This window comes from Lontra canadensis, unplaced genomic scaffold (assembly GCF_010015895.1).
Source record: "Lontra canadensis isolate GAN:19392208 unplaced genomic scaffold, GSC_riverotter_1.0 scaffold86, whole genome shotgun sequence".
NCBI classification, from domain to species: Eukaryota; Metazoa; Chordata; class Mammalia; order Carnivora; family Mustelidae; genus Lontra; species Lontra canadensis.
In genome coordinates this window covers 4,242,770-4,314,858 of record NW_022631080.1, presented here as the reverse complement: position 1 = coordinate 4,314,858, position 72,089 = coordinate 4,242,770, and positions in this window count along the sequence as shown.

Here is a 72,089-nt window from a genome sequence, read left to right as displayed (position 1 = left end):
TCTGTAGTCCCAAGAGACTTTGTGCTCACATCAAATGGAAGACTGACGTGGTCCTCAGCCTCAGGGCCAAGTTGTTCTACAGGTTGAACTCCAAGTTGTCTCATTACATGATTAATGACATCCGCAATAAGAGTGATGCACAGTTAAATTTGTGGTGCTTCTACATAAATAGGTTCAGTGTTAAAAGTTATAAATTATTAGGGACAGAATGCTCTTGCATGCAACCAGGAAATCACTTTTCCTGGTGGGCTTTTAATAACATCAAATCTATCAAGGGTTGACACTTCTGCTGTTATTTCCTCTAGGCAAAACCAAAACCTTAACTGTTTATCCACAACAGCCAGGATGTTTTTAAAAGAAGACAAAGACGGGTTGGTGATAGGAATACCAGCAGGGTAGGTGGTTCTCAGAATATAGATCACCTTTCTTCACTAAACCTCTTTACGTGAAGCACAAGGGTGAATGTGTGAGGACTTCAAATGCCAAGGTGATTCCTCTGATGGAACTGGGCACTTGAAGACGGAAGATGAACGGAAGGTCATAGGCGTTCCCCAGATGAGCTTCAGGAAGCAAATTTACATTTCCATTAAAAATTTTTTTTTTTTTTTGCAAATTTACATTTCCAGGTCATGTCACAGGAGGTTCTTTATCCTGGAGGGAAGGTGATTTGGAGGGATATTTTGCTACGTGGGAGTTTTTCACATGGGCAACTTGATTGATTCTTAGAGTTGGTCACCTGTTAGAATGTGTTTTAAGCCACTCAAGAAAAAGTAATGCCCTGCTAGGCTCTACTAGGTAATTTTAAGTGTTCAGTTCAGTGGCACAAAGTACATTCTGCTGCTAAGTAATTACTGCTGCTGTTTGTTTCCAAATCTGTTTCAGCATCCCGAACAGAAACTTTGGACCCGTGAAACAGTAACTGCCTACTGCTCATAATCACTGACCTACTCTCAGTCTCTTTGAATTTGCCTAGTGGAGATATTTTGTATAAGTGTTATCAGACAATATCTGTCATTTGTCATTTTGTGTCTTAACTATTTCATTTAGCCTAATGTCTTCAAGGCTCACTCATGCTGTGGCATGTATCAAAACTTCTATTCTTTTTATGACTGAATATTTCATTGTACGTTTTTACCACATTTTGCCTATCTATTTATCTGTTTATGGGCTTGGGTTGCTTCCAACTTTTGACATGATAAAGGAACAGAATTTACATAAAAGTACTCTTGGGTGACTCTGGTGTTAGTCATATATATATATATGTGTGTGTGTGTGTGTGTGTGTGTACACACATATACTGTTTTATATATATATAAAACAGTGAGCTTGACATGGCTGAGTTTAATGAATTATATTGAACACATGAGATAGAAAATGCAGACCACTTATGGGCTACTGAATATATTGTCACCTTCAGACTATATTATTGAATATCCAGATTTTTTGAAAATACGACCAACTTCTAAAAATGGGTAGTTTCAGCTAAGCCCAAACACACACTGAGTAAATCCGGCTCAGTCATCCCTGCTTGAATTTTCTAGTCTACATAAATGAACTACCAACAAATCAAAACAACCCCACCAATCACTATTGCTCACCATATTGCTATATCCAGTGGCTAAGAATAAATCAGTCTTACTTAAAATATAAGCATATTTTGATACAGCTGGTCTCTTCCTTCTCATAAAAATACCTTCTTCTTTTGTTTTTGGGATAATCGCAGTCCCCAGGTTTTCATTCTCACAGGCTACCACTTGTTAGTCCCCTTTGAATGAGTGTTCTTCTTCTCTCTTACTTTTTTTTTAATGCTAGTGTACCCCAAGGATCAGACTTGATGCCTCTTATCTATTCATCCCTCCCCTTGCTGATATAATTTCAAGCTGGAGTTCTGAATACCATCTACATTATAACAATCCCCAATCATATCTCTAGTATGGGTATTTCTCCTGAACTTTTAGATTCATAATGTTCAATTGCCTATTCAATAATTCCCATTTGGATATCTAATAGGCATTTTAAAAATAACATGTCTGAAATTGAACTCCTAATCTTCCCTCTACACCTGCTTTTTCCAGTCACAATTAGTGCCAGCTCCTGGTTGCTGAGATCAATGTCCTTGATGTTTTTCTGAGTTCCCCTCTTTCTCTATCCCCATTCCCAATCTATCAGGCAATCCATTAGTTCCACATTCAAAATATATCCAGAATCTGGTGAATTCTTTTTTAAATCACTGGACTGAGGTCTAATTAACATAAAAGCTAAACATTTTTCATGTATACAACGTAATGAATTTGGGTATATATACACTTGTGAAATCGTAACCACAATGTATGCCACAAACATACTTTCAACACAACCACCATATTCTCAGTTGCTGTTTTTTATCTCCCAGATGGCTACAATAGCCTCCCCTAGGCTTCTCCCTGAATCCACTCTTGTGGTCCTACAGTGTGGTCTTAACGTAGAATGATCCTCTTAACAAGAATGATCCTCTTGGAAGTCCATTGGATCATGCCATTTCTCAGCCCCAAATCTCTTAATGGTTCCACATTTCTCTGAGAGTAAAAGCTCAACAATTTAAAAAGTTTGACAAGGAACTCTATGATCTGATCCCTTTCTGAGCTCATTTCCAATTCCTCACTACTCTATCCTCTGCTCACTTTGGCCAAGCCAGAGTGTCCTCTTCAAACACTTCAGGTGAGTTCCCACAGTAGCGATTTGGCACTGGATGTTCCTTCAGTCTGAAGTGCTTTTCCTCCAGGTATCCTTGTGACTAGTTCTACCTTCTTCTTGGCAGGGATGCTGCCTGTTGGTGTGAAGGCTGTGGTGTAACATGAGGGCACCTGGATGAGATGAGAGGTAAGTGGGTCAGAAGCCATGCTCCTAAGGTACGCCTTTACACTTGTGGGCCAGCACAGAACTTGCTTCTCAGTAAGATGCATTCTGACCAGCCTCAGAAGTCCTGGTTTTTCTCACTGTATTAGCCATATGTTTTATTTTCTGTATTCTGAGGCTTTGCTGCCTGGAGCTTTGTTGACCTTGGAGGGACTGGCCTGCCCAGGGCTGGCCATTTCCTAGAAGTCGGAAAGGATTTGCCTGCAAATATGTCTTTCACGTGCAAAGTAATCAACCTGAAGCCCATACCCCCAAATACTCCTTTATCTAGCTCCTGTACTCTGGGCCACTGTTCATCTGCCCTAATTGCTCCACGGCCAGATACTAGACAACTAGGGATAATCCCTCTATGCCAGAGCCTGCTAAAATTACTCAGCGATTAGCCAATCTTCAGCCTGTTTATCCTGCCTTGACAGAACCTTCTTATGGAAACTGCACTGAAGGCTCTTGCCATGGCTCCCTCCCTCTCCCCTCTGCCTCAAGACGGACTCTGGCATTTCCTCTTGTAGCTACCTGTGGCATTAAGTGTGCACTCCTCTGAGGAACCATAGATAATAAACTATCTCCCGGTGGCAATCACCTGCTGATCTTGTGGCCTTACTATACCTCGTATTTTCTGTTAATACACAGTATTTTATTTTATTTTTTTAAAGATTTTTATTTATTTATTTGACAGACAGAGATCACAAGTAGGCAGAGAGGCAGGAAGAGAGAGAGAGGAGGAAGCAGGCTCCCTGCTGAGCAGAGAGCCCGATGCAGGGCTCTATCCCAGGACCCTGAGATCATGACCTGAGCCAAAGGCAGAGGCTTTAACCCACTGAGCCACCCAGGTGCCCCAATACACAGTATTTTGAAATACTTAATCTATTCTAATTTCAAGTAGTTCCTATAATCTTCTAACATATGTATCATTCTTTTATTTATTATCCATCTTCCCCACTTGATCAATGAAAGCAGGAATATTTGTTTTCGTCACTGATCTCCCACTTTCTATAATGGTGTGTAGCACACAATAGGTGTCCATTAACAGTTTATAAATGAATAAATAAATGAATAAACAGTGGTAGTCAAGTATCAATTTACATATATTTCAAAGGCACATATAATGCTTTTCAGCATTTGTTTTTCAATGAACTCTAATTTCATTAAGAAATCAAGGCACCTAAATGAGCAAAATCAAATTTGAAAAAAAATACATATGAGTATTTTAGCAAGGAATGAATGTTTATATGATACTCTTTTTTTTTTTAAAGATTTTATTTATTTGACAGACAGAGATCACAAGTAGGCAGAGAGGCAGGCAGAGAGAGAGGAGGAAGCAGGCTCCCCACTGAGCAGAGAGCCTGATGTGGGGCTCGATCCCAGGACCCTGAGATCATGACCTGAGCCGAAGGCAGAGGCTTTACCCACTGAGCCACCTAGGCACCCCCAGTATATGATACTCTTTTAACTGAGATACATTTGTCAAGGTGGCTCATAGTCAATTATTTACGAAATATATAAATCCATACCTATTACACATATTGTCTATAGCTTAAGCTTACCCTTCCCCTTATTACCTATTAAAAGAATCTCAGATTATTTGGGTAGCAGATACAAAATAGAACCCCCTGTTACTCAGGTAGCAAGCAGAGGTCCCTTGATTTCACAGAAGTTGGATACTTCCATCAACACTGGATCAGCATAGATGGCAACAAGGGGCATTTGGTGGAAATGGACCCTGGATAAAATGCCACAGATGTTCACTGTTCTTACTGAGATATGGATTTTTTTTCATAAGTACTTCTCAATGTGTTGTATGCCTTTGCCAATTACCAGCCATTATTTATATGACTGTTTTTGGCAAATTTGTCCAATTATCTTATGTTTCTCAAGAGGGGATTTGGGAAGCTCCCTACTCAGTCATTCCAGAACATGTACTCCCCAGACACTGACTTTTAGATATCCATGGCATGTAGCATAAGGGAGCTACTCTATGTAAAGGGCAAGCTGGTTTAAAATACCATGGGGATAATGCTAAATTAAAATAGTGGCAGTAGTAACAATCTGATATACGCTGAAGAAAGGCTTGGCTGGTAGACATTTTTTACTAACTGGATTTGGCAGTTGACTGAGAAGGAAGGTTTCACCCGTCTCTGAGATTAAGAAACTGGAACAGGCAGGGGACTGGGTCTGGATAGGAGAATTTAAAGGTTTCATGGCAGAGGTAGGTGGATGTGCCTGGCAGACTGTTGTAAATGTGTGCAGAAAAAGAAAAGACACGGTAGAATTTCACCATTCCTCAGGAATAGTCTGAGATAGAAACTTCTGTAAATCTCTAAATGTGTATATATTTTAGGAATAAAGAGTTAACTGTGAGTGACTAAACAATGGTGAGTGGAGGACAAGAGAACTGTCTTAAGATATATCCATTGGCAGTATTCTATACTCAGTCACTGGCTATGTGTCTAGCTTCTTGCCTTGCTGTACCGAGTATTCAAATTTATGCTTTAGGAACATCACAGTTATGTCATGGACATATGTCCACCTCAAATAGTTTGAGTCTCAGCAGCCATGGCATTTACTTAGTAGGATGTCGTCAGCCTCCCTACAGATTTCCTCTGGTTAAGAGTCTCCTCCAGACCCTCTGTGCCTCTGGTCTTCGCATAGTCTTCTCCTGTTTTTCTTCGCTACCATCTCTCTGACACCTACTCTTTTTATAAATGTTTGAAAATTATAAATAGAAATATACTTTAAATATGATAGGAAACAAAGGCTTTTTTAAAGCTCCATCTGTATATGAAGAAACCAACTATCATCAATTCTAGTTGATTTTTCTGCCATGTTCTTTATTATTTCTTAGTGAACAGGGCCCCTTAAGTTATCATTATTATATTTTGCAACATAGAAAACTCAAGGGCATATATTTAATGAAGATGTTATTATGGTGATGAATGTTGTTATTAAGATGTCTTGGAAAATGAATTCATAATAGCTAAAATATAAATGAATTTCTCTCTTTTGAATATTTTGTTCCTCTTCATTCTAAAGATATTTGTGTAGGATAGCAACTAGTAATATCCATAGCACGATACTCCTTTTCCAGAACTTTTACTGGTACTGTTGTACTTTACTTGGATGCCATGGGTGATTCATAGATCAGGACCATTCCATTCAAATTCGCACAGTACTGCAGCAATTTCAAATGATCTATGTAATGTGTATATGTGTGTGTATACATACATATATGTGTCTGTGTGTTCCTGAAATTTTATGTATTATATGCTGTTATTTATAGCTATAGGGAAACCCAGTTTCAAGCCCAGATTCTGTGTTTAATTCATTAAGAACCAGATAACATACTCTGGCCCTGGCATTTAAGGGTATACGTGTTTCTTATCCTTTATAAAACAGTGCTTGATTTCTCATCAAAATGGTGCAGTGAGCTCACACTGACACATGCCTCTGATCCAAGAAGACAGTAAATGATAATGCTTAAAACTAGAAAAAAAAATGGTAGAGTCAAGCCAAAAGTAACACGATAAAAATCATCAGGGACCATAAAAAGAAGAGCAAAATGATTCAGTTTCTAGGTGGTAAATCATACAAGCACTCCTTGTATTTTGGGCAATAGGATTGTTTTTCACATTCCATGCTTGAATTCAGGGACTGAGGGGGTACTACCTCCACTTTTTAAGGAGACTGAAAACATTGCTGTGGAATCATTGTTGTCCAGCAAAACCTCCTGCTGAGGCATGGCATGAACTTTCTAGCTGGCTGAGGAATGGGATTCATAATACTCCCAAGATCTCAGTGAGGTCGGAAAACAGATAACCATCCCCAGTGTTGTTTGGGAGGGGGTGGCGAAAGGACCAGGTGGAGACAACCGTGCAACTTCTAGATAGGCAAGGAAGACCACACAGAGGGCATATTTCCTTTCTTTTGCTGCATATGACCGCAAATTGAGCAGCTTAAAACACTTGTTTTGGGGTGCCTGGGTGGCTCCGTCGTTTAAGTGTCTGACTCTTGATTTCAGCTCAGGTCATGATCTCAGGGTCCTCTCAGGCTCCCTGCTCAGCAGGGAGTCTGCTTCTCTCATTCTCCCTATGTGCCTCCCCCTCCCCCCATCAGGTGTGCCCTCCCCTCCCTCCTGTCTCTAAATTAAATAAAGAAAAAACAGCTATTCTTTAGCTCACAGTTTTGTAGATCAGAGGTCTGAGCAGGCTCAACTGGGTTCTCAGTTTAGGGTCTTTTAAGTCCAAAATTAAGGTCTCAGCTGGGTTTGTATTGTATCTGAAGGGTCTAGGGGAGAATCTGCTTCTGAGCACATTCAGGTTGTCAGGGAAATTAGGTTCTGTGTGTTTGTATCACTGAGCCCCCCCTCGTCCTTGCTGGATGTCAGCTAGGTGTTATTGCAGATTCCAGAAGCCACCTGCATTACTTGGCTCTGGCCTCCTCCATTTTCAAAGCTATAAATGGTGTGTCAAATCCTTCCCATGCCTCCAGTCACTCTGAATTCTCCTCTTGCCTTTCTGTTCTGCCACCATCTGGAAAAAAGTTCTCCGCTTTTATGGGCTCATGTGATCAGATTAGGCCCACCTGGATAATCTCCTTTTTAGAGGTCAGCTGTGTCCTACAACATAACACAATCACAGAAGCACTATTTCATAACATTCATAGGCTCCAGGGTATATGGCCTAAAGTCCTTGAGCTGTAGTAGTTTCCTACAGATGCTGTAACAAACAGCCCCAAGCTGGGTGGTTGAAAACAGTAACAATTTACTCTCTCATAGATCTGGAAACCAGAAGTCTGAAATCAAGGTGTCAGCAGGGTACTTTCTCTGGAGGTTCCAAGGAAAAAAATCTATCCCATGCCTCTTCTAGCTTCTGGAGGCTACTGGGATTCCTTGGCATTCTGGCTACATCTCTCTCTGCTTCAGCTTTACATTGCCTTCTCTACTGTGCATATCTGTCCAAAATCTGTCTGCCTCCTTACTTTTTTAAGGATACATGAGAATGTATTTAGGACTCACCCACATAATCCAGGATAAGCTTTTCTTTTCAATATCCCTAATTTAATCACATCTTTTGCCATACAAAGTCATACTGACAGGTTCCAGGAATTAGGATATGGAGACGTATTTTTTGGAGTGACCATAAACCCCACTATAGGGCCCTTCATGACTAAAATGAGAAGTTACACGATAAAATCTAATGCCAGGTGTGAACAAAAAACTCAGACTTTGATGCCTCTTCCAAGGAAAATAACTGATAGAAGAGCCTGATAAGGTATTTGATATATACATGTCTGAGATGTCCAAGGAGAGCTATGAAGGAACAATTTTTATAAAAAAAAAAAAAAACACCACAATTTGGAATAAAATCGGCCAGAAATAAAGGAAGGATAGTATAATATAAACAAAACTGAATACTGGAAAAATAGAAAGTATTTTAATTGAGATAAAAGTATACTCTTTACCAAGAGGGAGGGATTAAAAGTCTCCTGCTGCCCCCAGTGTGAGGGTCTTTAATATTCCTGCTCTTGCATGGAGAAACCCTGACAGACAAGGAGTGCAATGGATCACTAATGGGGATCTTTACCAGGGAACACTGTTTTTTTTTTGTTTTGTTTTGTTTTTTCTGAGTTATAATTATGTAAGTGCTACACCGTGTTTTGTTTTCTATTTTAACAAATAGAAAGTTCTAAGTTTTTAAAACTCCAACCACCCCGGTCCCACCACCCCACAGTCAACAGGGCAAAGATGGGGAGCTCCACACTCGTGGTGAAATAGGGCAACTATGCAGGCGATTTAAAGGATGTAAAATGGGGGAGGTTTGCACCGTCGTATGAACAGAACAGAGAACAGCATTCAGCAGTGTGCTGTCCCTGGACAGGCGACATGAACAGAGTGAGAAAGAAGAGCTGCACGCCATTGTGGCAGTGGCATAACCGGACAAACAGGGCATGTGGGTAGGGAAAGAGAGGGGGTTACTGGCCCCAGGATGTGATCATAGATTAGAGAATGAGCTGTAGCCCATCAGTGTAGCCGTCAGAGGACAGGGAATGTGAACGGGACAGAGAAGAGGAATACCAAAATGCCTGTGCGGTGGAGTGACTGGACTGAAGAGATCCAAAGGGCGGTGGTGTGCTGTCCATGCTGTGAGGCATCTGGGCACAGAACACGAAGCCACCAATCACAGAAGCCTCCGCCCGCGTGGAGCGGTGCGACCTGCGGGGGGGACTTGAACGATAGAAAGACGAGGAACGCTGCACTGTCAGTGAACCGCTGTTACTGAGCTGGGTAGGAGAACAGGGGGAGAGCAGCAGAGTAACCAGGCCCAGGATGTGGACGGGGCAGGGACTGAGAGCTCCGCCGCATGGGGGCGCTGCTCTGGGCTCTGCCCTGATGGACTCAGCATCCCTCTGGCCGCACTACTCAGGGGCAGCCAGGGGTGGTTTTGATGCAGGCAACGCAATGCCCTCCTGAGTCCGTCAGAACTGTAGTGCTGCTCTCTCTCCAGCGCCCCGGGAGAATTACAAGTGTGCCTTCGCGGTAGCGTGATTTATAGTCACAGTGTCATAAAACATTTCATCTGCAGTCGACTGGTCTGCTTTCCAGGGTGTGAGGTGACCTGACATACACTATTGAGCTGGTTAGTGGAAAACCAATTCTCCTGTCGTACTGCTCAGAGCCCGTTGTGTGTTTGTCTCGTATATTGCAGGACACTCTGAAAGCAGAGGTCTTAAATCTTCAAACACTGTAATTGTCCAAGATATATACCTTGGCATAAATATGCGTGATGGTTACACTCTAGAATATTAGTTAACTAACGTGGAAACCAAGTCAATGACCCAAATCCAGCCCAGGTTATAGTGACTAAAAGTCATCGTGGCCTGTCGGGCAGCCTTGACAAACTGAGTTTCAGCAGAAAAAAGAACGGATCACAAAACCCCTGCCACAGTTGGCACCTTATTGACATTTCCGCAGCCATGGCCAGGAAATCAATGGGCTGTGAATGCTGAATGATGCTCTAACGCCTGGAAGGGATCCCTGCAGGCCAGGCTGCAGGATGTTAGCAGAATGACTTGCAGGAACACTCACCATTCCTGGCTGCTTCTCCTGCTGCTCTGGGAATGGAGGGGCTGCCTTGGGTTCAAGGTTGTGGACCTGACATTCCAAAATAGCACCGTGTTCACCTTGGAGCCGTCTAGTTATCCAGATGTCTCTCACTACGTAGTTGTGCTGTGTTTTATGTGCCAAAGTTAAAATACATTGAAGAAGATAAGTCAAATTGATTTTAACTGGTAAAAAGTCTCAACTTTTAGAGTGTTTAACAGGTAGGGTATGGGGTTCATGAAAAAAAGGAGAGGAAATAAATTTGGGAAATGAGGTGAGAAACTAAGTTTGAGGAGTGTAACCAGGATTTGGCAGGGCCGCCTTGAACAGGTGTGCAGTTTGTGCACTGCACATGGTGCCCAGTCATTGGGGTGGGGACACTGGAATGTAACCTTGCTTCTCTTCGCCAACACCCAAACCCCCATGCTGCATCTGGAAATGGGGCACTTCTTTCAGAGTCTTCTCACAAGGGGGAAGCGTTTCTCATGGGGTGAGGTAGGAGCTTTTCCAGATCATTCTCCTAGACGCAGTAACTTTTCACTCTGAGAAGCTACCTTTTTCTAATTCACCACTCTAGGGGGGAACCTTTCAATTCTTAAACACTCTTCCTGCTGAGCCTTCTGTCTTCACAGGGAAGCCAGCAGTCTGCTCAGCCAGCCTGACAGTAGAGAGTGCTTTCTGCTAAAGTACCAATATATCTGCCGTTTTATATTTATATTTATGTTATATTTTATATCTATAAGGTTTGTTGTTAGATAATTCCAGTAATATCCTTGATCAAAGGCTCAACATCTGACACCCATGAGCCTGGACCCCTGTCTCGTAGGGCATTTCCTTAGCTGGTTGTGGTGAGTTTGGGCCTGTCTCGGAACCATGACAATCTGAATGTTCACAGTCACTCTCTCTCAGAATTCCTAAGCCTCAGCATTCGTGAGAGGTGGTCATGGGAATTGTCCGGGAGAGGCACAGCTGGGCTTTTCAACTACCCTCGCTGAAGAAGTGAGCCCCTCCCTGAAAGTCTGTGCTGTTGGCTGTCAGGAGCCATAGAGACAAACAAACCTCAGTAGAAACAGAGATACTTAAGACTGTCCTGAGCAGACATTGAGACACTTTTCAGAAGTGCCCTACAAGTACCCCTTCCCCTTGCTGACATGTCATGGGGGGATTCCCTCTGCTACCTGAGGACCCGCCCCCTGCACTGGGCTGCTGACCGCAAGGCAGTTCTTGGCTGGGCTCTTGGCTTCTCGGACAACTTGGTATACACATCATGAGGAATTTGCTGTGTTGCCGTAACTCAGCTGCCGGCTCCCGAGCACTCCCCGCCTCCCTTGTGGCAACACGATTCTTGGTAACCTGGACCTCATTTTCTATCCTGAGGATGTGGACTTATTTTCCACAGCATTAGCCCCAAGAGCTGAAAACACTCCCCCAATGCCTATTTCAGCCAAACCCTACCACAGTAGGGAGATAAGGCAGAGAAATTCCCGACTCCGGCCACAGAAACTTGGCTACAGAGACAAAGGTTGGTGCGGCCCTTCATCTGCCCACTTTGGGCTGTCCTCACCCAGGTCCTTCAGCCCTTGACCACCTCTCAGTGCCGCTTAGTGAGAACTGCCATTGCAACATGACTATGTACCAAAGCACTGTTCGGGTGATTCATAGACACAGTCCTCTTAAGGAGTATATATTCCTGGCAGGGAGTTAGACATTAATAACTCAATGCTTCCATTGTGATATATGACATGAATTAGAGAAATCAAGTTAAAACCTCAACAAAATGAAAGATCATTAATGTTTTTATTGGAATAACACCACAACCCTTTTCAAATGTAGGTTCTAAACATACTTACTCATAATATACTTTCAAATAACTTTTTTTGATGTTAACGCCTCTCCTCTGACCACCCAGCCTTTGACTGAAGAATTTCACCCATTTATGTTTAAAATTATCATTGATAGGTAAGGAATTACTAATGCCATCTTGTCAATTTTCTGTGTGTTTTATAGAACCTTTGTTCGTTTTTTCCTCTTTTGCTGTCTTCTTTTATGAATTGGTGGGTTTATGAAGTGATTTGCTTTGATTCCTTTCTCTGGTAGGTATCTGAACAGCTTTAGAACAATTATTTTTAATTCCATGTTGGGCAAGTCATAGATTTCCATTTCTCGGTGGTGAGTTATTAGACGTTTACTTTGTTCCTTCGGTGATGTCATGTTTGGTGATGTCACTCTGTTCTTCTTTCCCCACCAAGGGAAATTCTCTTGGGGCCAGGAAATTCCCTCTTGGTGCTGAAAAGTACTGGCCTGGGGGATAGGATGATGCAGGCAAAATGAAACCATTCTTCCTATGTTATTTATGCATTTATTCACAGGGATTTTTTGCTACACTATACTGCTGAAGCTCTGACGTGGACTTCTCAGCTCTCCCAAAGCTATTTTAATTTGTGGATAGCAGTCTAATTGTTTTTTACAGCAGGGTGGAGGCTGGAATCCAGTACTCCACCATATTGGTGATGTCCTTACTTCCTGTCTCTTTTTTTATTTATTTTTATTTTTTTAAAAGATTTTATTTACTTTGACAGAGAAAGATCACAAGTAGGCAGACAGGCAGGCAGAGAGAGGAGGAGGGAAGTAGGCTCCGCGCCGAGCAGAGAGCCCGATGCGGGGCTCGATCCCAGGACCCTGAGATCATGACCTGAGCCGAAGGCAGAGGCTTTACCCACTGAGCCACCCAGGCGCCCCTCTGTCTCTTTTTTAAAGAAATACTGTGTTCTTTTTTTTTTTTTTAAAGATTTTATTTATTTATTTTTTTGACAGACAGAGATCACAAGAGAGGCAGGTGGAGGGAGAGGAGGAAGCAGGCTCCCCCCTGAGCAGAGAGCCCAATGCGGGACTCGATCCCAGGACCCTGGGATCATGACCTGAGCTGAAGGCAGAGCCTTTAACCCACTGAGCCACCCAGGCGCCCCATTTTTAACTTTTTAAAAAAATATATTTTATTTATTTATTTATTTATTTGACAGGCAGAGAGGCAGGCAGAGGGAGAAGAGGAAGCAGGCTCCCTGCTGAGCAGAGAGCCCAAAGAAATACTGTGTTCTTATGTTGCCACACCATTATAAGAGTGGATACATGATTAAGTTTGAATTAGGAGAATACCTTATTTCCCTGAGCCCATACACACACACACACACACACGCACGCATTCGGGTGTAGATTGTGGTTGGGTGAGAGTTGGAGAGAGAGTGACCCAGTCAGATCAGTCAAATTCGATTCCAGTACCTGTGCTGCAACTGTTGGGAAAGAGGGGCTTTTCTGTGTCCAGAATTTCTAGCTCTAAGAGTAGTGTGTACTTAGAGCAGCATCTCTGCCTCCACAAGGGAAAAAAATAATCGAGGGATAAATCCAACAAAGAGAAAAGCAAAGTTGAGATATGGAGAATAGAAGAATGAATCTCAATGACTTAATTCAACCTCCTGGATCATATAAAGATATAATAATATCTGAGGCTAGCTTACATCATTCTTTTCATGCCACACACCATATTTATGTTTTGATTTAAATAGTATGAGAATATTTTCTGCCGTGGGTTCTGAAAACAGACTGTGATAGTAAGGAAAGATGAACAGAGAGTACTGTGTATACCTGTAGAATATATGCATTGTGCTTTGGACTAAGACTGGACTAAGAATAAGGTTAGATAATTAGGTGAACCAGATTATCTCCAGAAGGGGAAAAATTCCATTTCTGTCCCTCAAAACATGAGCCATGAATTTCTCATTTGTTTATAGAAGGCATTTGAAAACTATCACTGCTCAGTCCTTCTTGTTTTGAGGACATCTGAGGAATCCAGAAATTTGTAGAAGAAGTCTATGAATTTATATATTACTTTATTGTTGATAATGTGTGTTTGTTCTATGAATTTTATTGCCAAAACAACTTTTTGAGCTTTCTGTAGCATGTATTATCATTTCCATTGTAAGAAGAGAATAATGGGACAAAAGAAGGTCACATGGTTTTCCCAAGGCTATGAAAATAATTAGGGACTGGGCTGGTAATTGAAACTAGGTCTTTCTGACCTTAGATTTGGTGTTTATTTCTCAAGACAACTCTTTATTCCATGTTAAGTGGTATCTCATTTTCTGGGAAAGTTCTTAAATTCAAAAGATATCCTAATAATCTCTTTAAAAAAAGAAACAGACTTGAGACCTAATTCACATATCATACAGTTTGCTTATTTAAAATGTATGATTCATTTGTCTTTAGTATATGCTACCATCAACAAAGTCAATTTTAGAATGTGTTCATCACTTCAAAAGAAACCCTATACACTTTATTTATCACCCTCATATTACCCTGCTCCTAAACAAGCAATGGACAAACGAAGAAATCAGAAGGGAAGTAAAAAAAATATCTTCAAACGAATAAAAATGGAAACACAAAATACCTAAACGTGGGATATAGCAAAAGTGATTCTCATAGGGAAGTTATAATGACAAATGCCTACATTAAGAAAAAAGAAACATAGGCAATAAATAGCCTAAGTTTATCCCTGAAGAAACTAGAAAAATAATAACAAATGAAGCCTAGAGTTAGCAAAAGGAAGGTGATAATAATAAGAGCAGAAATAAATCAAATAGGGAATAGGAAAACAACAGAAAAGATGAACAAAACTGAGTTGATATTTTTTTGAAAAAATAAAAATTGACAACATTTTTGCTAAATTTATCCCCCCAAAAAGAAAGAAGATTCAAAATCAGAAGTAAAAGTAGAGACATTACAACTGATATCACAGAAACACAAAGGATCGTAAGAGACTATTGTGAGCAACCATATGCCAACAAATTTAATACCTTGGAAAAAATGGATAAATTTGTAGAAATATACAACCTATGAATACTAAATCATGAAGAATAGAAGATCTGAACAGAATAGTAATGAGAGACTGAATAAGTAATCAACAACTTCCCAACAAAGAAAATCCCAGGACTAGATGCCTTCATCAGTGAATTCTACAAAATACTTAAAGAGAAATTAATACCAATTCTTCTCAAACTCTTCTAAAAAAATAAAATGGAAGATGAGGGAACAGTCCCAAGCATATTAGGCCAGTTTTACCCTGATACCAAAGGACACTACAAGAAAAGAAAACTACAGACAAATACCCTTCATAAGTATAGATGCAAAAATTCTCAACAAAGTATTAGCAAACTGAATTCAGCACAGTATTAGAAGGATCATATATCATGAACAAGTGGGAGTTATCCCTGGGATGAAAGGATGGTTCAGCATACACAGATCAATAAATGTGATCCACCACATTAATAGAATGAAAGATAGCAGTCATAAGATCATCTCAGTAGATGTAGGAAAAACATTTGAAAAAAAAATACATCGTTTTGTGATAAAAACCTTCGACAGTTCATTGTTTTTTGCACCACGCCCAGTGCTCCATGCAATACGTGCCCTCCCTAATACCAAAAACAATGAATACTGTTACACTGGAAAGAAATTAAAAAAAAAAAAAAAAAGGTAGCTCTCGGAATCTAAAGAGAACAATTGGTTTGTGAGAACCTCTCATTGCATACATTTTCAGCAAGGGTTGGATTCCTTACCATGAGAATGGTCCCCTCATCCTCATATTCTGATTCCAAATTTAGAAAATGCAAATGTTTAGGTGAATGATTAAAAAGAGGGGGAAAAGATTATCAGCAACACACTGAAAATATAGTGTTTAAATAGTTTGGAGATACTTCGCCACTGTTTTGGAGGTAAAGAAATTCAAAGAGAAAAGAAGCCCAGAAACCCTTGAAACTCCTGTTTCATGGGTAGGACTGAGCACTAGTGTTCGAGGCGAGAGGGTGCTTACAGGAGGGGGACAAGAGAGGAGAAAAGAAAGTCTTTTCAAAATCCCATTCCCATCTATACTAAAGTTTCACTGAAGCTTTAAGCTTTCAATCTGTAATGATTTGTGTTGTGGGTATGAATAACTAATTATTAACCTATTAAAAGTTGGCAAACTGAATTTTCTTCCAATAAAAGTGGCAGGACTCCCTTGCCTGATGCTTTTTGTCTGTTCGTTTTTGCTTTTAGCACACTGAAAATTGTAAAAATCAAGGACAAATCTTTTCCTATGATTTCACTGTAGTACTTAACAAGCTGGATTTTTTATAAATGTCATTTAATGCTTGCTCAAAGTTCAAAAGTACTAGAAACCTCCTATATAATGTACAAAGCAAGGTATGAACCAAAACAAAACAAAACAAAATAACCTTCAACAAAATAGATACAGAAGAAACATACTTCAACACAATAAAGGCCTTTCATCTGTGACAAACCTACAGCTAACATCACACTCAGAGGTAAAAGACTGAAAGCTTTTCTCTGAAATGAGGAAAAAAACAAATGTGTCCACTGTCATCCCTCCTATTCAACATAGTACCGGAAGGTCCTAGCCTGAGCAGCTAGGCAAGAAAAAAAAAAAAAAATAAAAGGCATGCAAATTACAAAGGAAGAAGTACAAGTGTTGTAGTTGGCATGATAATATACATAGAGAAACCTTAAGAATACACTGAAAAACTATTAGAATTTTAAAAATTTAGTAGTTTCAGGATACAAAATCAATGTAGAAAAATCACTTGCATTTTATACACTAACAAAATATCTGAAAATAAATCTCATAACGGTATCAAAACCAAAATACTTAGGAATAAATTTTAACCAGGAAGGTGAAAGATTTATAACTGAAAACTGTAAGACATTGATTAAAGAAATTAAGAAAGACACAAATAAATGGAAAGATATCACATGTTCATGGGTTGAAATAGTTATATTGTAAAAATGTCCATACTGTCTTAAGCCGTCGACAGATTTGATGCAGTCTCTATCAAAGTTCCAGTGCATTTTTCACAGAAATAGAGAAAACAATCCTAAAATTAACATGGAACCACACAAGACCTCCAGTAACCAGAGCTTTCTCGAGAAAGAACAAAGCCAGAGGCATCATACTGCCTGATTTCATGTTATATTATAGAGCTATAATGATCAAAACAGTATGGTACTGATATACATAGACCAGTGGACCAGAATCAAGAGCCTAGAAATAACCTGACACACATATGACCAACTGATGTTTGACAAAGGCGCCAAGAATACTCCTTGGAGAAAGGATAGTCTCTTCAGTGAATGGTGTTGAGAAAACTAGATAACCACATACAAAAGAATGAATTTGGACCCCTGTCTTTTTTTCACTGAAGTACAGTTGACATACAATGATATATTAGTTTCAGGTGCACAACATAGTGATTCATCAATTCCATGCATTAAGCTTTGCTCACCACAGTAAGTGTAGTCAGCATCCATCACCATGCAGTGCCATTACAATATTACTGACTATGTTCCCCATGTTGCACCTGTCAACCTTGTGGCTTCTTTATTCTATCACTGGAAATTTGCACCTGTTAATCCCCTTCACCTATTTTCAGCCATTCCCCCAACCCCCACCCCTCTGACAACCAGCAGTTTTGGACCCCTATCTTATACCACTCACAAAAATTGGCTTGAAATGAATTAAACAGAAGAACTAAAATTTTCTAATTCCTTGAAGAAAACATAGGGAAAAAGCTCCTTCACACTGGACTTAGCAATGATGTTTTGGACTTGACACCAAAAGCACAAGTAACAAAAGCACAAATGAACAAATGGGACTATAACAAACTGGAAAAGTTTGATACAGTGAAAGGAATAATCAACAAGATGAAAAGGCAACCTATGGAATGGGAGAAAATATTTGCAAAACATAGATCCAATAATGGGCTAATATCCAAAATATTTAAAGAACTCATACAACCCATTAGCCAATAAATAGAAAAGCTAGAATCTGAAGCCAGAGGCCCTGCACCAACCACAGTGTCTGCAGCTCTGCCTCTCGCTGTGATTTTCTGACCCCTGCATATTTACGTTCCTCGTGCTTCGTGCTCTGATTTGCTTCATGAGGCATAGCCGCTGTGTCTCATCAATTAAAACAGGTTCCCAAATCCTCAGCTGTGAGTTTCTCATGACCTCTGGTTTCAATGTGATACATTTTTACTTTAAGGTACATGTCAGTTTTCATCAGCACAAATGTCCTCATAACATAATATGACTTGAAGATATGCAAATACCTTCTTACCAGATAGTTCTAATTAGGTAGAGGTCTTGGGTGAGGAGGTACTCCCTAATTACTTCTGAGGCAATCAGGAGAAATCACGTTTGATTATACGCTCTAGGTGGCTTTCAGAAACTCTGGGCCAGCATTCATTGCCACAGGGCTTCTGGGAGGCAGGCTCCCAGGTTTTCTTTTCTGGAAAGATACTTCTCTCTCCTCTCGGCTTTCTCAGGCCACCTCCTCCACCTTTATATTCACGGTTTGCTGACAGCCTGGACCTTGGTTTGCATTAAAAGTGGGCCACCAACCAGGCTGAGAGCAAATGCTGCACTGTTCTAAAGGTACCCAGTAATCAAAGCTCCAAGCAAACACACAGGTGTCAGGCAGCTTGAATCGGAAATCACTGGGAAATGTCACAAGTACAGGCATTATGGTTAAAGGGAACTTGTCAACTAGTGGGAAAGTGGCAATGATGATGTCTGGCTTGTACACAAGACAGAGCTTTAGTGCTTAACTGAATGGAAGACAAATCCCTGAAGAACTACCACCGTGAGACCTCGAGGAGGCCATAAATCCATTTTATATACTTTCACCTGTCAATCTCTTCGGGGCCATTTTAAGTTAATGACTCTTAGTTTGAGTCATGATTATGAAAGCTTCATGTTCTTAAATCTGATAGGGTTTAAGTGAAGCCACACCCTCTGCACTGACGGTAAAGAGCGAGACTGTGAAATCCAGGGAACATTCCAAATGAGTGTGTGTGGTTTGCCTGGATCACTTCCACTGTCCCAACTCAGGTATAAAAGCAGAGGGAAGGCTCCCCTCAGTGACTCAGTGAATTTTTCTACCCCTGGTTGGCAAGTCTCTGTGGATTTTCTACTTACATTTGGAAACAATAACCAGATTATCTACTGTGATTGCAGGGGTGCAGGGAAGGAGCCGGGTGTCTCTCTGGTACTGACATGGGCTAAAGTGGTAGAGAATTTGACCCACACTGCAGTGCTCAATGCTTGCATGACTGAAAAGGCAGAGGAGCTGGTCCTGTTAGGTTATGTTGGAGGAATGGAGACTGCCTGGTTCGCTGGTCAATGAAGCCACAGAATGTGCTTTAATGTCAAGCACTTTGGGTGCTGTAACTCTACATTTGCCAGGACATACACCAAGATTGCATTCTGATTTCAGAATTTGTGAGTTTCCCTGTTCGGAGATGATTTAATTGTTTGTCATTGCCTTGAAGCCCTTATTAGGGGCAGAGGGTAGAGCCATTCAAAGTCCAGTCCAAAATGCAAATCATATAAAAGTATTCATATTTGAAATGTAACAGTGGGTCATTTAGGGCCAAGGGGGTGAGAAACGGTTCAAGTGTAATCTAGGATTAGGCAACAGATAGTAATAGGGGGATGTCATGCCTGGCTTAATCAGTGTAAATAGCAAGAAGAATAATTTCAAGACCAAACAAGGGCTCTGTACCAACCCTCAAGAAAGCTGACTGGTCAAACTATTCAATTTAATTGCCCAAAAGAAATTTAAATGACCGATATTTGATAGTTATTCATTGTGCAGCAGAGTAAGCTGACACCCCCCAATTCGAATGTCACTGTTTCAGCAGAAAACTTCAGAAACCAATGGACAATTAACACTCATTCTCTTACAGCCACACATTGGTTAAGTATTGTTTACTCAAGTCAGTTCACTGACCAACAGTATATACCCTGTGCCCAATTTTGTTGCTTGAGGATTTAGAGGATCATTTTGGGAAAGGGTCTTTAACTTAGAGTATCTAATTTACCCACCCTTGCGGCTGAATTGGTAGCAGGGAGAAGAAGCTAGAATATTGTGTTAGTGGACAGGGGTGACAAGTTGTGTTGGTGGGAGAGGACTCTAGACACAGCCAGGCAGGTTATGAGCACCGTCGCAGATGGAATGAGCTCCGGGCATGTGTATGGGTTTGCACTGGACTGCTGGCTTGCAGGGTTCACAAGATAAATCAGCATTGGTTGTTAATAAGCAAAAGAAAGTATGGGGTTTTTAAACTAATTAAAAGGAAAATGTAGTGAAACAGCCCCTGCATGAAGGTGAGGAGGAAACTGAGCAGGGAGTTCAACCTCTGTGCAAAATTGTGGCTTAAGTATGCCTGCTTCATGTCATAGTTGTCAGTAGGCTACAATTACAATGTGGAAATAAAGGGTTTGCTGTGGTCTCATAGAGCTGCATCACGACAGGATTGACCCTGCTGGAACCATAAAACAATGCCACATCAAATGATTATTGGCATAAAACACTGCAAGTTGCTTTATGTGCAGCGCTGTTTAATTTTCTTTTGGTTTAGTTTCATTTATTTTGTTTCTAGAACTGGCATTTACAAATTTTTCTGAACAAAGGAAACAATGTTTCAGACATGTTTCTGCCAGGGGTTGTGTCCCCAGTTCCAGGCCAAAATGGCTCAGTAACATTATTTTTCAGGGGTTGACCAGAATGAGGTTAGAGAACGTTGCAGTAGACACCCAAGGTGATAGGACAATAGTGCGTCACTTCACTTGTCATCAAGCAAGGTAAGGGCTCTCTACATCCATAAGTGAAACACATTCTTCTCTGGCTAATGAGTTCTGAACAACCAACATGGGCCCTACAGGCATAGTCTCATCTGTTGGGAAGAGAGTTCTAAGAAATGAGAGCATAAAATATCGGAAAGCCTGGGTGGCTCAGTCCATTAAGTGTTGCTTTCAGCTCGGGTCATGATCCCAGGGTCCTGGAATCGAGTCCCACATTGGGCTCCTTGCTCAGTGGGGAGCCTGCTTCTCCCTCTGCCTGCTGTGCCTGTTTCTCCCCCTGCTTGTGCTCTCTCTGTCTCTCTCTCCGACAAATAAATAAGTAAAATCGTAAAGAATTGGAAAGTCTGACCTAACTTTGTGCAAAATTTCCATAACCCCGTGGTCTGCATAATATGCTTATTCTGAAAGTTTTAAAATACACATACTCCTAATCTGTTATGTCAAATCCTAATCTGTTATGTCAAATTTTTAAAAGATTTTTTAAAGTACTCTCTCCACCCAACATGGGGCTCAAAGCCACGATCCCAGGTTCAGGAGTCACAACTCTTCCAACTGAACCAGCCAGGTGTCCCACTTTGTGTCCATTTTCATTAGCTCCAGAAGATAGGGAGTTACGGAATGTGTGAAATAGAAACCAGAACATGGCAGGGAAAGATGCAGACATAGAATACAGACTTTACAAGTGTGCCTGATTTGTGGCAAAGTTGTACTTTGCTTTTTTGTTAAACCCCCACTTGAAGAAGATACTGAAATAGGAGGTTTTGCACTCTAGCAAAGTAAAGCAAAATTACTGAGATGGTCTCGTAGGAATATTGGTAAGAGGCCTGTGCTAACAGTAGAAATCAAGATGGTAGGAATAACCTGCTTTGTGTCTCCCCACCTGTCAGTGGGTCCTATACTCGTTTTTTTGCTACTGGAGGACACGAATACTCTTAATAGGCTGCCAGATGGCCCAAACTGGGGCTACTGCATAAGCTGGAAGTAGGCAACAGCTGAATGGACAATGCATCTTACAGCTTAGCAACATCTCTTTGCTAACATCTCCTTTACTAGTACCATTCTTTATGTTATCACCCATTACCATTCATGGATTCCCCCTTCCCTGTTGACAGTGTCCAAACAAACATTAGTGGGGTGGGGGCAAAGAGACCAAGTATTTCTTTCTTTTTTTTTTCCTCATGTTTCAAGTTTTTATTTAAATTTGAGTTAGTTAACATATAGTGTAATATTGGTTTCAGGAGTAGAATTTAGTGATTCATCACTGCATACAACACCCAGTGCTCATCACAAGTGTCCTCCTTAATCCCCAGGATTTAGCCCATCCCCGACCCTCCTCCCCTCTCGCAACCTTCAATTTGTTCTCTGTAGTTAAGAGTTTCTTATGGTTTGTCTTTCTCTCTTCCCTCCCTTCTTCTATGTTCATCTGTTTTGTTTCTTAAATTCCTTGTAGGAATGAATGAATGATTTCACTTAGCATAATACTCTGGCACCATCCATGTCTTTGCAAATGGCAAGATTTCATTCTTTTTGATGGTTGTGTAATATTCGTGTGTGTGTGTGTGTGTGTGTGTGTGTACCACTTCTTTATCCATTCATCAGTTGATGGACATTTGGGCTCTTTCCGTAATTTACCTATTGTTGATAATGTTGCGATAAACACTGGGGTGTATGTGTCCCTTTGAATCAGTATTTTGTATCCTTTGGGTAAATACCTAGTAGTGCATTGCTGGGTTGTAGAGTACCTCTTTTTTCTTTTTTTTAACCTTGTGAGGAACCTCTGTACCATTTTCCAGAGTAGCTGCACTAGTTTGCATTCCCACCAACAATGCATGAGGGATCCCTTTTCTCTGCATCCTTGCCAATGTTTGTTGCTCCCTGTGTTATTAATTTTAGCCATTCTGATGGGCGTGAGATGGTATCTCATTGTGCTTTTGATTTGCACATCCCTGACGATAAGTGATGTTGAGCTTCTTTTCATGTGTCTGTTGACCACCTGAATGTCTTCTTTGGAGTAATGTCTATTCATGTCTTCTGCCCACTTCTTAACTGAATTATTTGTTTTTTAGGTGTTGAGTTTGATAAGTTCTTCAAAGATTTTGGATACTAGCCCTTTATCAGAATGTCATTTACAAATATCTTCTACCATTCCATTGGTTGCCTTTTAGTGTCATTGTTTCCTTCACTGTGCAGAAGCTTTTTATCTTGATGAAGTCCCAATAGTTCCTTTTCACTTTTGTTTCCCTTGCCTCTGGAGATGTATCTAGTAAGAAGTTGCTATGGCTGAGGTCAGAGAAGGTTGCTGCCTGTGGCCTCCTCTAGGATTTGATGGTTTCCTATCTCATATGTAGGTCTTTCATCCATTTTGTGTTTATCTTTGTGTATGGGGTAAGGAAATGGTCCAGTTTCATTCTTCTGCGTGTTGCTGTTGTGGCCAAGTATTTCTCACCTGTGGTATGATGAGTCTATACTGGAGGTTAGGTCCTAGAAGAGTAGCTGGATAAACTGCTCAAAAGAGAAATGGAGTTGGAGTCTCTGCTTCATTGACTAAGAGGGGTAAAGGAAGGAGTGATCTTGGTTCAAATACCATAGAGTTTCCCTTTTCTTACCAAATTTTCACAGATTTCCTTGAATAGATATTTCTCTATTAATTCTTTTTCCTTAGGGTCACTTCCAGAGTCTTTAAAAGATTGTGGGTTTTATAAATAGATAAATGTAGATACAGATATATATGTATATATATATATATGTGTGTGTATATATATATATATATATATATATATATATATGTATATACTTTCCACCCATGTCACTGGGGAATGTATCAGCAAAGCCTGTTACATTGTTGTTCTGGAAGTCACCCTCCCGTCATCATTCTTTACAACCCTTACTAGTTTTTATCACATTCTAAATCAAAAGAAATATTGAACAAATTCTTTTTCTAAGCTCTACTAAGATATAACTGACAAATGAAAGTTATATATTTAAGTTATATAGTGTATTGTTTTGATATATGTATATATTTTGAAATGGTAACTGTAATCAAACTAATTAACATAACCATCAACTCATATAGTCACCTTTTTGTGAAGGGTGGGGGAGAAAACTTGAGATCTATTCCCTTAGCAAATTTCAAGTATATAATACATTATTGTTAAATATAGTCACCATGTTGTGCATTAGGTCTTCAGAATGTTTTATCTTATAACTGAAAGTTTTTACCCTTTGATCACTATCTCCCCTTTCCTCCAGCCCCTCAGCCTCTGGTAGCCACCACTGTATTCATTGTTACTATAAATTCAAAATTTTCTTCTGATTCCAATTATAAAGAGACCATGACTATTTGCTTCTCTGTATCTAGCTTATTTCACTTAGTGTAATGTCCTCCAGGTTCATCTTGATGATGGTAAGATTTCCTTCTTTTTTAAGGCTGAATAATATTCAACTGTATGTGTGTGTGTGTGTGAGTGTGTGTGTGTGTGCATGCATGCACATCTGTAGTTATACATGCTCAGTTGTCTATCTTTATCCATTCACCCACTGATTAATACAGGCTGTTTCTGTGTCTTCACTGTTGGGAATAATGCTGCAATGAACATATCTCTTCAAGACAGTGATTTCATTTCCTTTAGATATACATCCACAGTGAGATCACCAGTTGTAGTTCCATATTTAATTTTGTGAGGAACCTCCATACTGTTTTCCTTCATGCCCTAGAGAGTATAATGCTAAAGATAGTCAGAGAGAGACAAATACCATATGACTTCACTCACGTGGAATTTAAGAAACAAAGCAAACATGGAAAAGAATGAGAGAGAGGGAGAGAGAAAGTCAAAGCAAGAGACAGACTTTTAGTTATAGAAAATAAAAGGAGGGTTACCAGAGGGGTGGGTGTTAATAGGTGATGGGGATTAAGGAGTGCACCTGTCTTAATGAGCACTGGGTGCTGTATGAAACTGTTGAATCACTATATATTTTTTTAAAAATTTATTTATTTGACAGACAGATCACAAGTAGGCAAAGAGGCAGGCAGAGAGAGGCGGAGAAGCAGGCTCCCCGCTGAGCAGAGAGCCCCGACGCAGGGCTCGATCCCAGGACCCTAAGACCATGACCTGAGCTGAAGGCAGAGGCTTTAACCCACTGAGCCACCCAGGTGCCCTTGAATCACTATATTGATGAAGCTAATATAACGCTGTTTGTGAAGTAACTGGAATTAAAAACTTTAAAAAATTCTGTCTTTAAAAAAATTCCGTGTCTTTGATTTTTGACAGTTTGACTATAATTTGTCTCTGTAAAGTCCTCCTTGGATTGAACCTGTTTGGAGAACTGTACCTGGATATACTTTTCTCTTACTTGAGTGATTTTCCACCATTATGTCTTTCAAGCAGCTTTTTGTCCTTTTTTTCTCTCTTCTCCTTGAACTCTCATAAATGTAAATATTAGCTCTGTTGATGATGTCTTATAAATCCCATAGTCCTTTTTCATTCTTTTCAGTTTTTTTTTTTCCTTTTTATCCTCTGACTGGATAATTCCACATGATCTACTTTGAGGTCACTGATTCTTCTGTCCGATCAGGTCCGCTGTTGAAGTTCTCTATTGCATTTTTAAATTGCAGTCATTGTATTCTTATAGCTCACTAAGTTTCTTTAAAACAGTCATTTTGGGGGCGCCTGGGTGGCTCAGTGGGTTAAGCCACTGCCTTCGGCTCAGGTCATGATCTCAGGGTCCTGGGATCGAGTCCCGCATCGGGCTCTCTGCTCAGCGGGGAGCCTGCTTCCCTCTCTCTCTCTCTCTCTGCTTGCCTCTCCGTCTACTTGTGATCTCTGTTAAATAAATAAATAAATAAAATCTTTAAAAAAAAACCCAGTCATTTTGATTTGTTTGTCAGGAATTTATAGATATCCATTTCTTAGAGGTGGGTTACTTTAAGTTTATGGTGTTCTTTAGTCATGTCATGTTTCTCTGATACCTCAATATTTTTACAGCATTATGTAGGTGTCTCTGCATTAGGAGCAGTTAACTCTTCCAGGCTTTCTGGACTGGCTTCAGTAAGGAAAGAGCCTCACCTGGCGGTGGTGGGGAGGGGGTATGCTGGTGACACTGTGATATCAGGTTTAGCCCTGCAGGTGCCCTGCATGAGAGCATGCGATGTCTCTCATCCCGGGATGGGGGCGGGTGTCATGTCTCAGCATCTGAGTTAGCTAGGTCTATGATATTGGTAACTCTGTGGTCCTTGGAGTCAAGAACCTTAGGGCATCCACAGTGGCTACAGTGGCTCTTAGAGTCCCCAACAGCACCTACAGGTCCAACATGAGAAACTGGGGCAGGTGGTATTGGGGGCCAGGACCAGTGATATGCATGTATCTGGCTTTAGGGACTAGCTGCAGGTACACATGCTTTGTTAAGGCCTGAGGCCATCAGCAGGGGCCCAGGCTGATGGAGGGTACATGGATAGCTTTAAGAACTGGAGCTGGTAGTGTTCATGGTCACAGCCACCAGCGGTTCTCTGTGCTGGCACACGTACAGCATGGCCTGAGGGGCTGGGAGGACATGCATGGTTGTTGCACTGGACCCTAGGGCTGGGGCACCTGCAGTGGTGCTATCTGGCGTGGCTCCAGTGGCAAGGCAGGGATGAATTTGTGTGGCTAGAGCTGCAAAGGCAAAAACCTGTGAAGTCCTCACGCACAAATCCTTTTTTTATTTGGAGTTATCTTTTTGTAAATACTAAGGACTAAATTCACAAAAGAAAAGGTAGAGTTCAATATTAATTTTGTGAGAACTCTCTAGTGATTATACAAAGTATTTACTATTTGATATAGTAATTAGAGAAAAGAATAAATTAAACTTTTGGAGGTTAGATTCAGCTATTAAGCAAGACATAGCCATGGCTAACTAATTACTGAAGTAAAGAATGGTTCCTCCGCAGTGTGCATTTTGTCATAATTACAGCTCTGGGTAACATTTATCTTAATTAGAAATGTTCAGTGGATTGAGGGACACTGCACATCATCCCTCATCTTATACTCAGAACTCGTATAGATGCTCTTTTGTTTTAGAAGTTTCATATTAGGTAGGCAACTAAACAACATAAAAACCTTGGAGATCTGTGCCCATCAGATACTTTCTTCATAGTTCAAAAAAAAGCTTTCTTGATAAAAATTTTTAAACACTTATTGGCTGATAGGTCTCTTTCAATACATGTTAAGTATTTTAATAAACTATAATTATATGCACAAATGCCAGTGAAGATATTAGAAAACATCATTATCATTTGTCAAATGATTTCAATGGGATTATGACTACAAAAATGCCTGCTGATTGTTTTAATTTCCTGTTATTACTGTAACAAATTACCAAAAACGCCGTGCCTTTAAACAACACAAACTTAGAGGTCAGAAGTCTAAAATGGATCTCACTGCATTAAAGTCAAGGTATTAGCTGGGTTGCAGTCATACTGGACACTCAAGGGGAGAATCCATTTCTTTACATTTTCCTGATTCTAGAGGCTGTCGTCATTCCTTGACTCATGGCTTCCTTCTTTCATCTTCAAAGCCAGGAATATTTGGTCAAGTCCTTTTCATGCTACCAGTTCTTTGGTTCTCTCTCTTCTACCTTGTTCTTCCATTTCTAAGAACCCATGTGATTACATTGGGTCCACCAGGACAGTCCTCCTGTTGGGATGGAAGAACCCTCCCATCTCCAGATCTGCTGATTAATAATCTTAGTTCAATATACAACCTGAATTCCTTTTTGGTGCCTCACCTAAGATTTTCACAAGTTCTAGGGATTAGGACATGGACATCTTTGGGTGTGGCATCAGTCTGCCTACCGCACTGACTAAAATCACTATTTATAATTGTCTTATGTAAGAGTGAGTGAAGAACATATATCCACTGTTAAATTTTGGAAGAACCACAAAATACTACAGTAATTAAATAGCCTCTCCCACGCATGATCCATGACAATGAAATATATAAATGACTAACTGGTTTCTATAGGAATATATATGTGTTACATTTCACATGGATATGAGTGTTTTCCATCTAAAGAGTCACCGTAATGTTAAACATTTTCTAATATTCAGAACACTTAAGAAATCTTTTGAACCTGTGTTTGTATTTGTATTCCCTCACTAGAATTTGCTGGATTATGAAATACTGTCAACATTTTGGGAGAGAGGGAGTTTTATAGTTGGGAATACAAACATATCTTGAGTTACAACTCCTGAAAAAAGTCATTGAGTCCCCAAGTTAGACTATTTGCTGTTGTTTTGTGATTGTTTTGTCCAAAAGAGCATAGCCACAAACTGCTAAGTCTGATTCTGAAGGCAGTCTCAATAGAGGAGATACAAAAAAAACAAAATTAAGTGAAAAGCCAGTAAGTCCTTATTAAAATAGCTCTGTAACTTTTTAATGTGAATATGTGAATTGACTACTCTCGTTAGTGTTCATGACATTGGCTATATACTGCCATTATATAACTGAACCATATATTAAGCACTTAACTAATTAGAGACCTCTTACTGCTTAAATTTTCAAATTATTACCATTAGGAATGAATTCACACAAAACTGACACCATTATATGTGGGTTTCTGTACTTGTGCTGACTTCAGAGAGTCACTAGTCAATCTGCAAAAGAAACTAAAAATTGCTTTGGAATGAAGATGTGTATGAGGAGTGCACCGAAATCATACATAACACAAGGAATCCTTGTTGCTGTTGCTATCTTTAACTTTTCCAGTCATACTTGAATTGTTTTTTTTTTTTTTAAAGATTTTATTTATTTGTCAGACACACACACACACACACACAGAGAGAGCAGGAGCAGGGTGAAAGGCAGAGGGAGAAGCAGGCCCCCTGCTGAGCAGGGAGCCCAATGCAGGGCTCAGTCCCAGGACCCCGGGATCATGACCTGAGCCAAAGACAGACACTTAACCAACTGAGCCACCCAGGCGCCCCATATTTGAACTGTTTTTAAGTGTTCCCAGTGTAAGCCCCTCATGCATCTTTTTCTGCAACCCTGATCCATCCGTGCTTCTACCTGCATTTCTTCTTCTCAAACAGTGATAGGAATGTCACTGTTTCCAGAAGTAGGCAACTGCTTTTTAATTGCCATAAATTGTTAGAAGGCTTTTCCCGAGGTCATGTCAGTCTCCTTAAGGCTTCTCCCCAGTGGACTTTATTTGCCAGTGTGAATTGATCCCTTCTTCCATCTGGAGGCCTTACTGGTTCTTAAGTGAGGGTGCACATCAAAATCACCAAGGGAATGGTAAGAAAGAGTGTGTGGAGGGGGAAGAGAGAGAGAAACACATGCCCAGCCTCTTCTTTAGACCAAAATGAATCACATCTAGAAGTAGATTCCAGCGTGTGAATTCAGACACTTGGCTAACTCATGTTTCTATTCTTGTACACATGCAGTAAATAATTACCACGCACCAGTTAGTATTTAAGATTCTGGGAACTGTACACCTAAAACCAATATAATACTGTATGTTAAGTCCAGTTTAAAAACAAAAGATGCTGGGAATGCATCAGTGAACAAAACATGCAAAACCTGCTGACTTTATAGAATGTACACATTCAGCTTTATGGACAAAGAATGAAAGGGCAGTAGAGAGTGTTGTATTTATTCAAGTGACATGTATTTTACTGCAGTGAGATAATCGGGCTATTCGTGGGGGAAAAAGTTGCAATAGGCCATAGATTAAACTAAATCTTCCAATTAGTAATTGCAGTCAAGAATAGTCATACCTCTCTGGGAAAAGATGCAATCTTTAAGCAGTAGATTTAATTTTTTTTAACTGTATTGAAGAAAATTGGTGTTGAAGAGGTCAAAAGTGAGCTGATGCATGAAAAAAAAAAGATGTTTAACTTACACTGTTGTTCATGCTACCCCGCTTCCAGTAGCTCACATCTCAGCCCTTGGGCTCACCTGTGATTTATGTGGCTTTGCCTGAATTAAGCACTCTCTCCCCCACCACACACACCCCCAAAATCACCAAAAAAACCTATAAATCAAAAGCTGTCACATAGCTATTGCTATAACGGCAGTGGAACTTGATATTTTCTATTTGAAATGTGTGCACTGTAAGATACGTGACCAATGGTATTTTAAACTAGAGCAGTTTAAAATGCAATCCATTAGAGCTGAATTACACAGGCCTTCAATCATTTGACGACTGAGCTCTGTGTGAAGAAATGGCCGATGTCAAATAAGAGTGACAGGGACCATTTTTATGGCACATTTTAGAAGAAATGTGGTTAATATGAGTCTGCAGGAGGACTTCCTCTGACAAAGAGTACATGGCATCAAATTGGGGTAAATACCCTACGTATACAATGACAAAAGAAAGTAAGTGGAAAATTACAGCCTTGGCACTTTTGTATCCAAAAGAAACTACTAGTCATTTCAGAGAGAGCTATTTAGTCTAGCATTTCCTCAAGCTATAATTTTCTTCTTGTTTTGTTTGCTTCCTTAATCTAAGATTCTCTGGAAAGTAACTAAAGAGATATCTGATTTGTACCTTTATTAATACTCTGTGTGACATTTGCCATCACTGTGTAGGTCTGGGTTTGTGAGGTTGGCGCTTCAGAAATAGTTTATTTGCTTCCAGATGCTATGTCTGCATTTCAAGGAGCTGAGGGAAATTATGCCTCAGGTTATAGATGAGTGGATCAATAAACTAAGATTTACCTAGATAAGTATAACAAAAAGCATCAGCAGGAGCATAAATCAATCAGTTATGGTTTTTATCCCCTCTGTAATTAAACTATTTATTAAAATACCGAATGCATGTTATTTTTTCGTACTTTTCTTCCATTTTACCCCTCTTCTAGTAATTTCTCCAGGTTGAAAATTTTCAAATTCAGATTGAGACATAGTATTCAACTACCTAAATCCATTTAGTAGTTTTCAATTTATGTTATGATAAAGGCCTGGATCTTACATATGGACTAATGGACAAGGAATAGTTTGACCCTCCCCACAATATACCCTGTTTTACATTACTGTTTTTGCTCCAGCACCTCTGTCCTTATTCCAGTTTTTCCTAAGGTCATATATCTCATGTAGTTATAATCTTTTTTTAATACACACACACACACACACACACACACACACACACTTATTTATTTATTTATTTTAGAGACTGTGTGCTTGCAAGTAGAGGTAGGGGCTGAGGGAGAGGGAGAGAGAGAATTCCAAGCAGACTCCTTGCTGAGCACAGAGCCCAGTCTTGGGCTCTATCTCACAATCCTGAAATCATGACCTGAGCTGAAATCAGGAGTCAGACACTTAACTGACTGAGCCACCTAGGTGCCCCTATAGTTGTAGAATTAACTTGTTAAAGACTGGGATGATAAAGTTAAAAGAATGGAAGAGCCTAAATAAATCTATATGAAAATAACACTCCAATCTGTATTCTTTGCTGAAGTAAGATGATTGGCTTAAAGTATGTAAATAGAGTTTTAGAAAGGAACCGTACATATGCACATACATATCCAAAGAGATTTATTACAGGGAATTGGCCCATGTGATCATGCAGCCTGAGAAGTCTCAGTATCTGCATTCCGCAAGCTGAGGACCCAAGCAAGCCACTGGTATGGTTCCAGTTGAAATTCAAAGGCCTGAGAACCAGCAGGAAAAAAGAAAAAAAAAAGCCAGAAAGCTCAAGACACATTAAGAGTTGATGTTTCAGACCAAATTCCAAGGCAGGAAAAAAAAAATGATAGTGCAACTCAAAGGCAGTCAGGCAGGAGGAATTCTCTCTTATTCAAGAGAGGGTTAGCATTTGTTCTATTCAGGTCTTCAAGTGATTGGATGTAGCCCATCCACATTATGGGCAAGAGTCTTCTTTACTTGATCTGTTGATTTAAATGTTAACAGGTGGGTGAGATCAGCAAGATATTAACTCATTGTGGTAACCATGTCACAATATATGCATATATCAAATCATTATGTTGTACACCTTAAACTAATACAATGTTACATATAGATTGTATCTCAACAAAACTGAAACAGACACAAAAACCAGTATTCTCCTGCCATAAAAACAGCTCAACAGAACAGAATAGAGAGCCCAGAAATAAACTCATGCATATACCATCAGTCAATCTTCAGCAAGCGTGCCAGGAACACAAAATGGGAAAAGGGTAGTCTCTTCAGTGAATGGTGTTGGGAGTACTAGATACTCACATGCAGAAGAATTAAGATGAACAGTTATTTTACACCGTACACAAAAATCAACTCAAAACATATGAACAATGTAAATGCTTGACCTGAAACCATAAAACTCTTCAAAGAGAACAGGAGAAAACTCTTCTTGACACTGGACTTAGCAATGACTTCTTCAAGTTGACACTAAAAACACAGGCAATAGAACCAAAAGTATAGAAAGGTGGGACTACACCAAAAAATCTTCAGCCCAGCAAAGCAAACAATCAAAAGAGTAAAGAGGCAATCTATGGAATAAGAGAACATATTTGCAAACTATCTATATCATACAGGTTAATATCCAAAATATACAAGAATCTCCTGTGGCTCCACAGCAAAACAAAACAAAAACCCACAAAAAACAAAACCCAAACAGCTCAATTTTTTAATTTTTATTTTTTTAAAGATTTTATTTATTTATTTGACAGAGATCGCAAGTAGGCAGAGAGGCGGGCAAAGAGAGAGGAGGAAGCAGGCTCCCCGCCTAGCAGAGAGCCCAATGCGGGGCTCGATCCCAGGACCCTGGGATCATGACCTGAGCCGAAGGCAGAGGCTTTAACCCACTGAGCCACCCAGGCACCCCATAGCTCAATTTTTTAAATGGACAAAAAACTTGGTGTCTAAATAAATGTCTCTAAAGAAAATATACCCATAGCCAACAGGTCTAAGAAAAGGTGCTCAGCATCACTCATCATCAGGGAAATGCAAATCAAAACCACAATGAGATATCACCTCACACCTGTGAGAATAGCTATTATATATAAAAAACAAGTGTTGAGGCTGTGGAGAAATTGGAACCCTTATACACCATTGGAGAAAATGTAGGGTAATGTGGAAAACACAGTAGAGGTTCCTCAAAAAAATTAAAAAATTGAACTACCACATTGTTCAGAAATCCTACTTTGGGCTATATATCCACAAACATTGAAGAGAGTTCTATATCGTGACTGCAGTGGTGGTGCACAAATCTACAACTGGGATAAAATGACATAAAACTACACACACATTATACCACTGCTGATTTCCTGGTGTTGATATTGTATTATAATTATATTAGATACTACCATTTTGAGAAACTCAGACCTCCCTGTATGATCTTTGCAACTTTCTGTGAATCTGTAATTATTTCAAAATATGAAGTTACATATTCAGTAAAGCCTCTTACAGATGAATTTTTATGATATTATTTGGAAAATGGCTGACAGTTTAAACCGTTTTAAGTATTTTAAAAATTTTTCTTTACAGTCCTTATATATTATACATGGATATGCTATTGATTTTTTAATTCATATTTTCACTGAATGCCAAATGGCAACTACTGAAGCTCAATTATTTGACTGAAGCTGATGCTTTAGCTCAATATCATCATTATGGGATGAAGTAATGAGATGCAACAGAAAACTAAAATGCCATCACAAAAAAAATCTAATTTAATATTAAAAATTAACATTAGTAATTAAAATGGAAAATTTTTATGTTAGGTACAAATAACAATATCTCGGGATTATCCCTTGCTTTATTGCTTTTGCATTCATCGTGCTTTACATTTGTGAAACTAAGTAGAACTCACTTTCCAGTGAGGCCAATGAAAAGACAGGCTTTTTTCTGGACAGCTCTGCTAATACAGGATACTACTTTTGGAGCTGTTATGGAGAAGTTACTGCTACTTTGTTAAAGGCATCCCAGGGCTGTTCAGTAAAATGTTTTCTAGAAAAATCTTTTGTATTTTGAATTCATACCTTAGGTAAATTTAAAAAATTGTTTAACTACTGAGAAACACCATCTGTAGTAGTCATTTTAATGAAATTTTTAAATGTTAGCTTCTGGAAACACATTACTATAAGAAATCGACTACTTAAAGCTTCTAAAGCCTGTTTGAAATGTGTTTAGTGGGAATAAAAAGTATGTGAGATACCTCATTTTTCTCTAACACTTTCTCTTTAAGTCAACTCTCTCTGGTCTTTTTTATTTCTGGATTCAGTACTGTTAATGAATACTAGTGCATATGACTTTAGATTTATTCATCCTAATGTATGGTAGTAAAGTTAACATGCTGTGTTTAAGTCATTCTCTCAAGATTTGAGGATCTCCCAAATAGGACCTTTTCTCTTAAACAATTTATGGTCTAATGAAATAAAATAATTAAATACTAAATAAGGTTCTTAAATCTTATTTAATGTTATGGGTGCTAGTATAACAAAAGAAAAAAAACCTTACAGAGTTAAGTATTAATTTATACTCTAGTTATTATTTATTATTATGTAAATTCTTATAAATATTTGAGGTCTTAACAAGTGTTATAATGGGGGCACCTGGGTGGCTCAGTCAGTTAAGTGTCTGACTCTTGATTTTGGCTCACGTTATGATCTCAGGGTCATGAAATCAAGCCCCATTGCACTCTGCGCTCAGTACAGAGTTTGCTTGAGATTCTCTCCCTTTCCCTCTGCTCCTCCCCCAACTCATGCTGTGTCTCTTTCTCTCTAAATAATATCTTTTAAAACATTATAAAATTATGTCCTTTGCAAATTTTCTGCTTAATATACATTACAATACTTGTAATACATTAACTTTCAAATAACTTTCAAATATATTTTCAAATAAATTTCCAAATAACTAACAATTATTTAATTATTATATAGCTATTCACATAAATTACTGCATTTTATTCTTTTAGTGATAAACATACCTCTATACCTCAACTAACTGATAAAATAGCAACATGTAAAAATAATTCTGCTTCAAATTAAAATTTTAAGGTTCACGTATTTGTGAAAATGAATATTCACATATTATTTCAAAAGACATTTTCTCTATCTTCTGAGGTTGTTCATTCTGAAAATATCTTAGAAAAGATAGCTCTGAACAAGTGTCTGTGCTTGCAAGATGTAGAGAGAGACATTAAAGACCCATGGAGAATGTATTCTGACAGAAATAATCTGTAGATTCCATTTCTTACAGACAGTAATGACAATCATTACCTACTCCTTTGCAGTGCTCACATGTACTAGCATTACTTTAAGTACTTTTACTTATATTAACTCATGAGATACTCCCCACAACTGTGTGAATTAAACACTAGTATTTCATAGATGAGTATACTGAGACAGGGAGATTGAGTACCTTTCCCAAGGTCATACAGCTAGTAAGTAGCAGAGTTGGGGCATGAACCTGAGTATTATTGCAATCCTATTCCTTTATCCACTATGCCATAGTGCCCCTACAAGTTACTTACATATTATAAGATGTTATATGTTGATATCTCAGATTATTTATCTCACGTGTAAGTTGCAGGCCCTAGTTCCTTGAAGAAATCTCTACCTCAAAATGGCTTCCCCATCAAACTAAAGAAGTTACGAACAATTCATCTACCATATTACCAGTAGGGAGCCTGTAAGAATGGTACATGTAGAGATTTTAGTTAGAAGGCAACAGCCACACCACGATGAGAAGTTTGGGTCTGAATCTCTTAATCATTCACACACACTTTGTTCAAAGTTTGACATTCCCTGTTCCTTTTCCCTGTTTCAGCTTCCCAAACTGGGCTGAACATTTGGCACTGTGTTTACATTAAGTATTGATTTCTCAAATATTTTTGTTTTAATTGGGCTTGGCTCTTTGAACTTAAATAATTTTACTAATGGACAACCCCTGATTCTCTATCACTACCGTAGCATAGTGTGAAAGGCATAAATAAACTCTCTTAACGTGGTTTATATGCTGTGTTTCTGTACTCTTTCCCTCATCAGCTATTCCAGTGAAGAAGGAAGCCTGTCAAATTATGAAATGAGTTGAGTTTGACTTGACTACTTATTAGTGAATCCATAACGTTGCTTAGTAAGTACCCCTCCATACCTAAGTTCTCATTAAAGCTCTTGAGGGGAATTAGTTTATCTTAAAAAATGCATTAGCTTCGTCCTTTATCTGCTAAAAAGCGTAACTGTGGGAGAAAATTGCATGGTAAGGGCATTGAGCAGTACAGGTGTGGGTGTTGGTATAATTGTGTGTGAGGTGAAATCTAAAGGTTCATGACAGCATAGAAAAAATAGTGAATCTGGTCAGACACCTCTATGTTTGAAACACAGTAATGGGCAAGAGGAAGTCAGGAAATCAACGTCCAATTTGCAGTCCTTTGTAAGGATTAGAAGCCACATGAGTAGGATTCCTTTGCCACAGGATTTAGCACTTACTAAGAACTCAAATATTTTATTACTGAACGATAGGGAAAATGGGGGGAAGGGAGATGAGGGGGAAATCCACAGAATACATGAGCATGAAATGCATATCAGTTATTATAATACATAGGTATCATTTAGGTCTTTATTAAGTCATACAAAAATACATGATTATGAATCAGCTGTAATTTCTAACACTAAATGATATTTGATATCAACTCTTTTTAAGTGCGAAAATAGTATTGTGATTATATATTTTTAAAGTTTATTTTTTAATTATGCCAACTAAAGAATTTACAGATGGGAAGAGGATGTAGGTGGGGAAGTGATGGGGATAGATGGAAGTAGATGGGGTGATGGTTTTTAGGGCTGAGGCATGGGTATACACTATATCAGCCCAAATATACATTTGTGTATATTTAAAATTCTCCATCAAAAGAAATGACTAGTTCCCCAAAAAGGATACAGAATTTTATAGATCACAATCCAAAGCAATAAACTACTCTGAGAAACCAGGAATCCATATTAAGGAACAGGGGATTTGCTGAATGGAGACCAAAGGAGATCTTTATTTGTACAATGGATTTTGCTGGGGCCAGGCTCTTACATACACAGTAATCATCATGACTGTCACCCAGGATAAAAGCTTAGTTGTATTTAATGTCAACTTCACAGATCTCCTTTTGAATTCTGACTTTTCATTAACCCCTTGAAATCCTTGTCCTAATTCATATACATAATTGACTCATGGGTTTGTCACTTTACTTAACCTTGCTTATTGACTAAGTAACAATGTATTTTTCCCCTGCTTTGAATGACTTCTACTTCATGTGACGATTTACTAATGCTTCTAGAATATCTTTCCTGATATGAACTATCTCTTTTATTCTCTCAGGACATACACATTGTAAAATACGGTATAAGCCTTTTCCTTACCTTTTGTATTATAATTTCTATCATGTACACCTTACCTCTCTTCAGAAGAAAAAAAGATCGTTAAAATTATGTCGGAGATTATGCAGGATTGACCAAAAACATAGTTGAGGTGATTATTTGTTATGAAAGTCTCAGTTGTCAAACAATCAAATAGATGACTACCTAATCAATCCTAATTGCTTGTTAAGATGAAAGCAACAACTAGGAAGATGACACCTTGATTCAGATCAGTCATTTTAATCACTGAATTAGAGCTCTGCAGTGATTCAGATTTGAGGAGTTAACTGCCAGTGAGCTGAAAAGAAGTAAATCAGCTGGTAAAGGATACACCCTTTATATATGAATATGTCAGAAATCACAGTGAAAGAGAGTTGAGAGAAATAATATTGATATATAACAGTTTTACAGTGCAATGCCATTTACACAGCACTTAGACATGTGACCCAATTTAATCTTCACAACAATCGTATTAAGTACCATTATCAATATTTTTAAACTGAGAAACTGTTTTTCGGCTAATGCAGATTGAATGCCTTTCCTAAAGTCATCCATCTGACCCTGCAGTTTCCGTGAGGCCAGCATTTCCCCACTGGTGCCACTTGATATCCACAGAAATCAACTCCTAACTTTTCAAAAGCTGTATGATGCTTAAAAGTCTCATTAAATTTATTTGCACTAAACTTTTAAATTAGATCATAGCTAGTTTCATAGTTAGCACTGAGAATGATGACCCATCTTCTGCCATCATAAATTAGAAGGGGCTTATCTCAAACTTAGAGCATTATTGGCAGTTGTAGTGGAAAGTCTCCCAAATTCCATTTTATAGTTATTTTTGAACTAAATGAAAAGAAGTTTGAACACATCTTTCTGTCAAAGGATTTTACCTTATCAGCTGAACCTGTTATTTTCTAATGCATCAGGAAACTTGTAGACATTCTTGACAGACTGATTAGTTATTGATCAGCTATCCCAGTGATGAGTTTTCTGTAGCCAGACTGCGTTTTGTTTCAATTTTTCAGAGATTCTCATTATTTCTTAATTTATCCAGAGTTGTTTGTTTCATTATTTCCATTATATCTGTTAATGTAAAATCAGTTTCACACATGATTATCACTATTTTTGATGGCTTGTCTTCCTGAGCTACACAAAGTATTCTGCTGTATTTCAAGTATTCCTGATCTTTTACACATGTTCATTATATGTCCTTAATTAACTAGAGCTTTACTCAGAGGAGATGTTAATTTCTCTAAAAATGTATATGGTACTCCTATTTACATGGGATGGTCATTACATCTTCTTGGGAGTGAGAGAGTGTGTTGAAGGAAGGATGCTTTCGGAGCAGAAATACTGCCTCAAGGCCCAGGCAACACAGGCCCCTTCCTAACCTCTGACTGGGCCCCGTGGGTCAGCTAGCAATCTTCTTCTAGCCACACTCTGGGTACGCTTGTCCTGGGATTATCTCCTTCAGTGGCATTGAGTCCACTTCCAAGGTTGCGGGTCTTCTTCCTGAGCCCGTTGTGCTGAATGCAGACTTGCCTTTGGTGTGTTCACTGCTAGGCCCAGGCAGTATCCAAACAGCAGATACTGGTGGGGAGGCCTATCATGTCCACAGGAGTGCAGAGTCCCTATCCATGTGGGAGGATGCAAAGCAGGGAGAAAAGAAAGGGGGACAGTCACTAGCTCCTGTGTAGACAGGTTTTTTCCTGTGCTACTACCTTCAGACCTCGCACTCCAGAGAATCTGAGAGTTCAGAATTTGAACCTGCCCTGCCAGGTGGTTAGGAATGTACCTTGTTGAGGTAGGAGTATAGAGCAGATTTAATTTAACAGTTTCTTAGCACTATCTGTAACTTTGAAGTGCATAGATTTATGGTACATGGGTCTTTATTTGTTCTGTTGTTATAGGCCCATGAGTATTCTAAGTGGCCTGAGCAAGGGTGGCAGGACCAGATGGGGAATTTGCACTTGCTTTGTTAGTATATGCCACTCATATACTGAGTATAGTATCACAGTGTCAGAAGAATATGTCACAGTGGTTAATGGAGATTTAATGATTTAAATTAAATTTAAATAGTTTCCCAGCTTTCTTCTTGTAGATACAGTACAGCAAGATCGCATTCTTGGAAGCCCTCATTCAAAGTCATGAACCACATAGTTCAGAGTCCCAGTGTTCCAAATTCCCAAGGTAAAAATTCAGGACAAGTCAATCTAAAATTATCCATCCTTTCAACAATTGTGTATCGATTGTGTACCATGTAAATGAAAGACAGTTTGCTAGGAGGTGTTAGGGATAAAAAAGATAAGTCAGGCATAGTTCCCAGTTTCTTGTCTAGTGATAAAGCTCAGAGAAGCCTTTTAATGACTATAATATAGAGCAACAAGTTAGTATGTACATGAGAGGTGCAGACCTGATCCTATGAGAGTTCCAAGGTAGGCAGCTTGTTGCTGCCTGCTCCTTTTGCTTATAATAGTCTTACTATATTCCTCTTTTTAGCTAACTCCTCGTTTTTGATACTGCAGCCTCTGCAAGGTACATTTCCCAGCACTGTGATAATGCTGTCATCAAGAAGATAATATACAAAACTAACACTAACCACACAGAAACCAATTTAGATCAGACAACGACAAATACCAATGTGACAGCCAAGAGTGAACCCACTTTAGGATTCTGCACTAATACGGTCCTACGTACAGACCCATGCACCTTGCTGTGCTGGGTTTTCAGAAACCTACTAGAACAGAGGCTTTGGCATTTCCTCAAGGAAGGCAAATATTTGCACCTAGTGAGTACATCTTGACTATGAGAAAAGAATTTCAATGGGAAAAGCGTTGGGTCAGGAATCCTTCCCTCACAGAACATACGAGTAAATCTGTCACAACTTTCTACTCACAAAGGCAAGAATAGAGCAAAATCATTGAGTTCATTTGCTTCTAGTTCTGGCACCTTCTTTCCAGTTGCAAACAAGTCTGCCAACAGTGTCCATTTCATCAGGAAATTTTGTGACTTGAATGGCCAAAATGAGTCCAATGACCACATTCTTATAGACTATTGAGAACCAGTTGAAAAAATAACCCTATAGGAGTCATTACAGAGACCTGCAGTGTGTTTGATATCCAGGGCAGTGACCTGGAGATAGAGGGTCAGAATCTTTCCAAATCCTATTACATATTGGCCAAATTAATGTGTGTGATTATTAAACCTGCTATACTTTAAGACAGGGAAAGGAATAAGCAGTAATACTAGAAGAAATCAGTAGCTTCAACTAGATGTCCAATATAACTTCCCCTATCTTAAATGCTAGCTTTAGTAATACATCTTTTGCACATGGAAGTTGACTAAATTCACTGGGATAGGCTACTGTTGACCTCCAGAAAGAAACAATCCCTGAAACCTCAATGGCTAAAAACAGGAATACTTCATTTATACCATGGGTTATGCTGAGGAGTAACAGATGCTCCAATCTAGAATCAAATAAAAAGAGACATTGAATTTTAGCAGGGATTGGGTGTAAAGGAGATTCCCATGGGGAAGGACATAAGAACATGGGCTTGAAGAGAGGAGCATTTCCACCACAGTCACCCCCAGAGCCTCTCCCGTGCCTTTCCCCCTTCATCAGTGCTTGTGTTCAACATTCCAAAAGATCTGAAGGTTATGGCCCAAGTGATACCTGACATCACTGCATTCTGGTTTTTCTTTTTTTTAATTTCTTTTCAGCATAACAGAATTCATTGTTTATGCACCACACCCAGTGCTCCATGCAATACTTGCCCTCCTTAATACCCACCACCTGGCTCTGGTTTATTTTTCTATCAGCTTTTCTTTTTCTGCTAAGGGTTTCAGCATAAGGAAAGAAAGGTTTCCAATTTAAACTACATCAGGGCCTATTATTATTAAATGACTATATATTTATATTCATTAAAAAGCATTTAAAATTATAGGGGTGTGCTAAGAGGCCAGGCATATATCATTTAAATATGTATTTATTTAGGGACTTTGGGCCAGTTTTATGAATTGTCTAACTATATTAAATTTTAGAAAAGACTTACATATTCTTTTGCCTGTAAGATTGTCCAGGGAGTGGTACCTGGGTGGCTTAGTCAGTTAAGCATCCAACTCTTGATTTCAGCTCAGGTCATGATCTCAGGGTTGTGAAATCGAGCCCCACTTTGGGCTCCATACAGGGCATGGGCCCTGCTTAAGATTCTCCCTCACCCTCTGCCCCTGCCGACCCCTTCTCTCTACCTCTCAAAAAAAAGAAAAAAGAAAAGAAAAGAAAAGATTGTCCAGGAAACATTATATGCTTTTAAATAGTAAATCAGTGGCACTTGAAAGCACTTCTAATAGAAGGTAACAGGGAGGAGGGTGAATATAATTAATCTAAAAGGTTATTAATAGTGAACACAATGTTTTTGACAACTCTAATGGCCTAATATGACCCAATCCCTTCTGATGACTTCTCTTGGAATTGTATCACACATTGGAGGGATAAACTGAATGTAGATACAACCTCAGAGATTATAGAATGTTCCAGGAGAAGGCAGGATTTCCTGTTATGGGATTAAAACTCTTTTACCTGAGCCCCATACCATTACCATTTTAGGTTCAGTGCTTTGATAGGAATTCAAGATTTTCTGAAAGTAAGAAATGTTTTTGGTTAATTTCCCTCAGTTTTATTAATAAAAGATACTTTATCTTTTGAAGCCTTATGTTCCAAGGGACCTGAGAATCTCTGTAGCCATGATTCTGTGAGGGCATGCTTGTTTTATTTTTCTTCTGTATATTCCCAATCACACTGATTTCTTATTATTAAAACTGTAATGTCCATTCAGTTACGACTAAAATTACTCTGTCTGTGTGTGTGGTGTGTGACAAATCAATACAAAATATAGTATTTTGTATTGTATAATGTAGTATAATGCAGGGCTGGCTGAGTCCAGTTGTTAGGATCCTTTCTCTTGTGCTCTAGTACAGTCTACTCTCTGGGCCACCCACATCCTTGGTAATTAGTCGCTCCCTCCTCATCACCTCCTGGCACTCTGCAGCATTTAGTCTCAGACTTCCTCACCCCAGAGGACACTGGCCATCTTACAAAGATAAGAGGCTCCTTTGATACAAAGATCTCCTTTGATACAGCTCATCTACTCCCTGGTCAGCTCATCGCATGAAGAGATGAATGAATGAATGAGCTGAAAGAACAACTGACTGGCTTCAGGCCGTCTGGCTTCTAGTTCTGTCTTCACCTCAATTTCCACATTTTTAAGACAAGGCGAAGTGTTCTATTTCCTTAGTGAGTGAGATGTCTTCCAGCTCTAAAAGTCTACATCCTTAAAAACGGAGACTGTTCCCCTGTCCACGTGACTGACTCCCTGCTGAGAAGGTGGAGCCAGCCTGCCTTTCTCTGGGCCTGTGTCTTCCACCAGCCTTCCTTGACAGCTCACTTCTGACATGGTGTCCCCCACTGACGTTGGCTGGCATGCAATTTGTCTAGTGCTTGACTCAGTCATTTGTTATTTGATGACAATAGGTAATAGTTCAATATTACTTTTCAAAACCTCTGAAATATAAAATGGAATGAAACCATGGAAAAGTCATTTCCCTCCCTGTGGGAGTGTTTCAGGTTCAATGAAGAGAAGAGTAATAACTGTCAATAAATGTTTCAGAGAAATGAAGAGAGAGATTCTAGACAATAAAGCCTCCACTTATAAATGGTAAAACCAAAAAAGAAAAAAAATCAAAGAAGGACATGAAGGTTTGCTGTTACTTTTTTCACAAAACAACAACAACGGCAACAGCAACAACAACAACAAACTAGTGTGTTTTTAGTTAATACAAAGTATTTGGATACCTCCATTACTCCAGAATCTGTTTAAACATTGCATTGCCTCTGGAGCCACCAGAGGCTCGATAACAAGGCTTGGCAATCAGTTAGGGAGATGCCCACATGAGAAAGACACGGTTCTTGTCACAATGAAGATGAAAATTAATAATTAAAGCACTAATTCTTGTAGCCTAAACTTGCAGTATCCAGATTACTCCTTGAGGCATGAAAACAATTCATGGATGTGCCAGCAACTATACCAGGTGACCTGGGGCACTTATCATCATGTTTTCATCCACCCACAAGAATATAATCTGCAAGGCTGCAGAGTCTCTCTGTCTTGTTTGTGGCTGTATCTCCTTTGCCCAGAGCAGCACCTGGCACAGAGTAACCATAGTAAATGTCTGTGGAAATGAATGAATTCTCTTCCCGAATAGTTCCCTTCATCTAGTATTAGAAGCCTGTTCAGGTTCTAGGACCGTTTGTAATATGGACATCATAGGCATGAGGTTGAGAGCAAAGCCTCTAGAGTCCTATTGTGGTTTCAAATTCTAGCCCCCAGTCCTCCAGCTGTGTGACCTTGGGGAAGTTTCATAACATCTCTGACCTTCAGGTTTTGCATCTGTCATTTTCAAGTGGTAGCCATAAATCTCCTCCTCACAGAACTGTGTGCAGGTAAAATGATCTAATGTATGTTCAGTCCTTAGTATGATGCCTGGCTGTGACAAACAACTGTCCTTGGCTATGAAACAACTGTCCTTGGTTGTGACACTTTTCCCATCATTTAATAACATTCAACTCATCTGAATTCATTCACGTCTCTAAAACCATGTGAAGTTACCCTGGAAGATGGAAATTTCAGATGATGTGATACCTGGGACAGAGCACAGTGCCTAAGGCATAGGAAATTACAACCTAATTCACTGTAGCAACAAAGAACCTCGGGAGGTTTGCTTTCCAGCATTGTAGCCCTTCCTACAATTGCAGTTCCTGCTCCTGGCACGTATCTTGGCAATCAGACAGGCAGCAGCAAGTTGTTCCCCTTCCCTAGGAAACATGGATGAAAACAAAGGTTCTGGAATCTATGAGGGGTTGAAAGAATGCTGATAAAGGTATTCAGGGGCCCCTGCCTAGACAGTAAGAAAAAACAAGCGAGCTCTGCAGGGAGCCCCACAGGTGTTTTCACTTTATTACCATTCCTGGGGGATCTTCATCTCCCCCAGACCTAAGCTCTCCATGAAAATCGAGAGGAGAACAGGTACCTGTGAACCAGGAAAAGACAGTTTCTTTATGGCTGCCCCTAAGAAGAGATTAAATCTTTCTAGTGGGGCTGTATCCTCAACTTGTCTCCTTAGGAAATACTAATTCCTAAATAAGTTTTAAAATTGATGTATATTTTACAATAACTTTATTAGAGTTTATAAAACACATTTTTGCAATATCACAAAGAGCTTGTGAAAGGCAAACCCACGATGGAATGAAAGGATAGAAATATCAGGATGTCACATGCTGCCACATTGCAGGGGCACTTTCAGGAGACAGGACCCACCACCTGCTCATGAAACGCTGCCCTTAAGACAACTGAGGAGCCACTGCCAGGACGTGAAGTTCCTCCTCCTCCAAGTCATTGATTCTGCTTAGGGGAAATCCAGCGAGCTTCACTGGGAGCCCAACATTAGGGGGATCAAGGTCAGACACTTACTGAAAGGACAAAATAACTCCTCTGTCTTCTTCATGCTCACCTAAGTCACAAATAGATCTTGTGCCAACATTAGAAATCAATTCTGATGGTATGTGGAGATTAAAATTCCCAGCACATATTTTTACAATGGAAGCGTTAAGGCCAATGTCACATTCCAATTCACGTTGCGGAATTGCTGTTTCACCTACTTTAATATCCCGTGTATAATTTTTTAAAACTCCCTGAATTTCCATACTAAGTAATGGTATGTGAGGTTTTAGTGTTAGATGCAGAAAGGTATGTTTCTACAATTCTGGGTAAAATAATGTGCTGGAAACATGTCTTCCACACCTTCTTTTCTCCCAAGCTTGCAACTCACTTGTCCCAAATCCCTCATCTCACTGTGCTCGCCAAAGCCACAGAGACATGAACTTCCCCCAGCTGCCCAGAGCTTGATCTACCGTAGCAGACCAGGACACAGTTCATACCAAATATTAAAAGGGGCTAAGCTTGCTTTGCTGCTATTCATTATTTCCTTTCTGAGTCGCTCTTTGCACATTTGTTATGCACTCATCCCTCACCAGGACAGTGAACCCTGTGTTGTGCTGTTCCTCCCCATTCTGCATCCCTCCCATCCCACATTTACCCCCATCGAAGGCAGTCTTTTCTAAGTAGAAACAAAATGATCTTTCTTCCTCTTCCTCTAATATGACCTCTCCCATTCTGTCTCTTTTCTTCATCTGCCTGGTGTCATAGGGTTGTTATATACAGTGTTTTTGAAAAAGCATCAATGATTAGTCACCCAGGAGGTGTATTTGTCATGTAAAAAGGAAGTTCTAGAGCTACAGTGATTTGCCATAAATCAGGACTTGTGAAATCCCAGGACTAGAGCTTTGTATTTAAATATCAGGATCGTAGGACATGGTCTGGAAAGACATGAGTTGTAGGTACATGTTTAGAACTTTCAAACTGCCTTTGTGACATCAGACTTCACTGAGGCCAACTGTATTTGTAGTGGACAGTAGGGGACTTAGTTGGAACATAGTTGTTTATGATTCATACTTACACCCACAAAAATAGCAGAATTTTTTAATAGAATATTTTGTCCTGTGACAAAACTGTGATTGAAGGAGAGTGGGTTCTATATTTTTAGAAGTCTAGCTTCAAGACAAGAATTTGTTTCTCTACTCCATCTTGCCCTAAATTCCAGAGGAAAAACAGAGCTACACTAAATAAAGGTATTCAGCAGGATTAGAAAACAAATGACAAAATATTTTCAAGTATTAATTCTTCTGAATAATTAATGTATAAGTTCAGTACTATTCCAATTAAAATCCCAATAGGTTATTTTTGTAGAACAAAACTGATTCAAAAATTAATATGGCAAGTAGAAGACTCCAAAAGACATAAGATAACTCTAAAGGAGGAGAACAAGGAGACAGACATTACCTTACTTCATATTGAATATTAATCAAAACAGGGTTATTGGCAAAGAGAGACACATAAATCCATGAAACAAAATAAGACATTCAGAATGAGTCCCAAGCATGTCTGGGAATTTGATGTGTACTGGAAAATACAAGGGAGAAGAATGGAATAGTCAATCCATCACACGAGGGCAACTGACTTTCCATAAATGTCAGATAGATCAATGAACTAAATGTGAAAAAATCAAAACTAGTATAAAAATATGAAATAACTAGGGGCGCCTGGGTGGCTCAGTGGGTTAAGCCGCTGCCTTCGACTCAGGTTGGCTCAGGGTCCTGGGATCGAGTCCCGCATCGGGCTCTCTGCTCAGCAGGGAGCCTGCTTCCCTCTCTCTCTCTCTCTCTCTGCCTGCCTCTCTGTCTACTTGTGATCTCTCTCTGTCAAATCAATAAATAAAATCTTTAAAAAAATATGAAATAACTTGATGATTTTAGGATTGGTAAAGGATTTGCTTATTAAACATAAAATAATCACAACTTGTGAAGATTGATAAATGTAACTATATTAACATCACAACCTTTCAGAAGCATGGAAAAGCAAAGGCCATAAAAGGCAACTTTTGCCAATTCAACTGCATTAAAATGTACAACATCTGTATGAACAAAACCCTACAACATTAAAGACATGTGACATATGGGAAGAGAGATCTGTAAAACATAAAGCATAAAATAAAATCCAGATTATATCAATAGTACCTATAAATCAGCAACAAAAAAGAAATGTGGACAAAGGACATGAAAAGGAGAGGGAAAGTAAATCATACCCCACCCTCCACCTCATATGACTTAATCTCCCAAATAAGCAAGGAAACAAAAATAAAAAAATATTTCACACTAAATAAAGGGTCCTTCTTTAAAATGTTTTTGATGATTTAAGGAGGAAAAAAATCCTAAACTCTTGGTGATCATTGTTTAAAAGGATGAATGAGACCTACAGATGTTGGGTAGAGATGTTATTAGTTTTACGGCTAAGCAAAGGAAAGAATTTGTAGGCTACCAAGTAGGGTATAACATCATAATTTTAATAAAGAAAAAAATTTATATGTTTATATATGCTTAGCATAATAGAGCAATCATATTAGGAAGTAGAGTAAATTATGAATATTGACTCTTTGGTACATAAGTGACAAAGAGGAGAGATAGTTTGTAATATATACAGGTTTATTGTTTGAATGATCATAAACACATTTGTTGTAATCAAAAATTTTAAAAGTAAATTGGATGGCAAAAATATACAAAGGAAATATGCTAAAATTAGTTTCAGAAAAAAGATATATTTAAGTAAAAAATCAAATGGGATTGCTTTTATTGATAAAAAGTATAATACAAAGGAGACGTAATAGTCACAATTTACAGAATAGTAATATATTAAGCAAAGTATGTTATAAATAAAAGGACAATTTAAAATAACACAGTATACTATATACCACCTTTTGTCAAGGTGGTTTTTATTTTAGTAAAAAAAAAATAGTTTTGTGGTAGAGATGGTTAGCTGCATGTTTCACATTTGATTTCTGTCTTCCATTGTGAAAGGGTTTTCACTTATAAGAAGTGATGAATGCTGTTTCTAGGCCTGACTCATAAAAACCTCCCAAAGGATATCTCTCATGTTCTTTTCCCAACCTCTAGCTGAATGCAGCAAACTGAAAGACCATGAAAGGGGGCAGAGACGCAAGAAAGTAGGGGCCTCAGTCACCAAGTAAAAAGGTTTCCATTAACCAAAAACATGAACAGGAAAATTTTATTGAGTTAAATCATTGAAATTTGACAGTTCCATTTTCATAACCAGTTCATAAGCTACTTGGGTCAACAGATTATGCAATATTCATACAAGGACACTAAACAGCCATTTAAAAGATGATGACAGGGCACCTGGGTGGCTCAGTGGGTTAAGCCGCTGCCTTCGGCTCAGGTCATGATCTCAGGGTCCTGGGATCAAGTCCTGCATTGGGCTCTCTGCTCAGCAGGGAGCCTGCTTCCCTCTCTCTCTGCCTGCCTCTCTGTCTACTTGTGATCTCTCTCTGTCAAATAAATAAAATCTTTAAAAATAATTTAAAAAATTAAAAAAACAAAAGATGATGACATAGAAAGAATCCTGTGGGGGTGCCTGGGTAGCTCAGTCAGTTGAACGCACAACTCATGATTTTGGCTCAGGTCATGATCTCATGGGTCATGAGATGGAGGCCATGTCAGGCTCCATGCTTAACAAAGAGTCTGCTTGGGATTCTCTGCCTCTCTCCTTTTGCCCCTACCTCCACTCTCTGTCTCTCACTCAAACAAACAAATAAATACAATCTTTAAAAAATATTAAAGAATCCATTAATACACATATAAAATGTGGGCATTAAATAGAATGCATATATGTTATGCCATTTTATATGTAAAATTGATATTTTAAATGTCATCTTTTTTAAAAATTTTATTTTATTTTTTCAGTGTTCCAAGATTCATTGTTTATGCACCACACCCAGTGCTCCATGCAATATGTGCCCTTCTTAATACCCACCACCAGGCTCACCCATCCCCCTACCCCACACCCCTTCAAAACCCTTAGTTTGCTTCTCAGAGTCCATAGTCTCTCATGGTTCATTTCCCCCTCCAATTTCCCCCAATTCACTTTCCCTTCCTTCTCCCAAGGTCCTCCATGTTATTCCTTATGCTCCACAAGTAAGTGAAACCATATGATAATTGATTTTCTCTGCTTGACTTATTTCACTCAGCATAATCTCCTCCAGTCCTGTCCATGTTGATACAAAACTTGGGTATTCATCCTTTCTGATGGAGGCATAAAATCCCATTGTATATTTGGACCATATCTTCTTTATCCACTTGTCTGTTGAAGGGCATCTTGGCTCTTTCCACAGTTTGGCAATTGTGGACATTGCTGCTATGAACATCGGGGTACATATGGCCCTTCTGTTCACTACATCTGTATCTTTGGGGTAAATACCCAGTAGTGCAATTGCAGGGTCATAGGGAAGCTCTATTTTTAATTTCTTGAGGAATCTCCACACTCTTCTCCAAAGTGGCTGCACCAACTTGCATTTCCACCAACAGTGTAAGAGGGTTCCCCTTTCTCCACATCCTCTCCAACACTTCTTGTTTCCTGTCCTGTTAATTTTTGCCAATCTAACTGGTGTAAGGTGGTATCTCAGTGTGGTTTTGATTTGAATTTCCCTGATGGCTAGTGGTGATGAACATTTTTTCATGTGTCTGTTAGCCATTTTCATGTCTTCTGGAGAAGTGTCTGTTCATGTATTCTGCCCGTTTTTTTTTTTTTTTTATATATGATTATCTGTCTTCTGGGTGTTGAGTTTGAGGAGTTCTTTATAGATCTTGGATATCAGCCCTTTGTCTATAGTGTCATTCGCAAATATCTTCTCCCATTCCATGGGTTGCCTCTTTGTTATGTTGACTGTTTCCTTTATTGTACAGAAGCTTTTTATCTTGATGAAGTCCCAAAAGTTCATTTTTGCTTTTGTTTCCTTTGCCTTTGGAGATGTGTCTTGAAAGAAGTTGCTGTGGACGATGTCGAAGAGGTCACTGCCTATGTTTTCCTCTAGGATTTTGATAGTTTCCTGTCTCACGTTGAGGTCTTTCATCCATTTCAAGTTTATCTTTGTGTATGGTATAAGAGAATGGTCGAGTTTCATTCTTCTATACATAGCTGTCCAATTTTCCCAGCACCATTTATTGAAGAGACGTTGCCTGATATGTCATTTTTAAACAATCTATATCAGTCTACCTCCACATCTATGTATGTGTACATATATGTATTTAAATTTCTATATACATGCCTAACACTTTGTATATAAACACATAGACAAAAACATAGAGAATAAACCCTAAAGTGTTAACTGTGATTATTTCTGGATGGTAACATCATGAGTGATCTCACCATATATATGTGAATAACTTTAAAAATAAGAAGTGAAGTTATTTTAAAGTAACTTCTATAGCTTTGCCACTTTTCCTGCACATCTGCCCAGATGGCAGCCTCAGTTTAGCCAACCAAAAAAGCACATGGGGATATGCATATACATGGGCATCTTCTGAGGAGATGACATAGGAAATCTGACTTCGTTCCAGCATTGATGGAGAAGGTATTATGTGCCAGATGGCAGCACATTACTGAAGCCGTTTCCTTATCCCCCAGGCTCGACCAAAGCACATGCTCTGGTCCAGTCAAGCATGCATGGACTCCTAAACACTCACCTCCATGATCTGACTCAGGAAGTAAATGGCGGGGGGCCGGAGGGGGGAGACCGTGAACTTCTTACTTGATAGAACAGAAGTCCACCATCTTAGCAGCTAATTAACTGGGTAAGAGATACATACATAAATGGCACTAATAAAATGCAGATTAACATTTAAAAAGATGCACAAAAGTGGCACCTAGGTGGCTCTGTGGGTTAAGCATCTGCCTTCAGCTCAGGTCAGAACCTCAGGGTCCTGGGATAGAGTCCCACATTGGGCTCTCCTCTCAGAGGTATGTCCGCTTCTCCTTCTCCCTCTGTGATCACTCTCGCTTTTGCTCTCTCTCAAATAAATAAATAAATAATAAAATAAAAAGATGCACAAAACAGGTGTAGTAGGAAGTCAGGATTTATTATGGTCAAAAGAACACAGAGATCTCAGAAGAGTTATGATCTATTCACACAGTGAGAGGAAAAAAAATAACATGAAAGATTTTAAAACTAAGAGTCATTCAGTAGTAGCCCATACTCAGAAACCTTTATTTTGGCATTTTGACAGGCATTTGCACTAACAAGGAACGTGCCTGCACATCCATTTTGAAAGCCAGCACCACTATGAGTCCAATGCATTGGGGGAAAAAAAAACCTGTTCTTGGTGATTACCTTACTGTCAAAATTAGAATCCACTTTAAAGTACTTTGAAAACTTCGAAAGATAGCTTAAAATATAGAGAAAAAAGATCTCTGTGTATATGTATATACTCAATATAGTATATATGGTGAATATATATATACATATTCACTAAAGAAGATTCACATTAAAATTGCAAAAGCTTTGAGGTTATTTTTGATTACTTGAAACATGACAGTATTATTGTTACAATCCTTACTATTATTATTATCACTGGCATCTTCTCTCGTTAGAGGTTATAGTTTCTAAGAATATTTAAAAATGTTGAGGTAAAAGTACAAATGCTGAAAACCTATAAATTCTCCCTTGAACATCTGTCCAGTTCAGATATGATAGTTCTAGCTAGGTGAAATAGTAGTTTCTTGATAGTGGAAGAAGACATAAATTTAAACTAATGACTAAATATTTAATAGTTGATGACTTTATATGTAAAACAGGGATAATACCAAGTTCAGGGTTATTAGGATTAGAATTAATACATGTATATTTCCTAACTATTTGCCTGTAATCAGATGATACCTAACATTCATATGCTATGTGTCAGACCTTTTCATATGTTAATCAATGCTCATAACCACTCTATGAGATATGTACTACATTTCGCCTTTTTTTGCTGATAAAGGAATTGAGGGGCATAAAAGCACATAAGTGGTATCCTTGGGACTAGGACAATGTGATTCCTAGAGACAGTGTTCTTGTAATGTCTTTTTGGTACCATATAGCTATCAGAGTACTGATACATAATTCATGTTTTATTATTTGTAAGGTAGATGAAAGATAATATCTTAACTACATTAATTATATCAAACACTCTGAAATGGACATGCACTTACTACAACTAAATACAAAACCAACTGATACCATACTGAAGTAATTTCGCAGTGCACAGAAAACACAGTGGTAAGTTGAAACGTAGTCTCTACACAATTAGCATTAGTTTGAAGGAGAAGTTAAATAATTTCAGTACTCTCTGAGTGACACCTTGGATTGTTATTAAACAAATACTCATTTTTCTCTTTCACTTGTGATGGTATATACTTCCTAGCCAAATGGACTTTGGGTTTAGTGGTGTTACTTCTTTTACGCATTATAATGTTAGCAGATGTGCCTCCGCCATTCATCATGAGAAGAATGTAGCCTGGGTAGCCACTGATCCAAGTAAGATGTTTGGAAACAAGATTTAATAGATCACCTGCATTTTTGCTTATCTTCTGAGAAGAAAGCATTAACAGCCTAGTTCTGGAATGTCTTTGCCTGGACTTTGTAGAGCAAACAGCTCTAGAAGTTAAGAGACTGTAGCTCCCTCTGAGGCAGAGGGAAGTTTCCTGACCAAAACAGTAATGTCTCCTCCTGGAGTGATGGTTGAACAGGTTTGCTGGAAGCCTCCTTTTAAAATACTGGGTTTCCAAAATTAACAAGACAGGAAACAAATGTTGGCGAGGATGCGGAAAAAAGGGGAACGCTCTTACACTCTTGGTGGAAATGGAAGCTGGTACAGCCGCTCTGGAAAATGATACGAAGCTTCCTCAAGAAGTTTAGAATAGAGCTACCCAATAACCCAGCGATTCAACTACTTGGTACTTACTCCAAAGATAGATATGTAGTGATCCGAAGGGGCACCTGCATCCCAATGTTCATAGCATCAGTGTCCACAATAGCCAAACTGTGGAAAGAGCCAAGATATCCATCAACAGATAAATGGATAAAGAAGACAAGGTGTATATTCAGTGGAATATTACTCAGTCATAAGAAAAGATAAATACCCTTCACATCGATATGGATGGAACTGGAGGATATTATGCTGAGCAAAATAAGTCAATCAGAGAAAGACAATTGTATGGTTTCATTCATATGTGGAATATAAGAAACAGAGCAGAGGACCATAGGGGAAGGGAGGGAAAACAGAATGGGAAGTCATCAGAGAGGGAGAAAAACCATGACAGACTCATAACTATAGGAAACAAGTGGAGGGTTGCTTGAGGGAGGTGGGTGGGGGAGATGGGGTAAATGGGTGATGGGCATTAAAGAGGACATGTGATGTTATTGATGAGCACTGGGTGTTATACGAAACTGATAAATTACTGAACACTACATCTGAAACTAATGATGTACTATAACTTTTCTAATTAAATTTAAATAAAAATAAAATAAAATACTGGGTTTCCTAAATTCAAAGTTCCTCAACAGTGACACAGATCCAGTAGGTGCAGAGCATCCAGCTGGGCCTGCCACCACATCACCCCTGCGGAATTTAGGGGACAAGGGAAATGGAGAAAAACATGAATCTCATGCTGTCTGCTGTGGTATGAACAATAAAAAACAACAAAATAATAAGACCATTAATAATAAGGAATAAAGTCACATCACTGACCAGAGTCTCAAGTCTTCTGACAGCACCTATGGAACTGTGACAAGTAACTTGTTAGCTTATTAAGTAGAATACAATCTCAGACCCTTCCTAGTTATCAACAGAAGTTACAAGTCAAGTGAAGCAGACCTCAGTCTAACCCATTCCTTGCAGTTAAGCTCAGCCCACATGCAGCTTAAAGCAGAGTCTAACAAGTCTGGCTGACGTCATTCAAGCCACAGTTGATGTAAAAACAAGTCAGTGGGGTTGATATACTTAATGTTTTAAGCCTTTGAGTTTGGAGTGATCTATTATGCAGAATAACTGTGGCATGAGCTGCATGATATGAATATGCCATGCTATGTGCTACATTAAGATTAAGGATAGGGTGTAGTAACAGGAGAAAATTACATGAATACCTAACATGGAATTGTATACTCTAAAAAATACCATGGATATTAAAAGAATTCCAAGATTTTATATCATTTGCCTATTGCCCACAAAAACAAATTCTGATCACTTGCTTGCTCACAAGGATTTAGAAATTATTATTTTTTGCATTATTTATTTTTAACAGATAATAAAAGCATCTGCATCCTCAGTTGAGATAAACATACTGAGATATACCGAGTTGAGAATTCTCAATCTATTTCTCAAGCCAAAGCTATAAATCATAAAAATAAGGAGTTACTTATGGGAAAATATCTGACACTAAGTTTAATAAAGGGAGGCTTGGAAGGAAAGTGTAATTAAAATGTATAAAACTACAAATGATGTAGGAAGGTCTCTAGAGAAGAGTGCCCACTTCATCAAGCAAGATGTTTTCTCTGTGATATTTTGTCAAAATAGGCATGGGTACCATTGAAAAGAGTTGTTGGCCCCTTTTTACTAAAGTACCCATAATCGTGAGACAGAAACATGTTACATTTAAATATTTCAAGCATAATGTTCAAGGAATTAGACAGGGAAAATGACCTACTCAGGGTTGCTTATTTGGAATAGCTATTGTTTGGTGCAAATACTTTTGGCTAATTGGGCAATTTTGTTACCTCCAGTGAGTTTGTCAATTGATGATAAGAATGCTATGTGAATATCATCCAAGCAGAATAAGAAATGGGAGCAATTCTTCTTCTTAACTAGATCTTTTATATGATGCTTCCTTTTAACACTAGTGCATCATATGCAATTCTGTGTAAGCCTTTGTCTCTTAGAATTTCTGAACTCGATTTCATATCTGCCGTGGCTACATATACACATGAGAGCAGGACTGGCTTAATTTCCTTGTCTCTACCAACTAAAGAATGTAATCAGAAGTCGTCATTTCAAGAAGTCAGAAAATAAAACAACTGGTGTCCATTGATGGATGAATGGATAAAGAAATTGTATTATCTATACCTATATGTATACCTATATATATATATATCGCACAATGGAATATAACTCAGCCATTAAAAAGAATGAAATCTTGCCATTTGGGACAACATCAATATACCTCCAGGGTATTATGCTCAGTGAAATAAGTCAAACGGAGTAAGGCAAATATCTGATGAGCTATCTTCTGTGTGGAATCTAAGACAAACAAACAAAACCACGCTCACTGATGGAACAGAATGATAGTTGCAAGAGGCTACTGGTGGTTGGTGGGAGAAATGGGTGAACTGTTTTGTTTTTGTTCAAATAAATTGAATAAAAACTGCTTTAAAAAAAAAAAAAAACCTTTGACAGCTAGCTTGTGCTTGATCCTCCTAGTTATAGGTGAAATCTCCTTTGTGCTTTCTGTAACATTGAACAGTCCACATATAATGCACGTCTTGATCTGTAGCAGCTACAACCCTAATCTCTTGCATGTGTGAAATGAGTTCCTTTCACATAGCTCACTCATTGCCCGGTACCACACAAAAGCTAAATATAGTCTTTTTGCTCTTCAGATATCTTGTGAATTAAAGGCTAAGGTCTTGGGAAAATTAATTTTTTCTGAAAGAAAGTACTTCTGGGACATTTTTCAAAGCAGAATGCTTAAAATACATGAACACAGTTTTAAAAAAGATGAATTCTAACAATACATATTCTTTCCCACAAATACACACAAAAAAGAAGTCGTTTCCTATTCTGCTCATGGGTGACTCTGTAAATATGGCATCAATCAAGGATAATGTTTACGCAATGGTTCTACCTAACCAGAAGAAATTTAAAGGCCAAAGTAATAATGTATCCATCACCAAGTATTCACTGAACACCTTCAGAGCCCAGTATTGTAGGAGATTATTAAAAGGGTATTGGTACTGTCTAGTAGGTCAGCCTCCTTTCTGTAGTTGAGGGAGTGGAGCACAGAGCCTACAAGTGACTTTCTTTAACAGAATTTTATAGTGACCTGGGGAACTCAGGTTCTTTCCTCCTGGTTAGTGGCCTTTTCCTTTAATTAATTCTCTCAACCAACTGTTCTGTATCATCATGTTAAGTCTGAAGGACCCAGAAGCAAACAGGATATGACCCTTACTCTTGAGAAACTCATGGTCTGATGGGATTGACAGATATTTAAACATTCGACTAAAGCATAGAGAATGACTCACCACAAGTAAATCTCACAGCCCCCCCATTGGTGCATACTTAATGGGACATAAAACATTATGACAGAGAAATTAACATTACAATATTGAAGTGGTAAAGCTGAGGACAAGTTTTTGAGCTCCGTGTCAGCCTGGAAAGTTTTGTAATTTTAAGTCAAAGCAGAGAAAAGGAAAAAAAAACTATTAACAGGCAACTGCAGTGGGCAATTTTCAAAGTGCTAACATATTAGGGAAACAGCTTTCTCGGGCTCTATGCTTTAAGGCTCCATGTGGTAACACATGGAGATATAAAAGACCTGCATGAGTCCAGTTTTTAATATTGGGCATATTAAAATTCTAACTGTAAGCCTATGCAAGAGATTTTGAATTTTTGCCTATTTTTTCCTGATATAAGGAGTTAATCAATTTGAATAACATGACCAAGTGTTTTATGTTTTTTGCTTTTTAAGTAGGGCCCCAGAAAAGGACCACAGAAGATGAAAATACCAGGGCAGTGATGGTAGATGATACAGGCTAGGCTAGAAATGAGACAGTCCTGACTAGTATTTTATTAGTTACCTGTTTAAATGGAATATAGATCATGATCAGAAACACAGTGTAGGGGCACTTGGGTGGCTCAGTCGGTTAAGCATCTGCCTTCGGCCTCAGATCTGTGACCAAGCCCGGCGTTGGGCTCCCTGCTCAGTGAGGAGTGTGCTTCTCCCTCTCCCTCTGCTTGCTCTCTCCGCTTGTGTGTGCTCATTCTCTCAGATAAATAAAATCTTAAAAAAAAACCACAGTCTAGACATATATTGTATTAATATGTATGCTTAATTTTATTGTATATTAATACATTATATAGATTTGTAGTAATCTATTATTGATATGGTCCCACAGAATGAAATTATTCTCACTCAAGTAATTTAGATAGAAAAATAGATATATAAATATGAATATACATTCACTGATACATATATGAATAGAGAGATACATAAATGGTTAGAGATACTAAGATATTTACCACAAATCAGTGAGGTTCTCAGACTCCCCAAATGAACTATGAAAGCCCTTACAGAAAAAAAATGTCAATATTTAAGAATAAACATAAACCATGGGGTTTTTTGAATTTAAGTAGTTTTGAAATAAATTAATGCTAGGTAATAAACATTTAGTGATATAGAATAAAAAATTTTACCCAGTGGGTGGAATTAAGTGACATAACTAAATTTAGTCTTGCACAGACTTGTAGTATACATAAACACTGTACTTGTGGGCTCCCTTACTCTGTTGAAGAAACAGTATATTTAAGGAATTAGAAGTCTAGAAAAGAAAGCTTATATATTACATATTGTTGATTCATTAACATTAAATTCATAGCCAAGAACACTATATAACTCATTCCAGAACATAGCTTATCTAACACATGTATTTTCTCCATAAAACATACCATTCCCTTCTTGAACTTAGAATGTTAGACAACACTTTAGTGTTAAAACCATCGATAAGCACAAAAATGTGAAAAACGTGGCATTAAATAGACTGCAAAAAGGGCACTTGTTTATGAGAGCTGGACTCCCCATTTCCCCGCCTCCTGACAACCACCATTGTATTCTCTATTTCTAGGGTTTGGCTGTTTTTAGATTCCATCCATAAGTGAGATCACATAGCATTTGTCTTTGCCCGACTTTTCACTTAGCATATTGCCATCCAAGTTGTTGCAAATGGCAGAATTCCCTTCTTTGCTTATGGTCAAATAATATGCCACTGTATACACAGACCATATTTTCTTTGTCTATTCATCTGTAAATGGATACTTACATTGTAAGACTTCACCTTTGACTGTAAGAATAGTTTATGTTTTTAATTTTTTCCACGTTTTTGAAACTCAAGTACAATTGACATGCAATATTTTATTATTTCAGGTATACAAATAGCAATTTGACATTTTTATACATTATAAAATGATCCCCATAATAAATGTAGTCACCATTTGTCACCATACAAAGTTATTATAATATTTATGACTATATTCCCTATGGTACACATTATATATCCCATGACTTACTGATTTTATAAGTGGAAGCTTGCACTTTTAATCCCCTTAACCGATTTCTACCCACCCCCACTCCTCCCCTGTCTAGTGACCAATAGTTTGTTTCCTATATGAGTCTGTTTCTGTTTTATTTGTTCATTTGTTTTTTAGATTCCACATAAAAGTGAGATCACATGGCATTTGCCTTTCTCTGACTTTTTTCTCTTAGCACAGTGCCCCCAAGGTCCATCCATGTGGTCTCAAATGGTAATATTTCATTTTCTAGGGCTGAATAATATTCTGTTGTACATATATGTCACATTTTCTTTATCCACTTATCCATCAGTGGACACTTCGGTTGTCTATATACCTTGGCTATTATAAGTGATGCTGCCATGAACATAGGGGTGCATATATCTCTTTGAATTGGTATTTTCGTTTTCTTTGGATAAATACCTTGAAGTGTAATTGCCGGATCATATGGTAATTCTATTTTTATTTTTGGAAGAACCTCCCTACTGTTTTCCACAGTGGCTGCACCAGTTTGCATTCCCACCAACAGTGTAAGAGGGTTCTCTTTTTTCCATATCCTCACCACTTGCTATTTTTTGTCTTTTTGAGCATAGCCAGTCTCACAGATGTGAGGTGATAGCTCACTGTGGTTTTTTTCCAAGGTTTTTATTTTAATTCCAGTTAGTTAACATACAATGTTATATTAGTTTCAGGTGTACACTATACCGATTCAACAATCCATACATCACCCAGTGCTCATCACACCAATTGGCCTCCTTTCTCCCCATCACCTACTTCACCCATAGTTAAGGGGGTATATAGTTCAGGGATAAAACATTTGACTGCAGGCATTAAGCTTTTGAGATTTGCACTTCCCTGATGATTAGTGATGTTGAGCATCTTTTCATAAGCCAGTAGGCCGTCTGGATGTCTTTGGGAAAATGTCTGTTTAAGTCCTCTGCCCATTTTTGAATAAGGTTGTTGAAATTTTTTATATTAAGTTGTATAAATTCTTTATATATTTTGGATGTTAACCCCTTATCAGATGTATGATTTGCAAATGCCTGCTCCCATTCAGTAGGTTGCCTTTTTCCCTTGATGGTTTCCTTTGCTGTGTAAAAGCTTTTCAGTTTGATGTAGTCTCATCTGTTTTAGTTTTTGTTGCCCTTCCCTGAGATGACTGACCACCCCCCCACCCCCAAATACTGCTCAGACCAAAGCCCAAGAGCTTACAGCCTATGTTTTCCTCTAGGATTTTTATGGTTTCAGGTCGTACCTCCAGGTCTTTAATCCATTTTAAATTTATTTTTGTATGTGATATAAGATAGTGATCCAGTTTCATTCTTTTGCATGTAGCTGTGAAGATTTCCTAACACTGTTTATATTAAAGAGACTATCTTTTCTCCATTATATAGTGTTGCCTCCTTTGTCACAGATTAATTGACCACATGTGCATGGGTTTATTACTGGGCTCTCTCTTCTAATCCAGTGATCTCTAGGTTTTTGTGCCACCATCATCCTATTTCAATTACTGTAACTTTGTAATATAGTTTGAAATCAGACAGTGTGAAAACCCCAGCTTTATTCTTTCTCTGAACTGCTTTGGCTATTCAGGATCTTTTGTGGTTCCACCCAAATTTTATAATTTTTTGTTCTAGTTCTGTGAAACATGCCATTGGTGTTTTGATGGGGATGGTACTGAATCTATAGATTGTTTTTGGTACAATGGACATTTTAACAGTATTAATTCTTTCAGTCTCTGAGAATAGAATATCTTCCTATTGATGTCATCTTCAGTTTCTTTCATCAGTGTCTTAGGGTTTTCAGAATATATGTCTTTTTCTTCCTTGGTTAAATTTATTTATAGTTATTTCTTTTTGGTACAATTGTAAGTGGGATTGTTTTCTTAATTTCTTTGATTGCTTGTTATTAGTGTATAGAAACACAACAGATCTCTGCATGTTAATTTAGTATGCTGCAACTCCACTGAATTCATTTTTGAGTCTAAGAGTTTTGGTAGATTATTTAGGATTTTTTATACATAGTATCATGTCAGCTGAAAATAATGACAGTTTTACTTCTTCCTTTCTAATCCCACATATTTATATGTTCAAATTAAACTTTTTAAAGGAGGGGGAGCCTGAGTGGTTCAGTCAGTTAAACATCCAACTCTTGATTTTGGCTCAGGTCTTGATCTCAAGGGTCATGAGATCAACCCCCACATTGGGCTCTATGCTCAGTGCAAAGTCTGCTTGAGATTCTCTCTTTCCCTCTCCCTCTGTTCCTCCCCCCACTCATGCTTTCTCGTTCTCTCTCTCTGTCTCCCCTCCCACATACATATATAATACATACATAAATACATAAAATTGTTAAAGTTTTTAAAGGAGGGCATACCAGAGGCAGAAGTACTGACTGCAAAAGAGTCAATTCTGGTACCTCGGTGAACACGATTCAATTCCTAAACATAAGTGGGAAGGCATTGCTGGTTTTAAAGTAGCAATATAATAGAAATCTTTTAATGAGCAGCTGTAAATGTTGGAGGTACCCAGGGAATGGTTATTCCCTTCAGCTGGTTATACAAAAGCACTTACTGCTGACACTCTTTGAGTTATGATGAACAATTGGACATAATTTACAAAACTGTTATCTCTATGGAAGAAATACAAATGCATTACTATTATCGCTATTGGTATTTTTATTATTTCACTATTTCTTAAACATCGCTTCTGCTGCTCAAAGAATTATCCATTTGGGATTAGATTGTTTTGTTGGAAAAAAGAAGTCATATGTTACAACTACTAGGATAGATGCTAATACTATTTTTAGGGCTTTTGTCTTTGTCCATAAATTAGGAATTGTAATACTAAGGAACTTAATTTAATTTTAGAAAATATGTTCGTTGGGGCGCCTCGGTGGCTCATTTGGTTGAGCATCTAACTCTTGATTTCAGCTCAGGTCATGATCTCAGGGTGGTGGGATCAAGCTCCATGTTGGGCTCCATGCTTAGCAGGGTGTTTGCTTCTCTCCCTCTCCTTCTGTCCCTCTCTCTCTTTTTAAAAGAAAAGAAAATATGTCAGTTGAAATTGCATAGTATAATTTCAAATTAAATTTATATAAAGATCCACAAAGACCTTTATTATTATTTTTCCTTCATTCAGTTTTCTTGGTTAAGAATCAACCTTGGTCTCGTGAAATGATTTATCCACCACTATCTGCCAGAGGACCATCTGTTAACAAGCCAGTTAATCTCTGCACTTTGTATAAAAAGATATAGGGAACTAGTTCTAATAATGCTAGCTTTGATGACATGGGCTTTCGATGTTAATAGCTAGATCAACACTGTCAATTAATGTTACATGGATTCTTAAGCAACATTCTAGTGATAACAGTGTTCAATCAATAAACACACTGAGTTGCATTAAAAGAACCCAAAAGAGGGAAGATTCCCTATGATATCATCACTCTGATGAAAAACTCACTTTCTGAGTGAAATCTCATAAGCTCAGTAAGATAACTAAAACATTTAAGGGATTATTTTGTAGTTTTTTCCCCCCCTTTTTTTCAATGCACGAAAATTGGCAATAGACCAGAAATACAGTAAAGAAATTAAATTCACTTATTAAACCATGAAAGAGAGTCACATCCAGGTGATGAGTTTAGATTTCTATTTCCTTATTACTTATAGGGTATGATTTATCTTACTTTAAAAGATAGAAGGGAAATGGTAGGAGGCTACCTGCCAAACTTTATTAACTCGCAGTACTTCCTTTATTCTATGGCCAAGATCAAAGATTTCTGCAAGTTCTATAAAGGTGTTTTAGGATCCACCACAGAGAAATGAAATGAAGTTTTGTGAGAGATGGAAGAGGAAAGAGGAGGATGAGGGGAGAAAAAAAAAAGAGCAAGCTGTAATGCCCACTACCTTTTTGAAGACCAGAATAGCTCCATATGTTTTATATATCATGGTGGTGGTAGATTTCATGCAGAAACATGATTACTTTGAGTACTTTGATTTTGAAAATTTTGAAAACAGTAGGACTAAACATTTTTATTTCCTATTGGAGGAGAAGATGGTATATTAAATAAAAAGTCTTCCTGTGGGTAAAAATATGGATTAAAAAATGCAGTGGACTTTAAAATGTTATAGTAATAGTGGGTTTGGTGTGTTGAAGATAGTCCTACTCTGTAAGAGTGTTTTTTTCTCCCAAGTTTTATTTAAATTCCAGTTAGTTAATATACAGTGTAATATTAGTTTCAGGTATAGAATTTTAGTCACTCAACACTGACATACAGCCCCCGGTACTCACCACAAGGAGTGCCCTCCTTAATCCCCATCACCTATTTATCCATCCCCCTGCCTATCTCCCCTCTGGAAACCATCAGTTTGTTCTTTAGAGTTAAGAGTCTGTTTCTTGGGTTTCCCTCTTTTCCCACCCCCACCTTATGTTTATTAGTTTTAAGAATAATGGTCCAGTTTCATTCTTTTGCATGTTGCTATCTAGTTTTCCCAACGTCATTTGTTGAAGAGACTTTTTTCCTACTGGATATTCTTTCCAGCTTTGTCAAAGATTAATTGACCATCTAGCTGTAGGTTCATTTCTACGTTTTCTGTTCTGTTCCACTGATCCATGTGTCTGTTTTTGTGCCAGTCCATACTGTCACTACAGCTTTGATCACTATACCTTTGTAATACAACTTGAAATCTTGAATTGTGATGCCTCCAGCTTTGCTTTTTCTTTTCACGATTGCTTTGGCTACTGCAGGTCTTTTGTGGTTCCACACACGTTTTAGGGTTCTTTGTTCTAAGTCTGTGAAAAATGATGTTGGTATTTTGATAAGGATTACATTAAATGTGTAGATTGCTTTGGGTGGTATTGACATTTTAACAATATTTGTTTTCCCAATCCACGAACATGGAATGTTTTTTACTTCTGTCATCGTCAATGTGTTTCATTGGTGTCTTATAGTTTTCAGAGTACATATCTTTCACCTTTTTGCTTAGGTTTATTACTAGGTATCTTACGGGTTTTAATACAGTTGTGAATGGGATTGATTCCTGGACTTTTCTTTCTGAGGCTTCATTATTGGTATATAGAAATGCAAGTTTTCTGTACATTGATTTTGTACCCTATAACTTTACTGAATGTGTGTAACACTTCTAGCAATTTTTTGGTGGAGTCTTTGGGTTTTCTATATATAGTATCATGTCATCTGCAAATAGTAAAAGTTTGACTTCTTCCTTTTTCCGTTTGAATGTTTTTTATTTCTTTTTGTTGTCTGTTTGCTAAGGCTAGGACTTCCAGTAGTATGTTAAATAGTAATGGTGAGAATAGACATCCCAGTCTTGTTCCTGACCTTAGAGGAAAAGCTCCCAGTTTTTCCTCATTTAGGATATTAGCTGTGGGTTTTTTGTATATGACCTTTATGATATTGAGGTATAGTCCCTCTATACCTACTTTGTTGAAGGTTTTTACTATGAATGGATGTTGTCCTTAGTCAAATTCTTTTTTACACCAAGGATCATTGGTTTGTATCCTTTCTTTTATTAATGTGTTATATCATACTGATTGATTTGTGAATATTGAACCATGCTTGCAGCCCAGGAATAAATCCTACTTGATGATGGTAAATGATTCTTTTAAAGTACTGTTGGATTTGATTTGCTAGTATTTTGTTGAGAATTTTTGCATCCATGTTCATCAAAGATACTGGTGGGTAGTTCTCTTTCTCAGTAAGGTCTTTATCTTGTTTTGGAATCAGGGTTATCCTGGCCTCATTGAATGAATTTGGAAGTTTTCCTTCCATTTCTTTTTTTGGAATAGTTTGAGAAGAATAGGTATTAATTCTTCTTTAAATGTTTGGTAGACTTCCCCTGGGAAGCCATCTGGCCCTGGACTTTGTCGGGAGATTTTTGATTACAGATTCAACCTTTTTTTCTGGTTATTGATCTATTCAGGTTTTCTACTTCTTCCTATTTCAGTTTTGGTGTTTATATGTTTCAGGAAATTATCCATTTCTTCCAGGTTGTCCAAATTGCCAGCATATCATTTTTCATAATCTTTTATAATTGTATTATCTGTGATGTTGGTTGTTACTTCCCTCTCATTTGTGATTTTATTTGGGTCCTTTCTCTTTTCTTTTGGATAAGTCTGGTGAGAGGTTTATCAGTTTTATTCATTTTGTCAAAGAACCAGCTCCTGGTTTCATTGATGTGGTCTATTGATTTTTTCAGTTTCTATATCATTTACTTCTGCTCTCATCTTTAATATTTCCCTTCTGCTGGCTTTAGGCTTCATTTGTTGTTCTTTTTCTAGCCCCCTTAGGTGTAAGGTTAGGTTAAGTTTTTCCTTGCTTCTTGAGGTAGGCCTGTAATGCTATATACTTCCTTGTTACGACCACTTTTGCTGCATTGCAAAAGTTTTGGACCATTGTGTTTTAATTTTCTTGTTTGCGCGTATTTTTTAATTTCTTCTTTGATTTCCTGGTTGAGCCATTTATTCTCTAGTAGCATGTTGTTTAACCTCTATGTATTTATGGTCTTTCCAAATTTTTTCATATGGTTGACTTCTAGTTTCATAGTATTGTGGTCAGAAAATATGCATGGCAAGATTTTAATCTTTGTATTTGTCGAAGTCTGATTTGTGACCTAGTATGTGATCTTTTCTGGAAAAATGTTCCATGTACACTTGAAAAGAATGCATTTACTGCTGCTTTAGGATGAAATGTTCTGAATATATGTGTTAAGTCCATCTGGTCCAGTGTGTCATTCAAAGCCATTGTTTCCTTGTTGATTTTCTGCTTAGATGATCTGATCTGCCCACTGATGTTAGTGGGATGTTAAAGTCTCCTACTATTATTGTATTATTATCAATCAGTTCTTTTTGTTTGTATTTAAAGGTTTTATATATTTGGGTGCTTCAATGTTGGGGGCATAAATATTTATAATTGTTAGATCTTCTTGTTGGATGGTCCCCTTTAATTATGATACAGTGTCCTTCTTCATCTGTTGTTATAGTCTTTGGTTTATAATCTAGTTTGTCTGATATAAGGATTGCCACCCCAGCTTTCTTTTGATGTCCATTAGCATGGCAAATACTTCTCTATCACCTCACTTTCAATCTGCAGATGTTTTTAGGTCTAAAATGAGTCTCTTGTAGACAACATATCGATGGATCTTTTTTTTTTTTAATCCATTCTGACACCCTATGTCTTTTGATTGGAGCATTTAGTCTATTTAAATTCAGGTGTAATTATTGGTAGATAGGTATTTAGTGCCATTTTACTACTCGTTTTGTTATTGTTTCTGGAGATTTTCTCTGTTCCTTTCTTCTCTTTGTCACTGTTTTTCCTTCCTTTCCACTCAAAGGTCCCCTTTAATATTTCTTGCAGGGCTGGTTTAGTGGTCAAGAACTCCTTTAGTTTTTGTGTGTCTGGGAAATTCTCTCTCTCCTATTCTGAATGATAACCTTGCTAGATAGAGAATTTGTGGCTGCAGATTGCTCCCATTAAGCACACTGAATATATCAGGACACTCCTTTCTGGCTTGCCAACTTTCTGTGGCTAGCCTTATGGGTCTTCGGTTGTATGTTAGGGACTTCTTTTGTCTTGCTGCTTTTAGGATTTTTTTTCTTTATCACTGTATTTTACAAATGTAATCACAATGTATTAGTTTAGCATGCTTTTGTTGATTTTGATGGGAGTTCTCTGTGCTTCCTGGATTTGGATGTCTGTTTCCTTCCCCAGATTAGGGAGCTTTTCAGTTATTTCCTCAAATAAATTTTCTGCCCCTTTTTCTCTCTCTACTTCTTCTGGGACTTCTGTAATATAAATGTTATAACATTTCATGGAGTCACTGAATTCCTTAAGTCTATTCTTATTCCCTAATTCTTGTTTTTTCTTCAGCTTTATTATTTTCCATTATTTTGTCTTCTATATCACTTACTCATTATTTCTGCTTATTCCAGCCTTGTGTTCATTGCATCAAGCCTGTTTCCAATCACAGTTATTGCATTTTTCATTCCTGATTCTTTTTTAACTCTTTTATCTCTGCAGTAAGGGTCTCCTTAAAATCTTCCATCTTCTTCTGAAGCCCAGCTTGAGAGGATTGTTACTTTAAATTCTCCATCAGGCATGTACTTGTATCTGTTGCACTTAGATCTCTGGCAGTGACCTCATCTTGTTCTTTCATGGGGAATGAATTCCTCCATCGTGGCATTTTGTGGAAGTCCCTGCCTTCTCTGTGTTAGAAAAGCCCATTATGTTTCCTGCTCCTGAGAGCAATGGCTTTCTGAAGAAGAGGTCATATACTGTCCAGGGCCTGGTGCTTCAGGGAGTGTCTCCCATGTGCTCTGTGCACTCTGCTGTTGTGTTCTAGCTGCTCTATCCCTTGGACCAGTTTGACTGCAGAGGCTCTCCTTGCCTGCAGTGGGCAGGGTTTGGTCCCTGGACAGAATGTGGTAAGTTTTAACTTGGCATGCTCTGATCTGCTTGTGAAGTGAGACCTGATACCACTTGCACTAGAACTGAAACCTGGCAGGACTCTGGTCAGGAGACATGGTGTAGGCAGGGCCTTGTTTCCTTTGGTCCAGTGGGAAGAGTGCTGCCGTGCTATGACTGAGGCAGACTTGACTGAGGAGAATAGCAGCAGCCCAGTGCATGGGTGTGGGACCCAGTACAAGCAGCTTAAGCAGCCAGTGTTGGCACTGTATTGTTTATGGCACACAGGTGGTTCTGTTTATATCCTGAGGGTTGTGGGAAGGAAATGGCACCAGCCAGCTCCTTTGTCCCTACAGAGGGGTATCCATGCTTGCTCCTCCCCAGAAAGCACTCCAAGAGACAAATAATCTCCTCACTGTGTGACACAGGCATTTTTCTGATGGCTGTTTCCACACTGTCTGCCTCCGTGTTGTTGGCTTCCCTTCTCCCCAGGAGCAGCACAGTGCCCTCTGGGCTCTACCCCAGCCAAGGCTGCTGATTTTAAAATTCCAGGCTTTAGGGACGTGGTAGGGGCAGGGACCTGCCTGGTGTTCTGGAAGAGGGTCTCACCGCTCTGGGACTGAGGGAGGTTTGACCAGGATGGGCAGTCACGCAAGGGTGTGGTATTTGGTGCAGGCAGGTTATGCAGCTAGTGTCTGGGCTGGGCTGCCCTTCACATGCAGCTTTGCACTTACGTTGAGGGGCGGGGGAAGGAAATGGTGCCCGCTGTCTCCTTTGTCCCTGCAAGTCATCTCCATGAAAGCGACCTTTCAGTGATGCACTCCAAGAAGAGCATACAATCTTCCTGTTGTGTGCCCTCAGCTTCAGATCTCTGCCTCCATACCATCTGCCCCTGGGGATTTTGCCTGCTTCCTCTCCAGGAGCAAGGCACTGCCCTCAGGGCTCTATCCCAAACCAAGCCCACCAACCTTTAAAACTCTGGTCTTCAAGCATCACTAGTTAGAAAACCTCACAAAAATCAGCGCCCCCCCGCCCATTTTCCCAGTCAATGGCTTTGGGGAAGTGTTCTCCTTTTGTGTTCCCATGTGTTCCTGTCTCTCTCTCTCTGTCCACCCCCCCACCCGAGTCTTGCCTTTCTCAGCAACCAGGGCTCCCTCTCCTCTGCAGCACTAAAAGTTTGTTTCTCCCCTAAACCATGTCTCCACACTTCCTACCTTTGTCATTGTGGCCTCTGCTCTCCCTCTAGTTGAGAGTTTGTTTTTTCAGTCCTCAGGTCAATTTCTTGGGTATTCAGAATGATTCGATAGTTATCTAGTCATGTTGGTGGGACAAGACGAGCCTAGGGTTCTCCTAGTATGCCACCATCTTAGCTCCACTCTCCATTATAGTGGTTTTGAACGGTAATTCATACTTGTTTTGTTGTTACCAACACAAAATGTGGAATATTATAATCAATAAAATAAATTCAGAAATTTAGGACTTCCTGAATATAAATAAATTGATTAGTAACCACAGGGAGCACTTCATTAAGTACTTCTTTATGAATACTGATGATCTTTGCTGGCATTGAAGGAAAAGATTTCAGTTCAATTCTCTAATTTTCTCTAAAATGAGGATGCATATGTAGAGTCTGCCCATTTATTTGGTATTTCCCCCATTTTCTCTGTGAGAGCTCCTTAATTTTCTTTGCCTAATTTTAAATGTCCATGATGTCTGGAGAAGACTGTATCCCAACCCAGACCCAAGGGGTGTTTCCTGTTGGTCTCTAAGTCTATTAGGACAGTTTTCTTTTGCTTGGTAATTCTCCAGCAATATGATACAATTATGGCCAATGAGACATGAAGAATATATGCATAAGAATTTGAGAAATTTCTAATCTGTCTCAAAAAGAGACTCATTAATAAATCAGTGGGTTAGGAAAATGAGCCAAATTCCTTCCTTTCTCCCTACACCAAATACATTCTGAGCACCATTAAAGAAAATGCAATATTGGTTTAATAGATAACCCATCAATAAAATTTCCATGTTAACAGAAAAAAAAGAAGTATATGTCAACTCAATAAATACAGAAAAAAACTTATGATAAGCTTCAGTATCTAATCATGATTTTTAAAAAGCTTTATCAGCTACAAATAGGAAGGAGACTTTATCAGAAAAATAGTAACTTCTAAAAATCTATACAAATATCATAATAGTGAGAAAGGTTTCCCTTTGAGATTAGGAAAAAACAAGGATATTTAGTCTCACCACTTTCATTCAACATTGTACATGAGGTCTTGACAGTAAGATAAGTAAAGTAAATGTTTCAGGAATTTCATTATGGAAAGAGCCCAAATGTCCACTGATGAATGGATAAAGCAGATGTGGTATAGGGGGTGCCTGGGTGGCTCAGTCTGTTAAGCATCTGCCTTTGGCTCAGGTCATGATCCCAGAGTTCTGGAATTGAGCCCCACACTGGGCTCGTGGCAGGAGAACGTGGTTCTCCCTTTACCCCTCCCCATGTTCTCTTTCTGTCTCTCTCTCAAATAAATCTTTAAAAAGAAAAAAGCATATGTGGGGTGTGTGTGTGTGTGTGTGTGTGTGTGTGTGTGTGTGTGTGTGATGGAATATTACTCAGCCATCAAAAAGAATGAAATCTTGCCATTTGCAATTATGTGGACAGAGCTAGAGAGTATTATCCTAAGTGAAATAGAGAAAGATAAATAACATGATTTCACTCATATGTGGAATTTAAGAAATGAAACAAATGAACATGGGGGATAAAGAAGAGAGAAAGGCAAACCATAAAAAAGACTCTTAACTACAGAGAACAAACTGAGGGTTGATGGAGGGAGGTTGGTGGGGGATAGGATAAAGGGGTGATGGGGATTAAGGAGGGCACTTGTGTGATGAGCACTGAGTATGATACATAAGTGTTGAGTCACTAAATTCTACCCCTGAAATTAATATTATGCTGTGTTAACTGGAATTTAGATAAAAACTTGAAAATAAGTAAATAAATAAAATGTAAGAATTTCAAAGGAAGAAATAAAATCACTATTTGTCAACAATATTATTGTTTATATAGGAAGTCCAAAATAACCTAGAGATAAATTATTAGAATTATCAAGTGAATTAATCTAGATGGCTTATAGAATATTTATATATTATTGTATCCATATTTATGTACATCAGTATTAATGCTATGTAAAAACTAATGACTATAAATAAGCAACACAACTAGGAAATAGAACTAAAAATATCACTTGTAATAGAATCACAAATATAAAATACCCAGGAATAAATATAAAAGATTTTCAGGTGCTCTATGGAAGAAACTATAAAATACTATAGAGATAATTTGAGATTTAAAAAAGTGGAAGCCTCAATATTCTAAAGATGTTAATTCTCCCCAAATTGATCTGATATAATGTGATCCCCATCAAAGTGTATACATTTTTTAATGGAATATGAAAAGTTTCTGCAATTTAAATGGAAAGGCAATGGGACAAAAAGTCAAGATACTGCACATGTACAGTGGACACATATATTAACGTTCATGGCACTAACAATTTAATAGCAAATCAACAGAAACAGCTCAATGGATAAATCAAATGTGATACCATCATACAGTTTAACAGTATGTAACAATGAATGTGAATGAACTTCATTAATCAACATGGATGACTCACACTTAAGCAAATGCATTAGATACACAATACTGTCTGATTCAATCAAATACAAAAGCTTTCAAAAGAGGCATAATTAATGTTGGCAATGCATGTTTAAGCAGAAAAATCATAAATAAAAATAAGGACCTAGTACTACCAAAATTAGGATGGGTTTTTCCTTTGCAGGGGAGGCATGAAAGAGTAGTGTTTAGGTGGGTCATGAGAGAACTTCTTGATGCTGTTGGTATACATTGGTGTTCCGTTTGTGGTAAGTTACTGAATTGTTCACTTGTATTCCCTGTACCTTTCTGTACATATGTGATGCATTTCATGAAAAAAAGGTTAATTTTGGGGTCCCTGGGTGGCTTACTTGGTTAAATGACTGCCTTCAGCTCAGGTCATGATTCCGGTGACCTGGGATCAAGTCCCACATCAGTCTTCCAGCTCCATGGGAAGTCTGCTTCTCCCTCTGACCTCCCCTCTCATGCACTTTCACTCTCTCTCTCTCTCACACATAAATAAATAAATAAAATCTTTTAAAAAAGGTTAATTTTGACATATCCAAATTTAAAACGTCTGAAGATTAAAAAGTAAGCAAAAAGACAAAGGTAAAGGATAAATAACAAAGTGAAAAAATATTTCCCATGCATGATAGGCAAAGAGCTGATAATTCAAGATACAGCCTGTTCATTAGTGTAATCATCAAGATAAAGACTTGTTCTTTTTTATTTGGATTTCTGTTTCCCTGGTCCTCTAAAAACCTCAGAGCTACAAGTGATCTTTTTGCCAAAGTTGGAACCAGCACACTAGAGTTTTGAGGTTTTCCCACTATTAGCATCATAATAAATGAAGCAGAGTTAAATGTGCAGAAAATCTAGTCAGTGTCCTTTTATCTTTGATAAAGAAGGTACATTCTTCTATATTTCCCCCTTTTTTTTTCAAAGAGACTATCCAAGTAAGAAATACATGTGAACTAAATACATACTTGGGTGTAGAAAACAGTGAACTGAGATTTTTCCACAACATCCAGGAATGGGCTGGGCAAAAAGGCTGTGCTTGGCATATGGGAAATGTGGCTTAGCCAAATGAAAGTGATGGGATGGATAAAAAAGGATGTGGTATTACCCCCTCGCCACCACCCCACCACACACACACAGAGACAACAGAATATTATCAGCCATAAGAAAGAAGGATATTTTGCCATTTATAACAACATGGATGGACCCTGAACACATTACACCAAGTGAGATAAGTCAAATAGAGAAAGACAAGTACTGTATGAGATCACTTACATGTAGACTCTAAAAAAGCCAAACTTGTAAAAATAGAGAGTAGAGTGGTTGTTACCAGGGTATGGAAGTAAGGGAATAGGACTGATGTTTAAATGTACAAATTTCCAACAAATAGTAAGCCCTGGAGATCTACGTAAGCCCTAACAGTAAGCCCTGTATTGTGAATACAGAGAAAATATTTGTATTATAATCATCAAACTTGCTAAGAGACTAGAATTTGTTGTTCCAACCACTAAAAAGAAATAATGATGTAATATCATATAAGTGCAATTACTGCTACAGTGGCAATCCTATGTGTGTCAATTTCACATGCTGTACATCTTAAACAGGGTTATTTTCAAATATATTTCAGTTAGAAAAAAAATAAAACCAAGTTAAATTTAAAAGGTAAGTCATGGAGATCAGAGGACAGACCTTCTCTACAGGACCACTCTTATTTTCCCCCACCTTATCACCCTTGTTTTCTTTGGTCCAGCCAACAAAGACCCCCTCCCCCAAACAGCACTATTGTATGAAGAGGAGGAGAGATCAGAATTGAAAGGCAGCTCTGAGGAGAAAGGATAGAAGTATTTTCAGGATAGAGTTAGGGAAGGAAGGGTACCTCTAGGTGGGAGGCTAAACATTATGAATAAGAAATATAAAAGAGCCAGGCATGGACACAAACATCAGTGAGGGTCTATGTTCAAATGACAATATATTTTTACAGTAGAATGTCACTGTGAGGTAGACAGGAAACCATATATCAAATATAAGGTCAATATTGTACATTATCTGTTAAATGACGGCAGAATCTTATCCCCAGCAAACCAATGGAGATTATCAAGACTCTCCCACTAAGTTGAGGATAAGAACTGAGAAAAAAAATGTCACAAAGTTTTGGTACGATAATCAAATTTTTTAT